This window comes from Rhinolophus ferrumequinum, chromosome 2 (genome assembly GCF_004115265.2).
Source record: "Rhinolophus ferrumequinum isolate MPI-CBG mRhiFer1 chromosome 2, mRhiFer1_v1.p, whole genome shotgun sequence".
In the NCBI taxonomy this organism is placed as follows: Eukaryota; Metazoa; Chordata; class Mammalia; order Chiroptera; family Rhinolophidae; genus Rhinolophus; species Rhinolophus ferrumequinum.
In genome coordinates, this window is record NC_046285.1 from 4,802,369 (window position 1) to 4,874,457 (window position 72,089).

Here is a 72,089-nt window from a genome sequence, read left to right on the forward strand (position 1 = left end):
GTTACCAGTTATCTTTCTTACCTGGCCAATTTCTAAAGCACAGGTTTTAAAAATAGCAAATAATTCTATGAAAATGTATTTACTCTTTGAAGCTCCAGCTAAGATGGTAACTTTGATATTGTAATTGAGAGAGCTTTTGAAAAATAAAGAAGAAAAAAACATTCAGAGAAATAATTCATCCTTTAATATAGCTTAGTCTTACCAAAATAAATAAATTGGTCTCTGTCCTCTTCGAAAAAGAGAAGGTCCTTATTGCATCAAAAGTTAATTTTCTGATAGACTGTTATATATTTGTAGCTGTGCACTGTTCTTGAGTTATTTTTTGCTGACGTCTCTTACTTATAAAAAAATTAAAATTATTTGAAAATTAAAAATAATGGTTTGTGTTCAAATATCCATGATTTCTGTTTACATCCTGATGTAAGAAAATGTTTAACAACTCTTTTTGATATTGTCTTTTCCAAATCCCACTCTTAAATCCTAAATAATAACATCTTAAAGTTATTACTTGTATATAACATAGCTTTGGGGTTTACCAACCAGTCAAAGGGTCACACAAAAGATATTCACTTACTATACTAAAGGAGGATTATTCTATGTATTAATTAGTGCTCCACAACTGGTTTTTTATTTTTTGGTGTTTTTGTTTTTGTTTTTGTTTTTTGCCATCTTATCAATTTTTTAAAAATTCCTGGAAAACCAAAAAGACATTAATTCTCCGTAGGTTAATTATTTAGAGATAAATGTTATCACCATAAATATTTTAACAACTGAGTTATTATCAGGTTGGATAGACACAATTAAGTTTTTGTTCTAAGTGTAAATAAATTGGGCCTTCTTCCTAGATATAAATGCTCTTGGCATTCTTGGTGATTAATAACATTCCTTTCTGGTACAAATCAAACTACCCTGGAGGTTAGTCAGCAGTCTCCTTATCATACAGCTCTTGCCCCTAGGATAGTCATTGACTAAATATTCATAAACAGAAAATTTTACTCTCTTCCATTATGATAATGTGGGTTGATGTAATTAACTAACCAGCTCTATTCTTATTTGTCACCAACATATTGGTTTTTGCTTTTATCCTACCCATGAATAAAGACCTTTTCTAAAGAATGAGCCTCAGAATTTAGTTTTGTGAAAAAAACAAAACAGCTGTAATAAAAATCTGTACCTCCTTTCTGCAAACAGCCATCATGCAGCTCTGTCAAGGGGCTGGCTTAGCATTTCCAGCATGCTCTCAGGCCAGAAGCCAATGTCTTTGTAGAAAAAGACTGCGTAGCTCAAGACCCAAAAACAAGAATCAATTCCCTAAGACTAAGTGAACTGACTTAGTTATGGCTTCTTAATACATCATCAGCCCAGACTTTAACATAGTTGTGATTGGTATCTAGTTTCAACAGACTACTTAGAATGTAGAAAGAAATAACAACGTGTGAAAGTTTTATGGATATACAGTGGAAAAAAATATATAAAACATAAGGTTAAAGAGTGTATATATATGTGTGTATATATACCGTGTTTCCCTGAAAATAAGACCTAACCAGAAAAGGAGCCCTAGCATGATTTTTCAGGATGACATCCTCTGAGCATAAGCACTAATGCATCTTTTGGAGCAAAAATTAATATAAGAGCCGGTCTTATTTTTGGGGAAACACGGTATATATATGTTGTTTATAAAATTATCCAAAACATGGTTAAATATCATACTAAATAAGAAAATCCGTGCAAAGAGTAAGCAGGTCACCTTAATCATGTGGGCAGAGTCATAGAACATGTCAATGCTGATAAGTAAGATGTAACTAGTCAGACATGTTCGGCATCAATTAAATTAGTAACCTGTGAGACATGTTAAGCAAAGATAAATTAAGTAGATAATATCTTTGCTGAACAAAGATGAAAAAAGGATTGGAAGGACCAGAATCCCCAAATATTCATGATAAAGTTACTACAGATGAGGCGCTCAATATTCATGAAGTGATAAATTGGCTATCCCATGGTGACAGGCATTATGGTCCCATGAGAAGGGCAAGTAGAATCTACAGCTGCTCCTAAGGCTACAGATGAGCTATTGGCCAGGTGTACTTGCTGTTGTGTTGCCCCAGTATAACAAGTATATATATAGTCAGGCACCAGTAACAGGCAGGGATATGTTCTGAGAAAAGCATCCTTAGGCAATTTCATCATTGTGCAAACATTATAGAGTGTACTTACACAGACTTAGATGTAAAGCCTGCTACTATAATTTTATGGGCTATATTTTTATGTGACTGGCGCAAGTTTACAGCGGCATCACCACAAATGTTTAAGTAATACGCTATGCTATGACTTTACAAGGGCTACGGCATCACTAGGCGATAGGAATTTTTCATCTCCATTATAACCTTATGGGACTCCCACCAAATACATGGACCCTCATTGACCGAAATGCCATCATGTGGCGCATGAGTATACGTTGGTTCCCAGCACCTTCTGTTTCCTGAACACCCTTGATCAAACATCAACTCGTCCTCAAAACCACACGTTCAGCAGGGAAGGCCGATAAAGCAGACCGTGAAATGAGACGTAAGAACAGTGGGGACTCAGTATTCCAGGTATCAGGGACTTTCTGGCATTCTAAGTATGGTAATGTACTTCATATATTTCCCCTTGCTTATCCCTGTGTGTTTTAAATTGATTTAATAAACTGTATGATTTGAATATCATAATTTGGTCTGTGAGCTTTACTGTTCTGTCAACTCTGAAATAGCTGGCCTGGTAATTTCCTTAGAGACGACCATATTAAGACTATGATCACATTAATGCAATTTCCCACATCACATATACCAAAATTTTGAACCTCATTAACATCAGAGGAATTAATAATCAATTCCATTAAAATCAAAACAGTAACCAGAGGGAACTCGATCAGTGTGTCTGATCACGTCTTCTCTTCAAAAAGCATTCCATTTGTTTCCCTGAGAATACAAGCCAAAATTCTTATACTGGTTTAGAGTCCCTATACAAGCCAGCCTCCTTCATTTCTTCTCTGACCTTTTCTCTTACTACTTATTCTGTTACTCACTCTATTTTCTCACACTGTCATCCTCACTACTCCTGGAAATGTCTCCCTGTCTCGTGGCTCTATCTGAAATGTTCTTAAAGTATTCCCTCAGTTTATTCCTTTAAATCTTTGCTCAGATGTCACCCTTTAAATGTCTACATACCATTGTCATTCTAAGTAATATTAAATCCTGTGTACTTCTACCACCAACTTTAACACTTTTTGATTTTTCCCATACAATACTTGACTCTATAATAATCTCATATAATTTACTTTATGTATCACAGTCTTTCCCCAATAGAATGTTAATTCTACAAGGTCACATGTATCTATTTGATTATTTTTTCATGATCCCTGATCTTAGACCAGTGCCCGGCCTCTTGTTGGTGTCCATTTAATTAATGAATAAAATGCAATTATTTTTTCCAGTTTTAACATGTCAAAAAAATTTTTAAATGTAATTCTCAAGACTGGTAATAGTCTTATGAGAAATTTATACAACTATTTTGCTGGTGGGAGTAAAATATTGTATAGTTCATTAGAGAATATAATTTGATAGTAACTACAAGTTTTAAAAGTATCTATATCATTTTGAATAATTTATTCAATTTCTGGTGCTCAATTTAAGAGAAAGTATTTGAACTTAAAGAACAATGTTGAAGTGCTCACCTATGAAACGTAGAAATATTAGCAATTTTTTGAATAATTTTCAACAGAAAATATCTTAACATTTAAAAATTATGTCATGTGGTCTTCTCTTTTCATAGAACATAGAATTTCAAACATATTAATAACTTTGTTTCTTGAACATATTTTTTTGGTCAGACACTTCATAGCATAATATTCTGAACTAATGTTTTACAAGAACAATAGTAGGATGGTTTCTAAATTTTTACAGCAAATTCAATGAATTCTTACCTGAAATAGAGAGGGACATTGCAATTTCTCAGATCATGAAGATGATGGTTACTACAGCTAATAATCATGTTTCATTCCTATTGTTAAAGTAAGAGGGAAATTTAAAAAAAAAAAAATTAACAACTGACAGCATGTGTCTTCAACTTGCTTTTCTTAAAAAGATTGATTTTATATAATTATTATAAAGTTGATGGCTTTAAAAATTGGAAATCTGCATTGTGGGGTATGGTTCTATTATCACCTATTACAACTTTAAACATTTAATTTCTTTATTTGGACTATGTGTCTGAGGATATTTAAATCACTTTTCAAGAGAAGAAAATATTTCTGTCTTGTTAATAATAGTTCCTGATCTTTCAACAATATTGTTCTACAGATCTATCACTATATAAGAAATTACCTGTAACATAAGTGCACAAAACAACCATTTTATTATGCTCACATATTCTGTGAGTCAGGAATTCAGGCCCAGTGGGTATGGCTCCTCCCTGCTTCATATCTGGGGCCTCAACTCAGATGACTCAATTGGGTTCCTTGGACAACTGGGGACCACAACAGCAGTAAACTGGAGGACCCATTTCCAAAATTGTTTATTTAAGGGCCTGGCACTTGGTTTGGGATAACTAAAGGATCGGTTCAGTTGGGACTCTTAACAGAAGCTCTTATACTTGACCTCTCTAACATGGCGACATGAGAAAGTTCAGGCTTCATAAATGATGGTTCAGCACATCAAAAGTGAAAGTCCCACTGAACAACACAGACGCTGCATGGTCTTTTGTGATTTAGACTCCATGTCACGTAGTATGACATTATTGGTCAAAGCCAGCAAAAGCCAACCCAGATTCAAAAAAGGTGACAGAGACTTCATCTTCCAATGGAAAGAATATCAAATCATTTGATGACATATTTTTAAATTACCAAAAGTATGAACTAAGGAGTCCATAAGAGAGAAAAAAATACATATGGTTAATAATAATTTTGATGGAAGTGTTAATGTTTATTTTTGTCTGTATCCAGGACATGAATAATACAGATATATTCAACTAATAGAACAAATGTTTTTATTAGGTTCGGAGAAAGAATCAAAGGGGATGAAAAGCTAGGTAAGTAAAAAGATAGATAAATGGAGGTAGAGACCAAAAATAATGTGGGAGGTAATATATTGTACTATAAGTAACCGGAAATTAAAGCTAACATAGCTTAGAAAAGCCTAGGAAAAGTTATGATTATCAATGCACAATAAGCTTTTAAATCTCTCAGATTGGACAATATCAATGTTAAAAATGTTCTTACAAGTAATATAGTACATTTCTCATTTTGTGAGATGAAAGGAGACTTCCGAGAGTATATGAGGTCCTCAAGACAATACTGATATTTGAAGTGGAGAGTCAAAAATACTATATTTTAGTAAACTACTCCTAATTCTAGATATAAGAAGCTGATATTAGCACTGGATTTAGTAAATAAATGTCTGAATGTATTTATAAATTCTATTTAGCCATTCTATTTAAATAAACTAAAAAGCAAGATTATATTAATTTACTTATGATGTGTAGAATGAAGTTTATTGATTTTAACCAGTTTAAGATAATTTGCATAGCAGAAAATAGGTAAATTACATGACTACATCATATAATTAATATGTCTTCTTTTAGAAAAGAGTGAATTCAGCAAGTATATATTTTATAGTATAACAGCATTGAATTTGTGACGTAGCCAGAAGATTGTAGGCAGGTTATTCAGGTTGACCTGTTCAACTTCTAGGGGATATACCATAGAAACCCAACCTATGCAGTGAGTGACCTCAAACATCACATCTCAGAAAACTGCAAATATACGCGCCTATATTCCAACTTTGAGTAGGAAATCTGACAATAAAGAAACACATACTGTGAACTGCTACTCTCTGTCAAACACTCTATTTTACAATTGGGATACTAAGGATACTAAAGGGAATGAAACAGATATCATTCCTGCATGAATGGATATAGTCTCTTTCCGTCTCTGTGTGTATACAGGTGTTTGTTTGTTTGTTTGTTTGTTTGTTTGTTTGTTTGTTTGTGTTGGTGTGTGTGTGTGCACATGCCAGAGCCTATGGTGGGAGAGATGATGACGAAAGAAGCCCGTTGTAAATGAAGTCTGGAGAGCAAGGGTGCAAATGTATGAATGTTCCGAAGGGAGGTCATGATTGGCGTATTAGTCCGCTTTGGCAACCATAACAAAATACCATTGATTGGCTGTATTAAACAACAGAAATTTATTTTTCTGACAGTTCTGGAGACTAAAAGTCCAAGATCAAGGTTCCAGCTGATTGTTTCTGGTAAGAGCTCTCTTCCTGGCTTGCAGATGGCTGCTTTCTCTCTATGTCCTCACCTGGCCTTTTCTGAGTGTGTGTTTAGAAAGAAAAAAAAGAACATGTTCTCTTATGTCCCTTCTCATAAGGGCACCCATACTACTGGATCAGGATCTTACCTTTATGACTTCATTTAAACTTAATTATTTCATAGAGGAAAATATATTTTAAATATAGCCACACTGCGGTTTTAAGGCTTCAATCTATGAATTCTGGGGGGACATAACATTTAGTCCAAAACAACTGGAGAAACATTTGTGAGGTCTTGGCTCTTGGTAAATACTTATCCATACGTTGGCTGGAATTACCTTCCAAGAATCAATAACTCTCTTTCAAGAAAAGCAGGTCAGGACAGCACTATGAGCTACTGTAATATGTATTGGCTAACTAGAGGTGGGTAATTCTAAAAAGAGTAACAGAAAAACAGGAGTAAACAGAGAGGTAGTTGAAAAAGAAAAATCAAGAGAGATTGATCTGATAAAAATCAAGAATCAAAAGGTATCAAAGAGAATTAAGCACATACCAACACAAAATTCTACTGAGATGTCAAGGAGGATATTAAATCATCAGTATTCAGATAGTAGATCATCTAATGTGCTCTGAGCAGAAACTGTTAAGAAGATATAAATATTTTGAAAGTACAATTTGTTCTCTTCAGGATGGTATCATGACATAGTGCTTAGCATTTGAGTAAGAATTCAACTATATTTTTATCCTCGGAGTGAATCATCTAACCATTAACTCATCACTTGGAATAGGAGCCTGAAATATTTTTCTTTAGATGTTTATAAACTAGCATACAATAGTATATATAATCATATCTTCACACCACACATCCTCTTTTCAGTATTTATTAATATGTACATGCTGGAAATAAGTTAAATGGCAATCTTCTATTTAATAGCATATGACTAATAATGCTGTTTTATGCATGACACAAATGTCTGCTTCTGATTCATATCACACAAGATTAGCAGCCAGAATATTTTATAAGTAAATATAAAAATCTTTTTCAGAAAACCTTAACAAAAATAAATCACTTGGCAAAGCTGTTATGTGACTCATATAATGCCAGAATTATCAGTCACTTGCTAGAACAAGTGATTCATACACACTACCTCGTCTCTAACTTACATTATAACCATATTAAACTTATAAGACCAGTTGTTTGATGTTGATTTCCTATTTACCACTCTGTTAAACCCAAAAGTTAGTGAAGTTCATATAATTCATGAAATTCAACATCTACCAAATAGTTGTCAATATTAACTTGATTTCCATTTACTCTATGTTAAATTAAGTCAGGCGGGACAAATCTTAACTGTCTAAATATATGACTAACATATTTACCTTAAAAATATTCTGTGGCATTCATACTTTGTATTTTTCATCCATTTCCATAATCTTCATTTCCTTTAAAAGTTTTGTCAGTAGTCTTGAAATTTCATTTCTTTATAACACTAAATTCTATAAAAGTTTTAAATTGTTTCAAGTAAATTTGTCATAATATTTTTTTTACGCATAATGACTTTTGCTTATTTCTTCTCTCTCCTCACATTCAAAATGTTATTCTAGGCAGTATCAATGGATTGAAAATAATCTGATCATCCCACAATCATTCTTATCTTTTCTAATTAACTTCTAACTGCAAGTACGTTTCCACTTCCTAAATCCTAAGTATCTTATCTATTATTCAGTGTCCACAGGCAATATTATGCATGACTGACTGACCCAGGAGTTACACCTAAAAGAATACTGTGCTTAAAATACATTCACTGGCATAATAAACTAATATTTATGAACTTACAGGCCAGCAGGGCCTAACTACCTCTCTGTGTCTATCATTTTATAATTAATTCTCATCTAGATCAAGGCTAGCAAATTGGGTCATGTACAAGTATATTCGAAAGAAAATTTAATTAATTTTATTATTTTGAACATTTTAAATAAATACTCCAACATTGGTTCAAGGAACTAGAACTGCATGAAGGCTTAGTGACAAAGGGAAAGAAGAGTTGAATCAGCGCACACAAACACATTAACATACAAGTTATGAACAATATCCCAACTGCAGACCCTGAGTTCACAGTTGTGTTTTATATCACTAATGTTTAAGCTGAGGGCAGCTTTCAGTTTAATGGCATCTAACAATTAAATCTCTCTAAAAAAAATAATGTAGATCAATATAGAGAGCAAAGAAAATCATCCAAAGCCCACACCAATAGCACATCTAGAGAGAGCACATAGTATACATTTTAATTTACATGGAAGTGAGGAAATAAATAATTATAACCCAGAGAACACACCACAGCAAAAAATGATACCAGAACCGTACATAGAGGGGAGTATTTTGTGGTCCTGTTATTGGAGGACTGCATAAAAGATTCCATTTCCAGAAGGAAATAGTTTATTTTCCTAAATCAACAATAAAGAGTCAAAATAAAGGAAACTTTTATTTATATATATTATATTATATTTATTATATGCCATATCATATCATATCATACCATATCATGTTATATTATCTTTTACCTATCAGCTAAACTTCTGAGACTCAACTCAGAAGAGTCTCCTTCAAAAGGAAGAAATAATATATGTACAATTCGGCATATTCATTATGGAAAATTGGAAACAATCCAAATGAACATTTTATGCTAACTATAAATGAGTATTTTAAAAGAACTAAAGATAAGTTTAAACTTCATTCATTATTTTTAACATTACAAATAAGAGCAGTATTATAATTTCAACTATTTTAGACATTTTGTAGGATAAAATCTAAGAGTTCTTAAAAGAGAATAAGAGGATGCCCAGCAATAACTTAATTATCTAATTAGAAAAATTTTCACGTCTCAACTTTCAATGAAAGAATATATGTGGACAAGCTTTATCAATGGATGATAAAATCCTTAATTGAAATGTTGTATAATTTCACAGAATCACAGATATCTGAATCAATCTTATTTCAAAGTCCATGCATTTTATCTCTACACAATCCTTCCTCCTAAAGTGAATATTGGGATTTTAAGTAGGTAATTTTCATGCCAGCTTCCCCACTTAAACTTATGTTTTTAAAAAATTATATGTGATAATCTGAGAGTTTATCTTGTTTGTTTCTTCTCCACTTGGCAGCTGCTCACTACACATAAAAACAAAAACAAACAAACAAAAAAAAACCAACCTACACTGAGGCTTCCTATAATGATGTATGTTGAAGTGTTAAAAGTAACTGGGGCAAAATACAATTGATGTAATTAGTACCCTAAATAGAGTAGAATTTTGTCATGAAGACTTTAGTATGAAGCCAGCATGTAATGCAAAATTGAGTAAGGTCATCCTTTCCCTTGAATGTCACCTTCAAGAGGTGAGCAAGTTGTGTACTTTCTCTCAGCAAAGCCAAACGTTTCAGTTCTCCTTCAGTATTAAAACAGATATCTAATACTTTGTGAAAGCACAAGATCAAATATACTTTTTTGGGGGCTGAGAAATATGAAAAAATAAGTAACCATTAAACACTAGAAACAGAGTGTGCTACCATGTTCACAGTATGAGAGTCAAAAGCATACTGAAAAATGGAATTATGGACTCATCTCTATGAGACAGACTTTTTCACTATTTCCCTTCACTACTCCCATGCACTGTTAAATGAGGATCATTTAAATTCACTCTAACAATGCATATCCTCATATTGCAATAGAAATAATATCAATAAAACCATGCTTTTAAACAGGTTCATCTCCTAGGCACATCCAAGTTCCTGGCATTTCTCCCCTATCTGGAGCCCTAGGATTTAGACCAGGATGATGCTTTATTCACATTTCCAGAAATATCACCTCCATTGATTTAGGAAACCTTTTTCCTTGGACAGAGTTTGGCCTTGCCTTAGTGGCCATTTCCTTCTTCACTAGGTAATCTCTCCACGAAAAGGACACAAGCTTGTGGGGTGAGATGAGGGTGATGAGTTCAGTGCTAAACTGTAATATAAGGTTCCTGTTTAGATAAACTGGCAAAATGCCTGCCTTTCCTTGACTAGACAAAGCTGAGCTGGAGTGCACGGCTTGGAGAGCGGAGCTTGGGCTGAGTTGCCTCCCACTTACTCTCCCGATTAGGGCTTTTCGGATGTGCCCAAACTAAATAACATTAAAAGGCAGCCATGGGTGAATTCAGCTGAATATTCCTGGGTGACATGAGGCATATGAATAATCATTCACTGTCTTTGTGGTAATGTAATATTCAATATGCCTTTCCTAAATTCTTGGTCATCCTGCCGACAATTTTGGGATATTATACTTTATTCTAGAGCCAAATTGAGAAAGAAATAGTTCCAAAATCATACTTGCCCATGATGGGGATGATGTTTTTCATTTTATGATGAAACGTGTCCATCCTGTCTTGGTTTAGTCTTTTGCTTTCAATCAGACTGAGTGGGTCAATGGGCATGACCACTCACTGGGGATTCGCGTGAAATTTGTTACCCCTTAGTGTAGTATTCTCCAAATTATGGCCGTTACTATCAGCATCATCAGCTGGGGACTGTGAGAAATGTAAACTTTCTGTCCCTACCCAGACCTACAGAACCGAAAACCTGGAAGTCACGCCTAGCAACCTGGGACTGACTATGCTCCTCCCATCCCCCAGGTTATTCTGGTGCGCACCAAAGTTTGAGAACTACTTCCCTGCTGCACGGAATCACATTGTGTGCCCAACACCTTCCTTTGGGCCATTGTGAATCTGAACCAAGAGAGAATCTCATAGGTTAAGCTATGGAAGACAACTCTTGGCTAGTGTGGAACATATAATCAATTTAAAGCATTGATATGAATTAAAGAATGATAGGTGGTTTATTCAATGTTTTATTGATTATTTTTTATTCCCCTTGGACATAAAGAAAATGGTGACATGGATGACATTTAGTTCATGGTTTCTTATAAAATTTTCTCACCTTTCTACATTTCAAAAAATATTGCTAGATTTTTTATTCATTATAATTAGAAAGCTATAGTCTATTATTTTGTGTTAAGCTTCATTAAGTCTATGGCATCCAAATTATTTAAAAAGTGCCTATTTGTCTTCTGGGTTTGTGAAAGGAACCTGGAGTAATGAGCCTAAACTTTCATGCTCTGCCACTGAAATGGCTTAAGCTTGGTTAAGTTATATAACCAACCCTCTATCCTTCAATTTCCTCTTCTACACTATTGGGTAATAAGACCTGAAACCTACAGAAAACCATGTCATTATATCTAATGAAGTAAAATGGGTAAAGAGCAGAAATGTAAGTCTAACAGCTGAGACTTACCAGAAAAATGTACTACCTAATTAAAGTAATATTTTAGATTTAGCATCTCTCTTCTAAAAGAATCTTCTATTTCATTTATCTTACTTAGTAAACCTTCCTATCCACTTTCTGTGATTCTTTATAGGTGAAGGTTATATTTGCTGCTGAAATTCTACTTTCACCATTATAATACGTGTCTAACTAAATCTATTACTCTTTTCTAAAATCCAATATCTCTAACCTTAGTTTATTACAATCATTTTTTTTTAAAGGAACTAATATGTGTACACTCCAGCTAGGTAAATTATAGATGATGATAAAGAATGAAAATAATATGCGGATAGATAGGTAGATACTCATATAGAAAAAATTTTACTCCAAGTACTTCTGAAGACAATTTGAGAGAACTAAACAACATAAGTATGGTTAGAGAAAAATGTAAAAATCAGAAAAAAATAATGAAAAATTGCTATCATTTTGTTGATAGGAATGAACATATTATATCCCTAAAATCTTTTTCAGTAATACAAACAATATAGCACATGTTTCAAGTAAACCATTCCATCATTTCATGTCTATTTGAATAAGCTGATGAATTTTGTGGCACTGTGTTCAAGAAAATAACATAAGATATAATAATTAATTCCTTCAAACTTCCATGTATCTATTTAAAATATTAATTGCATTCATGATACATGATTATTTACTAAAATAAACTAGTACAAACAAAAATAATTTTGTTAATGATTACAAAACTTAATTGCATGCCTTCTCATAAGTCTCCATGCTCCTCTAATTTTACATATATGTGTGTGTGTGTGTGTGTGTGTGTGTATACATATAAAGATATAAAGATATATCAGAGGAGCATGGATTCTCTCTCTCTCTCTCTCTCTCATATATATATATATATATATATATATATATATATATATATATATATATATATAAAGAAAGCAGGGAGGTCTCTTTTCGCCTTTTAGCATCCAGAAGCCTGGAGGCAGGATGGTTGTTTCTAACTTCATAGAAGAACTAACAGAAATAAAATACACAGCTGAGAGCTTGAAACTCTCAGCTTAAGTCAACATCAACATCAGAGAACCAGACAGCATATTTGATGGCCCTAAAATAATCCTGTCTTGTAAACACAGCAGATACTTTGCTGAAAATCAGACACACATTTTAATTGTGCTGCTTACAGAATTACGTATGTTGAATTCACTGCCTTATCTCAAGTCCATGTGAGACTTAGGCTGCAGAAGCAGAACTAGAATAAAGACATCCAGATGGACTCAGATAAGACTGACAATCTGAAATCCCTTACCCATGGAAGCCGATACAGAATACCTGCTCCTCTTTCAGTGATTCAGACAATAGTTTTCTAAGCCAAAACCTAAACATCTTTTTCTTTACCTTTTCTTTCTCTCTTCCCCACATCCAATCAAACTCCAAACTCTTGAATTCTACCCCTTAAACATATTTTAACTTATTTTTATTACCATTGTCATTACTCTAACCTGTGCATGAACTATTATTCCATATCCCCTAGAGGTGACGGCTGATTCTGGCATTTACTATCCCTATTACCTCTGTTAAATAAGAAACTGTCATGGCCGAAAGCTTTTCTGAAAGAAAGAGTTTATTGGGCTAAATGTAAGCAAATAAAGGACCGGGTCCTGGGGCATGAAGCCTAAACCACCACTAGCAGAGGTAGATGGAGAAGGCAACATGTCTGCCATCTTGGAGTTGACAGGTTTTTTCATACATCAAGTAGGCGTAAATTATCTTGAAAGAATTTACACTGACTACAGATAAAAGGGGTGGGAGAAGGTGAAGCAGGGCTAGTTCTGGGATAAATGCAGAGTCTGTAAAGATGAAGTCTTTGCTCCTTTGGATTGGCTGAGGGCAACAGTACAGAAAGCTCATGTGAAAGCGAGAAGCAGAGGCTCCTGGGGGGGGGGTGTGTGGCTTCTGGCTCTTTTGGATAATTTTGGAAATAACCACCTGGAAGTTAATTCAAAAGTTCCAACATATATTCAGGAATGCAAGCAATCTTTCATTGGTTTTGCCCTGCAGTTGTTCACTGATTAACCTCTCTCCTCTCTTCCTTCCACCCTCCAGCCTGCCGTAATTAATTTAGGATATCTCTGAATTTTCTCCTTGTAACCTCAGCATTCTATTTTTGCCTTTCCCATCTTGTAATATTAAAATGCATTACATTAAATATTCTCTGTGAATATAACTGGTGTGACTTCTGCATTCAGTATCTGATGTAGTACTTAATCTGAGAAATTTCAAATGCTTGGGAAATCTTTACAGAACAATGAATAATTTCCTGCATGGTCAAGTCTTCAATTCACAAGAGAGACTTACATTTTGATATAACTAATTATATAGAACTTAAGCAAATCACCTAAGGAGAGTGTGCTGACGGGGAAGAGCTAGATCCAAAGAGTCCAGGCAAACTCCAGTATTTAAGGGATGAGTTTTAGAGGAGAAGCTCCAAAGGAGCTGTGAGAACATGACTAACTAAACTAATTTGCTTTCCTTTAAAATTAACTATCACACTCTTAAATTTACACATTTATTGAAAGATATATTTTACATGGATATGGTTAGGATAACAAAGCTTATTTTATTACCCAAAGTATTTATAACGCATATGTCATGCAGGGCGTCCGGCGGGGTCTCTGGTCCTGCTCCCCACATAAGAACGCAGGACATGGTGAGGCCAAAAAGGAACACCCACGGAGCCATAGGTAGGGGAGTCATACCACTATAATCTCACTGGTGGCTGGATTGGAGACACAGGAACCAGGAGCAACACGATTCTCAACCCTCACTGTGCTGCTTGCAGGCTCAGCCCCCACCTTCTTGCTAGCTCCCCCATTTTCTGCTAGCCTAGCCACGGGAGTTATATTAGTGCCCAATGGCTCACTGGTTACAGCTGACGGCCAACTAGCCACAGCTGATGGCCATTTGATCACAGTCGATGGCCATTTACTACCTGAGCCAGCACCTTTCTATGTGAGGCCGAGAGCCTGGAAAGTGCTTTTTGGGGCTCTGTCCCCACAGCATGTTTAAGTTACAAGATTTATAGATAAACAAACTTTTGTGACAAACTAGCTCTTTCCCATTTCAAAAAGGAGAAACCTGAACCATAGAGAAATTACATAAAATAATGTCAAAGACACACACCTCCTAGGTTGACCAGGACGAAGAGTGTTGATACTAGTACTTAGCTAACTATTTTTAGTTAAGTCATCTTTCTTGTATGCCATTTTCTGTGAGTTTAAAATACTCTGAATCTGGAGGGAGAAAAGATAAGTAAAGAGTTCCAAAGGATATTCATTTCCTGACTTTTTTTTTTTTTTGACAAACTGCATAATTTTGATGTAACTTGCTTTACGTACTTGAAGTGATCAGCCTTCACTTTCTAAAAATATATGTGCTGCTGCTGAAACCCATGAGATCCACAAGTCCCCTATCTTACTCCTCTCCCAATGGAGCACAGACCTTAAGGATGAGGGCTTTGCAGTAAGTTTGTTTATGTTGCCACGTGCCCATTATTACTTACTTGTGCATGACCTTGGTGAAATTCCTCTGCAACCTTTCTCCTCTGTTTCCTCATCAGTAATAATAATAAGAAGACTCGAATCTCACTTTTAGAATTAAATTAATTATTACATGGAAAACATTTTAAAAGTAACAGCACATAGTGAACACTTAGTGAATTATTATTTTTAATGTCATTACTATTTATGTTTCTTTGATTACTCACAGAAAGCTGTAAAAGTGCACTAACAAGTAAAGTGCACTAACAAGTAAAGTGCAATACAGTGTGGAATGAGTTTTAAACAAATATCTAAGAATTAATTTGTAGTGTTAAAATTTTAGTTTCTCACAGTTTCCATGAACAACTGAATGCACAAAATACATGCTTGTACACACATATAAACTCTACCAGAAGTAGAAGTTGGCTATTTCATACAGTAATTAATATTAGGTTGGTGCAAAAGTAATTGCAGTTTAAAAGGTCAAAAATAATTTCAAAAACCGCAATTACTTTTGCACCACCATAATAATAATTATTAAAATAGCAATTACCAAATTTGGTGTGTGCTACCTTATCAATTCAGTAGGTATTATTGTTTCCATTTTACAGATGAGAAACCTAAGATTACCTTGGTCAGATACAAGGCCCTTGGTCCCTCAGTTAAGTGGTGAAATTCAGAATATGTAAATTATTTAAATTTCAGTTTTATATAAATATCAAGAAATTCTCTAAATATGTCTATTTTCCTGACTACCTGTAAACTTTCCTATCATATACATAGGAATTCAAAATAACATGTGTCAATATACAATGCAGTTTGTTCATAATTAGTATCAAGCAAATCATACTTATAATTATGGACCTCCTCATTTAATAGTTCCAAATTATGTACTCTCTTTCCCAATATTTTTTAAAGATGTGAAATATAGTGCATAAATCATTGAAAAAACAAGCCATACTAGTTGGACATCTGCTATTTAAATTGAAGGCCAATAAAATAGTTGAATACATTTTTCTACTGTAAAACAGACAGATGGTCAGTTAGAGTGCTTCATAAATTGAATATGAGATAGTATGAGTAATTATCAAATATGTACATTGATATATTAATAGGAACCTAACCTGAGCATAAAAATAAAATAAATATTTGTTGTACAGAATATTTTCTCAGTGTTCAAATGAAGGGCTATTTTATATTCTCCATTGCATGGTCTTTTACTACATGGTCTATATTCTCTGCATTTGGTCACACATCTTGTGATATATAGATAGGATTTTGTTCTAAAATATGCCTTTATATTTATTACTTTATAAGCCCTATTTTAAGGTATTATTAATTAAATACATACTTGAACAATGATGTGAAGAACTTGAGTAATCTTTCTTTCCTATCCCTTCCCCTCATTATCCATTTTAAACATTAATACATGTCTTTTTCAGTGTAACTTAGAATCTTTTAAATTTAAGCTTATATAAGATATCAGTGAGTTTATTCTACTTTCCACTTTCTCTCCCCTTCCTTCCATTTACATTCTCTTTTGTCCTTTTTATCCTTACATTGGTATTCAAAAACAAATGTTCTAAAAATATGAAGTTAAATATATTTACTGCAGTTGTACGTGCTGATGTGAAATCTTTGTCTCAGACTTTCTTTCCTTGAGTGTCTATAAATTTGGCTCCATTATCTTCTTAAATGTTGCCAGGGAGAAGTCTAATAGCATCTTGGCTATCCTTTTATTAAGAGGGATTTCATTTTTAAAAAAAAGAAAGGAAATCAAAAAGCTTTGTTCCTCAAAAGATTTTTTCTTGTTTTTAATGTTTAAATTTTAATAAATTTATTCATATTAATTTTGTCTTATTCTTAGCTAGTCTACTTGAATTTTTCCTACCACTTAAATACATAGTTTCAAATGTTCTTTTTTCTTTTCCCCAGAAAATTTTTGTTTGAATTGTATCTTAAAATATATGTTTCGGTCCATTGCCTTAGTTTTCTTCTTTGAGGACTACCAATAATCATTTGGTGAATTTTCTTTGTAATTTATGCCTATCACTTTCTCCTTAATACCTTTTTTCTTTTTTTCTTTTAGTGATAATTAGTTATCATATGTCTCTTCTTTGCATTCTATGTTGTGCTTTTCACACTGTTTATTCTCTATTGAATTAGTATTACAACTAATTTAGCCTTTATTTTCCTGAAAGGCTTTTTCTTATTTCCTTCCCATATTCTGTAGTTTTTTTTGTTTTGTCTTGTCATCTCTACCTTATTTCCACTTTAATTTTTTATTCTTTTTTCTTCTTCTTCTTTTTATTTGGTGTCCATTTATGTGTATTTATGATTCTTGCCAAAAACTTTTTTGAAAGGAACCGACTAAAATTTCTAGTTTTGTGCTTTGGAGTATGATGAAAAACAAACTGAAGCATTGTGCAATCTTCAGAAGGCTTATCACCTCTACAAACCTTTCACCAATTTTGTTATTTCCTTTGATTAGCAAGCACTGCTATTTTAAGTTTTTGTCATTCAAAAACTTGGGTTCACCTAGCTCTATTCTTTGCACATTGCTGCAATATTTCCTAGGTGTGAGGAAGTAAAATCTAGATAACAGAAAGTATTCTTCAGAACCACCTCTTCCACCATTTTAATTTTTATAATTGGTTTTCTAGGAAGGAATACTTCCGATTTCTTCTTTTCTGATTCTTACTATAGATAGTAATTACTATAGTCAAACGACTATTCCATAAATGTTTTAGGAACATGACTCAGTTACAAATTCAAGTGTCCTCACTTTACACACATTTCTCATGAAATGACATTTTGAAATATCAAAAATATTTGTGAGGTGGGTCTTCTGAGTATAACCTATTAACGAGCAGAGAGTAGTTACATTATCTGATTAGTTAGTAATTGATAAAATTGGAATGTGACATCAGATAGGCTGGTTGTGACATCTTTGCTTGTCTACACTAGTCTACTCTTGGCCTTCCTTATCAGTCAAACCTTACAGATTTTATATTTTAAGTAAAAGCAAATTTGTAAAATAAGCGTAGAATAATAAAAATTACTCAGAACTAACTACACACTTAGCTAGGTTTTAGCAGAAGACAGAAGTTGAAGTAATAGATCCCCTGGAATAGTCACCGGACAGAGAAATATACAGAGAGAAAGCCCCAAGGGGAATGCTGCTCCCAGATGCTGACTAATAGCAATGGAGACTTTAATTACACATTGCTTAATTGTTATTTCTCTGCAAGCTGGGATTAAAATGGACAAGACTAAGAGGACCAAAGTGAATTATAGTGATCCCTTGAGTATTTGGGGCTCATTACTATCAAAGGATATCTTCCAGAATTGGTCAAACATTCCAAAGTCCTAACGTATCCCCAAACACTCTAAAAATATTTTATAAGAGAACATTAGAAAAAGAATTCTATATGATAGCTGAAACTAACCAAAATGCAACCTAAATAGCTTTTCAAACATCTCCACAACCAACCACACCTCCTTCAAGGACAGAGAAAAACAAATAGAACGTAAAATGTGTTGTCCGAAAATAAAAGAAGTGCAATAAAAACAAGTTTCTTCTCCATTAAAAGATAGTTTTGTCCACATTGTATAGAAAATTATGGGACATTCAGTTACTCATGTTAGATGCAAATAAATTAAAGAAATATAAGACACCTATACAAAGTTAGTATATGTACAAGTCAAGAGAAGGACATAACTGAATATAAAAGAAAAATTAATTAATTCTATACAAGTTCAAGACCCATTTTGAAATGAGACATAGGAAAAAGTCCACAAATGTTTCAAGTTATAGAAAAATTCAGACTTTTACATCAATTCAATATAATAGAGCCAAAATTGATGTAACAAAACAAAACAATGGGATAAAATGGGAGACAGTGGAATGAAACAGTTTGAAGACAAATCTATCATAGGTATGAACAACAAAGAACAGAACAGATAAAGCTGTTGTCATTTTTTTAAAACACGAATTAAAGCTATAAATGACTAAAATGGCTGCCGAAGAAACAAAAGAAGTGAATGAAAAAAGTACTGAGATAATATGGCTACTGAAAATGCAACTTATGGCAGGAAGACTGATGCATAAAGCAGACTATACAACAAATATTAAAGAAAATGCATACATTCAAATTACCCTTGAAGAAAGTTTCTTAAAATAAAATAAATACTAAGAAACATTTAAAATGTATTTCAGGTAAAATTAATCTTTAATCATTTGTTTATCAATGTATCCATTCAATAAATAATTATGGCATTTTTTTTCATGGCTCTGGAATAAAATGTGGGGAACAGGTATGGATTCTGGTCTAATGGAGCTTTCATTACAATATACTACACTGCTGAAAACCTCGCAGTCAAAGAAAAAACTAAAATAACTATAAATTTTGGTAGGTGTAAGTAAAATATAAGCTGCTGGGATAATAAAGGGAGTGATTACAGAGGGCTTTAAAAAGTGTTGAAAGTAAAATTACTAAAAATATAAGATGATTCTTAGATGGGAAGAGAATTATTTCTAGGGAAGAAACAAAAGGTATAATGGCCCTTCGGCAGTCAGGAAAGGAGTTGGCTTTTCTTTTTTTTAGAATGACAACCTGTAACAAACCACCAATATTTAGTTTATTACTATATAAATATACAGCAAGGTTGAGTCTATCCTTTACATGGAGTTCTATTTAAGTCTCCCTAACCTATAAGAATAGAAGTAGAGTGCTATCAAGTTGTTCTCCAAAGTCATGTGCCAATTTATTTGTGTTCCCCTCAACAACATCCTGGAGTTCTCTTTTCCTCATAAGCAGATGAAGTCTTATTAATGTTGTAGCTGGTATTTTCCACCTTTGGGTGTTAAATCCATTAAGATGATTCACTCTGAGTTCAAACAATAATGATAAAACCATATTTTTAAGCTAACCAGGACAGTAAGCTGCAGGTGCCTACCCAAGACATTGAGGAAAAAGGCAGATTTCTTTAATATCAACCCTATATGCCAAATATATGAAATAAGAGCCCCCATGTTCAGGAGTTAAGTTTCAATTCTTTAACAAATACTAACATTTTTAAAGAATAAATTGTTTTAATCAATAACATAAAAATGAATTGTTAAAATACCAAAATAAAAGTAATGTACGAGTTAAGATAGTAGAGAAACAAACAAAACAAAACAGTAGAATTCATTGATACATTCAAGAGCTGTTTTGATATACAACAACAAAAATGACTGTTAAATATCCAGCGGAAAGAATGGAAACCAGAAGAAAATACAATGACATCATTTACCTGTGAAGTAAATTAATAACCAAAACAAAATTACATATATATGACGTACAGGTGTTCTGGGGGAGATTGATAGGGCTCCACCAGGGCCATGAGGATCAAAGGGGACACGTCCACCCTAGAACCAAATGGCCCTCGCTAAGGGCAAGATCTTATATATCTCCATCAAGCAGGGATGGAGGAAAGTCACCATGATCACCTTCCCCAAAGACAGGGATGTCAAGCCTGATGACTTCCCCACAAATAACGTTTCCCTTATCAAACAAGAGCCCCATGCCTTTTTGGTCTAAGGCATCGGCACGCTGTGCGGTGCTCTGAGCAGCCTCAAGCAGGTGGAGTTTGGAGCAGACTGAGGAAGCTGGGCGCAAGGCAGGGTCACAGTGCAAAGATGATGGGGCATAAACACATATGTAAGTAATGTAATCGAATTTTGACTATACAAAAAATTAAATTTGAGTCTCATGAGTTTGAAAATATATGTTTAATTAAATACTGGAAATCATAATGCAAATGTTCTAGAAAAATGACTGAAATGGCTGAAGGAAATATTCATATTTGAAGATATAAAGTTAAAAATGAATATTATAACCTCATCTAATCACAAAAATAATAACTATTATTATTAACTAATCACTTAGAAGAAAAACTGGAATAATAACTATATATCTAGTTAATTCAAAAGAAAAAGAGAAAATACAAAAAAAGGATTAAAAGTGTTTGATACAAAGGGGGAAAAATTAGATGGCATATATAATCCCAAATATGTCAATCATTATATGAAATGTAAATGAATTAAATACATTAATTAAAAGATAAAAATTTCAATATGGATTTAAAAAAATCTGTTCTGCTTCTAAGATGTAAACCTTAAATAAGAAAATATCACATGTTTGAAAGTAAAATGATGAAAATAATACACAATGCAAACATTAACCATAAAAGCTAATGAATTTATGCTTATATTAACATATATAAAAAACAAGTTACTGGAGGTATATTTCATTATAATAAAAGGTAAGTCCAACAGAAAGATATCACAATGCCAACTTATGAATATGCTATATAGTTTCAGATACATATTAAAGCAAAAATTGGTAAGACTAAATGAAAAAGTAAATAAACTCATAACCCAGGGGAGCTTTTAGAACTACTTTATTGAGAGCTGATAAACATAAGCCATAAAGAGAAAAGCATATAAAATAACCGAAAAATACAAATAAAATTTTCATGCAACTGATATAAATATAGAAAGAAGAAAATGTACTGATAATAACAGTGGCAAAATGAACCATATGTGACATGAAAAATTTATTACAATTGAGTTTCACATAAGAGCCAATTAATTTCAAAAAATTAATTATTAAGCAATAGAGTTCTAAATAATTCATAAGTCAAAAAGACATCATAACAAAATGTAAGAAATATTTTTGTTTGAATTGTAAAATGATACAGCATATCATATTATATGGGATGCACTAAAACCAGTGCTTAGAGAGAAATGTATAGCCTTAAATAACTATTTCAAGATAAGAAGAAATGCAAAGAAGGAGTAATTTAATATTTGATCTCAAAAATCTAGAAAAGAATAGTAAATCTCACTCAAGATATTAGTGAAACTATGTAATAATAACAATTACTGAAACAGAAAACAAAATAGAGTAAAACAACAAAGTCAAAAATTGTTTTCAAAAGCAATAAAAAATGTTTAACCCCCAACAAGACTGTTGAAGACAATTTAAAAAACTAAGCTACCAATATCAAGAACTAGAAAGAAGACATAACTACAGATCCACAATACATTTCAGAGTACAAAAATTGTAAAATATCATGCAGTAAAAAATTTGACAATTATTATGTACAGAACAATTTGTTTAATCATAAAACTTACCATTTTGTCACAAAAATGATGTAGAATACATAAATAACCCTTTATCTATTAAAATAACTGAATCTGTAAATTAAAAATCTACCAATGAAAACTGGAAGCCCAAATGAACTCTTGGATGCTTTTTTCCATGCGCTTAAGAAAGGTATAAAAACACTCTAACACAAATTTGTCTGAAAAATAGGATAACACAAAATTCTATTCTCATTTTATGAGGCGAGTATAAACTTAATACACAAACTTGATGAAGTTATTAAAAGAAAGAAATGTGACACCAATCTCTCTCATAAACAATGCTGCCAGTTTGTACTTTTTTAATCCTTTCACCTTTTTCAGCTGATCCACCCTACCCCTCTTCCATCTGGCAACCATCAGTTTGTTTCCTGTGTCTAAGTGTCTGTTTCTTTTTTTTTGTTTTTTGCTTTTTTGGGTTTTTTTGTCCTTGAGACACCACATACACATGAGATCATATGGAATTTATCTATCTCTGTTTGACTTATTTTACTAAGCATAATACTTTTCAGGTCCATCCCTGTAGTCATAAATAGAAAAATTTCTTTCTTTTCATGGCAAGTAATATTCCACTGTATATAAGTACCACTTCCTTTTTATCCAATTTTCTATTAATGACACATTAGTATTGTAAATAATGTTGAAATGAACATAAGAGTACATATATATTTTCAAATTAGTGTTTTGAATTTCTTTGGATAAATACCCATAAGTGCAATTACTGGGTTATAAAGAAGGGGGTGGAGGGATGGGTGAAAAAGGTGAAGGGATTCAGAGGTAAAAATCAGTAGTTATGCACAGCACACGGAATATAGTTAATAATATTGCAATAACTGTATAGTGACCACTGGCTACTAGACTAATGGGGAGGATTCACTTTGTAAATCATATAAATGTCGAGCTACCACACTCTACACGTGACACTAATATAAAATAATATTGAATGTCAACTGTAATGGAAAATTTAAAACAGAAAAAGAAAGCTAAATTTCAAAAAGTAAAAAAAAAAAAATGCTGCAAAAATCCTAAATAAACTAATAGCAAATTAAGTTCAGCAATATATATAAAAAGAAACAAATGTTGTTTATTCTAGGAATGCAAGAGTGGTTTAATTAACTGCATTAACAAAAAAAGTTAGAAAATCATATCATCCTCTTGATAGATGCAGAAAATATTTTGTAACTCCCATATTATTTCATGATAAAACTGTTAGCAAATTAGGGATGGAAGACAACTTCTTTGCTCTAAAAGAAATATCTACAAAAGTCCTTCATCAAACATCATGCATAATGGAGAATTGCTGAAACTTTCCACCTTGAGGACATGAATGAATCAATGGTACCCACTATCACATAATAATATACATCACTGTAATAAAAGTGCTAATAAGTACAATAAGACAAGGAAAGAAAAGATTTAAGAAATGAAAAGATTAAAACAAGAGTAAATGGAATAATACTGTCAGTATCCACACATGATATGACCATGTACATGCATATATGTTTCCCAAAAAGATATGTATAAGACTGTTTGTAACTGCTTTATCCATAACAGTCCAACAAACCAAGTGTCCATATCCAAATAATGCAACACTGTACAACAATAAGAACTTTTAGAAACTATATTCACAAAACTAGTTTAAAAAATTACAAACATAATGTTTGGCAAAAGAAGTTATACACAATAAGCAACATGTTGTCTCACTGACCTGCAAATGGAAGGAGACAATCTGTTCTTTGAAAGATTGAAGTTGGGATAGTGATGACCTTGCCATGAACAGTGTCTTGTTTTGTGTACCGAGTCTGAGGAGGTTCACTTCATAAAAATTCATTATGCAGCTTTTGCTTCCTGTGTTTTTCGGTTTGTGGGATGCAATTTAATAAAAATTTACTTAATGTGTTTTAATGAAACATTCCCATTGACTTTGAAGCCATAAAAAATTAAGTTCTCTCATCCATATTATATTATAATTTTCGGAAGTAGTAACCATGCAATTAGAGAAAAGAATCAGTAACAAAATATTAGAAGGAAGAAGGAAACAAGGACCATTATTTGCAATTGATGTGATTTTATGCTTAGAGAAGAGAACATTAATTGGAAAACTATTGGGAATAGGAAAGATTATACAGTAATCAGGCTAAAGATGAAATTAGTATATAATAATTTAAAGCTTTTCTTCATATAAGTTAATATTTTTTTAAGTATAATAAAGGGAGAGACCCAATTTAAAATAGCATCGTAAGTTCTACAATATTAGGAATCAAATTCACAATAATGTTGCAAAATATTTTTGTGAATAAAATATGACTGCAATGATTACATATCCTATTATTGGTCATGATGAAAATTTGTGTTGCCCAGAGATTACCTTCAGACAGTTTTTCTTTATGTGGATTATTCACAGCAAAACTTGAAGTTTAAGCTATTGACTTCTTGTCCTTCAGGATGTTTTTTAGCATCCTTGTCCTGACACCACGAACTGAGTTTTCACAGATTACAAATTAATTCTTAAGTCATGCTTACTGAAACATAATTAGAAATGCTCATAGGTTGCTACAAGAAATGTCATTCTAAAGCCAGATATGAATGATTTCTGATATGCCTATTGCCACCTTGCTCCCATTTATTAGCAGAGGTGATTAAGAGTTGGCTGCAAATACAAAACATCCTTTAACAGCCTTTTATTATCCTTGCTCTCTCTCCTTCTGGAGTCTAATGTTCAAGTTCTGGCATCTTTTGACATTATTTTGTCTTTGTTAATTAAACTTTCTTATAGTCACTTGTATTCCTCTGGGATGAAAGGAAAGTGCAGCAGATATAACCCAAGAGGGAAGTAGCTAGGCACCAGGGCTCTAGAATATCCACTTGCTTCAAGAAAATGTCAGTGGCGTGCAGTTAGCTCTCTATTCTGGGGAGGCATAATCTGCAAGAAAACATTTAGTGTACTTATTATTAGTTTTGTAGCAAATATGTATTCAAACTTACCTTTTATTCACCCTAAGGTATCCAAATAAAATGGTATTTAAATCATTATATTACATAATATGAGAGTAATATGAAAGTAATTGTGGTCACTAATATTAATAGAGGACAAAGGATCCAAACGGTGTGACTTTTGAAAATTTTCACTTGTGATACAAAAACAGACTCTTAATTATTATGAAGAAGCTGAAGAGTTTGAAAATACCATTACAGTAAGGGTTAAACATTTTAGTCATCTGTTAAGAGGGTTATAAAGTTGATTTTAAATGATGGCACCAATTTTCAAGCTTAATTTTTTTTTTTAATTAAAGTTTATTGGGGTGACAGTTGTTAGTAAAGTTACGTAGATTTCAGGTGTACAATTCTGTAATACATTATGTATATATCACATAGTGTGTTCACCAACCAGAGACAGTTTTCTTTCCATCACCATATATTTGATCCCCTTTACCCTCATCTACCACCTTCCCCCCTTACCCTCTGGTAACCACTAAACTATTGTCTGTGTTTATGAGTTTCTGTTTCACATTTGTTTGCTTTGTTCTTTTGTTGTTTTTGGTTTATATACCACACATCAGTGAAATCATATGGTTCTCTGCTTTTTCTGTCTGACTTATTTCACTTAGCATTATAATCTCAAGATCCATCCATGTTGTCACAAATGGTCTTATTTCACCTTTTCTTATCGCCGAATAGTATTCCATTGTGTATATATACCACTACTTCTTTATCAGTTCATCTAAGGACATTTTGGTTGTTTCCATATCAGGGCCACAGTAAATAAAGCTGCAATGAACATTGGAGCACACGTGTCCTTATGTAAGAATGTTTTCAGATTTTTGGGGTAGATACCCAGGAGAGGGATTGCTGGGACATATGGTAATTCAATTCGTAATTTTTTGAGGAACCTCCACATTGCCTTCCATAGTGGCTGCACCAGTCTGCATTCCCACCAACAGTGTACGAGGGTTCCTTTTTCTCCACAGCCTCTCCAACACTTGTTAGTATTTGTCTTGTTGATGATAGCCATTCTAACTGGGGTGAAGTGATATCTTATTGTGTTTTTATTTGCATTTCTCTGATGATCAGTGATGTTGAGCATTTTTTCATATGTCTATTTGCCATTTGTGTGTTCTCTTTAGAGAAATGTCTCTTCAGGTCCTCTGCCCATTTTTCAATTGGGTTGTTTGTTTTTTTCTTGTTGAGTTGCATGAGTTCCTTGTATATTTTGGATATTAGCCCCTTATCAGAGGCACTGTTTGCAAAAATCTTCTCCCATTCAGTTGGTTGCATCTTTATTATATTGATGGTTTCTTTTGCTGTGCAGAAGATTTTAAGTTTGATATAGTCCCATTCATTTATTTTAGCTTTTACTTCCCTTGCATTTGGCGTCAAATTCATAAAACGCTCTTTGAACACACGGTCCATAAGTTTAGTACCTATGTTTTCTTCTATGAAGTTTATTGTTTCAGGTCTTATGCTTAAGTCTTTGATCCATTTTGGATTAATTTTGGTACATGATGACAGATAGCAGTCCAGTTTCATTCTTTTGCACGTGGCTTTCCAATTCTCCCAGCAATATTTATTGAAGAGGCTGTCTTTTCTACATAGTATGTTTTTTGCTTCTTTGTCAAAAAATGTCTGTCCATATTTATGTGGTTTTATTTCTGGGTTCTCAATTCTATTCCATTGGTCTACATGTCTGTTTTTCTACAAATACCATGCTGCTTTTATTATTGTTGCCCTATAGTACAAGCTAAAGTCAGGGAGTGTGATATGTCCAGCATTGTTCTTTTTTCTTAAGATTGCTTTGGGTATTTTGGGTCTTTTGTGGTTCCAAACAAATCTGATGATTTTTTGTTCTATTTCTTTAAAAAATGCCATTGGGATTTTGGTGGGGATTGCATTAAATCTGTATATCGCTTTGGGTAATATGGCCATTTTAGCTATGTTGATTCTACCAATCCATGAGCATGGAATGTCTTTCCATTTCTTTGTGTCTTCTTCAATTTCTTTTAAAAATCTCTTGTAGTTTTCAGAATATAGGTCTTTCACATCCTTGGTTAAGTTTATTCCTACATATATTATTCATTTTGCTACAATTGCAAAAGGAATTTTTTTTTTTTATTTCTTTTTCTGAGATTTCATTGTTGGTATATAGGAATGAAATGGTTTTTTGTACGTTGATTTTGTAGCCGGCAACTTAACTGTATTTGTTCATTGTTTCTAATAGCTTCTTGGTGGAGTCTTTCTATATATAGCATCATATCATCTGCAAAGAGTGACAATTTAACTTCTTCATTCCCAATTTGGATGGCTTTTATTTCTTTCTCTTGCCTGATTGCTCTGGCACGGACTTCCAACACTATGTTGAAAAGCAGAGGTGATAGGGGCAGCCCTGTTGTGTTCCTGAACATAGAGCGAAGGGCTTCAGTTTTTCACCATTAATTATGAGATTAGCTGAGGGTTTGTCATATATGGCCTTTATTAATTAAAAGTATTTTCCTTCTATACCTATTTTATTAAGTGTTTTAATCATAAATGGATGTTGTATCTTGTCAAATGCTTTTTCTGCATCAATAGATATAATCATATGATTTTTGTCCTTTATTTTTTTTTATGTGATGTATTACATTGATGGATTTGCATATGTTGAACCATTCTTGTGCCCCTGGGATGAACCCCACTTTGTCATGATGAATAATCTTTTCAATGCATTGTTGCATTCGATTTGCTAGAATTTTGTTTAGGATTTTTGCATCTGTATTCATCAGAGATATTGGTCTGTAGACCTCTTTTTTTGTGTTGTCCTTACCAGGTTTTGCTATCAGGGAAATGTTGGCCTCATAAAATGAGTTAGGGAGTACTGTCTCTTCTTCAATTTTTTGGAAGAGTTTGAGCAGGATTGGTATTAGATCCTCTTTGAAGGTTTGATAGAATTCACTAGTGAAGCCATCTGGTCCCCGACTTTTGCTTTTGGGAAGGTTTAGGATGACTGATTCAATTTCGTTACTGGTGATCGGTCTGCTTAGATTTTCCAGTTCTTCATGGTTCAGACTACGAAGGCTATATGTTTCTAAGAAATTGTCCATATCTTCTAGGTTATTGAATTTAGTAGCATATAGTCCTTCATAGTATTCTTGGATGATCTTTGTATTTCTGTGGCATCCATGATAAATACCCTATTTCATTTCTGATTTTGTTTATTAGTGTCTCCTGTCTTTTTTACCTTAGTGATCCTAGCCAAAGGTTTGTCAATTTTGTTAATCTTTTCAAAGAACCAGCTCTTTGTCACAATAATTTTTCCTATTGTCTTTTTTGTTCTCTGTTTCATTTTGTTCTGCTCTGATTTTTATTATTTCCTTTCTTCTGCTGACCTTGGGTTTCATTTGTTCTTCTTTTTCTAGTTCTTTAAGGTGTAACGTGAGGTTATTTATTTGGGATTTTTCTAGTTTCTATATAGGCCTGTAATGATATAAATTTCCCTCTTAAAACTGCTTTCGCTACATCCCAAAAATTTTGGTAGGATGTATTTTCATTCTCATCTGTTTCTATGTATCTTTTAATCTCTCCTCTAATTTCTTCTTTGACCCGGTCATTCTTTAAAAGTATGTTATTTAATCTCTATGTATTTGTGGTTTTTCTTGCTTTCTTTTTGCAGTTGATATCCAATTTCAAAGCCTTGTGATCGGAGAATATGCTTGGAATGATTTCCATCTTCTTAAATTTGCTGAGGCTAGTTTTATGTCCCAATATATGGTTTACCCTTGAGAAAGTTCCATGTATGCTACAAAAAAATTTATAGTCTGATGTTTTAGGATGAAGTGCTCTATAGTTGTCAATTATGTCCATTTCATCTAATGTGTCTTTTACTGCTGCTATTTCATTATTTATTTTCTGTTTGGATGATCTATCCATAGCTGCCAACGATGTGTTTAAGTCTCCTAGTATAATTGTGTTTTTGTCAATTTTTCCCTTTAGTTCTGTTAGTAGTTGCTTGGTATATTTCAGTGCTCCCTGATTGGGGGCATAAGTATTGATGACTGTTATGTCTTCTTGTTGTACAGTCCCCTTTACCTTTATAAAACGTCCGTCTTTGTCTCTTGTTATCTTTTTCACCCTGAAGTCTGTTTCATCTGATATCAGTATAGCTACACCTGATTTTCTCTGGATACCATTTGCTTAGAGTGTCAATTTCCACCCTTTCACTTTGAGTCTATGCTTGTCCTTGTAGCTGAGATGTGTCTCTTGGAGATAGCATACGGTTGGGTTTAGTTTTTTGGGTTTAGATCCAATCTGCTACTCTGTGCCTTTTTTTTTTTTTTTTTGGTGAGTTCAGTCCAATTACATTTAGGGTGATTATTGATATGTGAGGATTTCCTGTCATTCTATCTTTAGTTTTCTGGTAAGACTGTTTCTCCATTGTTTCTTTGCCTTTTTGTTGTTGTCTATTATTTCTGTGTGGTGGTATTCTATGATGTTTCCCTTTGTTTCTTCTTTTATTGCAGTATATATTTCAGTTCTCGATTTTTTTTTGAGTGGTTACCCTTAAGTTTATGTAAAAAAAAGTTTGATATTTAGAGTATTCCATTTTCTTCAGCATGCCTACTTTCTCCATTCCCATATTCTGGTTCAGGCTTTCACTTTCCCTCTTTTTACGTTTTGCTTGCCACAAATTATCCCTGTTGATGGTGGTCTAATTAGCCTCCTTTAGTATTTCTTGTAGTGCAGGTCGTGTATTAGAAAATTCCCTCAGCTTCTGTATGTCTGGAAAGGTCTTTATTCCTCCTTCATATCTAAAGGATATCTTTGCTGGGTATATTATTCTTGGCTCATAATTTCTCTCTTTCAGTAGTTTGAATAATTGGTTCCACTCCCTTCTGGCTTGTAGAGTTTCTGCTGAGAAATCTGATGATAATCTAATGGGCTTTCCTTTGTAGGTTACCATCTTCTTTTCCCGGGCTGCCTTGAGGATTCTTTCTTTGTCATTGAATTTAGACAGCTTCAATACAATATGCCTTGGAAAAGGCCTGTTGGGGTTGAGGTAATTAGGTGTTCTATTTGTTTCTTGGATTCGAGGATCCAGTTCTTTCCAAAAGTTTGGGAAGTTCTCATTGACTATTTGTTTGAATATACTCTCTGTTCCCTTCTCTCTTTCTTCTCCTTCTGGTATGCCCATTATTCTTATATTGCTCTTTCTGATGGAGTCAGAAAGTTCTTGTAGAGTTCTTTCATTTCTTTTCACTCTCAAGTCTCTTTCTTCTTCCATCCGTGCCATTTCCAGGTTTCTATCTTCGATGTCACTGATTCTTTCCTCCATCTGGTCAACCCTACTACCTAAGATGGCTATTTCATTCTTAATTTCTTCTATTGAGTACTTAATCTCCATAAATTCTATTTGGTTCTTTTCTAAAATTTCAATCTCTTTGGTAAAATTCTCATGTTGTTCTTTGATTATTTTTCTGAGCTCATGAAACTGCCTTTCTGTGTTTTCTTGCATCTCATTGAGTTTTTTCAGAATTGCAATTTTTAATTATCTGTCGTTTAAGTCACATATTTCCGTATGTTTAACCTCATTTTCTGGAGACTTTTTCTTTCTGAGCTTTTATGTTGCTTGCGTTTGTTATTCATGGCAATTAATTATTTATTATTTCTCTTCCTAGACATCAACTGGAGGGGGTTCTGCAACAGGTTGATAGGAAGAGGTCTTTCTTTTGTTTTGCATTACGTGTTGGTAGAATGTTTTATTTTCTCTGTGACCGCAACCCTTTTTTCTCTCTCACACTGTAGTGTTATGTTTTCTCTGCACTATTCCAGCTTCTCACACAACGGGGGGATTCCCTGGAAGGCGGACTTCTCCTCTGTTAACAATTCGCCTGGGTCATAGGGTCTGCATCCCTATGGTGATGCGGAGAGCTTTTGAAGATCCAAAGCTCTTCCTGCACCAGATTCAGAGTCTATTTGTTTCAGCAGTTCTGTTTACTCCTGAAGGGATCCACCCAGATAGGTGGGGACACAGGCGGGGTGAGTTGTGAGAGCTGGCCCAGAGCAATGGCAGTGACCATCACCACAGCCAGTCCTGCTTCCACAGCTCCCTCCCCTTTGCTGGAAGTAGTTGGGCTGTGAATCAGTGTCTGCAGACCACAGTTCTCAGAAATGCAAATACTCTGTTCTTTTGATCTGACACTGCTACTGTTCCGCTTCTAGCACTGGGCAGGTGGGGGTGGGGCAAGCTCTGGGAGGGTAGGGAGGAGGCGGCTAGTCTCAGTGCCTACGACTTCTGTTCTCTGCTTGGCAGTGAGGGCTTAAACCACTGTTTTCAGCTTTCTTCCCTCAGTCTTTGCTCCGAGGTCTCTGCCGTGAGCGTTGGGTTCAGCCATGTTATATGCTGTCCCCTCAGCCCTGTGGGCCATAAGCGGAGCCCTAGCAGTCTGAGTTCTTCCCTCTCCTGCAGCTAGTGTAGTTCCGGGATGCAGCGAGCTTGGAGCACTGAGCTAGGTCTGCGTCCTGCTCCCACACGGCTCCATCTCCACACTTCTTCCTTCCCTCCTCCCCTGCACGTGCAATTTGCCCACCTTTAGTTGAATTCAGTAGTGAGATCTTCGTCTTGCCTGTCTGCTGCGCAGGGAGTCCTTTGTGAAGTTATAATTTTTCAATTTGTTGTAAATACCAGGGAGATTTCCAGAGGCTCACCTCATGCTGCCATTTTGATGACCTCCATCAAGCTTAACTTTTAGAAATTAAAATATCTGTTTTATTCTGTTAATACAGTAGATGAAATAATGTAGGTAAATTGGTTAACACATTGCCTCATACTTGTCCATTATGGTTTAGTTTGGATGTTGTTTTTAGTATTAGTATTTTTTTCAGATATATTCATATATTTTATAATTTAACTTACATATTATATAGAGTTTAAATACTCCAACATAAGCCAAACACAGCCAAAAGATATGAGAATTAGGTGTATTTTGTGTAAAAGGACATATGTTTATAGGAAAACAAATTCAATGTTTTTAAAAATAGATTTTAAACACATTTTACTGGAAATCTGATTTGGAAATGAAATGTTATCTGTGGAGTATAAAGATAGTCATCATAGTGAGTTCATTTCTATTTCATGTGTTTTCTAAAATTTCACATATAATCAGATTAACTATTTACGTGACCACATGTGCTTGTTTTAAGAATTGTTGAAGAACACAGTCTCTAAAGGAAAATGTGTAAAAAGACTTTACTGTTGACTTTCTGTGACTTTTAAGAATGTTTGCTATTCCAACTTTCTTCAAATTCTTCATCAGCCATGTGTTTTAAATTCTTTATTTTCTTATAGGGAAGACGATGATTCTCATGAGAATGTAAGAGTGAAATATATTATGTATAATTTAAATTTTCTGCTATGCTGTTTAAATTTTCACAGTTCACTCTATATATTGCTAAGAAAATAATATAATTATCTCTAAGAGAGAAATGTTGGCATTGGGAAAAGATTAAGTCAGCTTAAAAATGGCCTTTTGCCTTCAAAGGAAAGTCTAAAGGCCTCAGAATAATATTTATGACTTTCAGAATTCCTATTTAAATCTAATTTTGCAGGGTTTTGCACTACAACATCAAATCTACCATTTGCTCAGTTAAATTATACTACTAACACTTTTCTCAAAAATAGTGGAGCAGAGAAATTATTTTAAAAAGAAAAAAATATCTGAGAGCAAAGAGGTACAAAGAAAGAAAAAAAGAGAAAGAGAGAGAGAGAGAGAGAGAGAGAGAGAGAGAGAGAGAAACAAAGAGAAAGAGAAAAAGAAAATCGCTATAGTAACTATATGTTAAAATGTAGTTCTTATTTGGTAAAAGAGCTTAGTCATTTTCAATTCATAGTTCTGTGGCCTACTCGGAGTTCTCAGGTATTGCTCAGTATAGGCAAATGTGTAGACTGGATGGACATTCTTTAAAGTCATGGTGGAAACCAACCAAGTCTGGAAACCAATGAAGTGGTTTCAAGAATTGTCAGGTCATGCAGGACTATTCTATAGGAAATTAATGTTAAATTAGGTTATTTCTTTCTATATAGAACTTATTACATACAGAATTTTTTTTTTTTTAACATCGATTTATATTAAAGTTGAATTTGGCAAACTGACATGTGATTTCTAGTGGGAATTCTAATGAAACCTAATGGAAAACTTTTGCAACAAGTGTGGTTTAGTAGGAAGAGTACTATTAGATTGGTGCAAAAGTAATTGCGATTTAAAAGGTTAAAAATAATTGCAAAAAACGCAATTACTTTTGCACCAACCTAATAGAATACAGCCAAGAGGCAAAAGACTCAATTTTTCAAATCTCATCTCTACCACTGACTGACTATTGAGCTTTGAAGAAATCACATAACATGTGTTGGCTACAGTGTCCCCAATATTTTAAAATTAGGAGTTACATTTAAACCTGAGACTCCTAAATACTGGGCGTGCTGTAAGTTTTTTCCTAACTGCATGTCCTGATCATTGAACCCAAGGTATCATACCCCTCTCAGACAAAAAGAAGGGAAAAAAAAATCAATTCCATTATTCAAGTAATTAGTGCAAATCACGAATTCCATTTCATTGTTTGGATTCCTGATGCAGAATGTTTTTAAAAGAACATTAATTTATTGTGGATATGTTAGTTTGAAGGTTAATCATATGAAGGGTCTTTATCTATGTTGTGACCAATAAGCTAAATGACAAAGAAGGAGAATGAATATAAATAAGAATTGAAGAACACATTTTACATAATACAGTTTTCTGAAAATAGAAAAGTATGCTAACATTGTTTTCTTGAAGAAAACACAAATAAGGCCAAGTATTTATCATTTGTTCTCAGCATACATCAGTGACAGTATTTACATTTTACTAAACACAGGGAACATTGCTTTCACAGATTTATTAGATGTGGGGAAGTAGAAATGACAATTGAGTATTCAGGAGAAAAATGTGTACCTCATAGAGAAAAGCCTACAAAGAGAAAACCCTACAAATACTAAATTAAAAATCCTATAGAGTTACGCTTGATTAAATTTACTATAAAATTAAATTATTTTAGGCTATTAAAATTTATTTTCTAGAACTATACATAAAGAAAATATAGATAAATATCTCCAGTTAATTATTGGAACATCATACTGAGGTAGTAAAAATACATTTTTAATTTGAATTTTTTCCAGTTTCATTGAGATATAATTGACATACAACATTTAAGGTATACAACAAAATTATTTATGTATATGCTGTAAAACTAGTACCATGGTTAGTTTAGTTAACATCCGTCACCTCACATGTCTTTCCAATTGTGAAAAAGTTTCGAACTTTTAAGATCAAAACAAAACGTAGTATTTTACCTCTGACTCTACCTGCCCTACTCAGACTCCTTTTCATAAATGTAAACAGAGAGATAGTATTAGAGGTAAACTGAGACACATTTAAAACTTAAAGAGTTTATTTGGGCATTTATGGACTCAACTGGCGCAGTACCAAACCAGAAGTGGCTAGACCCACTCATCTGATAGAATCCAGAGGAAAGACTTACACAGTTGTGTGCCTCTTAGTAATGAGGATACATTTTGAGAAATGCATGTTAGGCAATTGCATCATTGTGAGAACATCTTAGAGAGTACTCACAAAAATGTGGAAGGTATGACTTACTATAAACCTAGGCTATGTGCTGTAACATCATTGTATATGCAGTCTGTCATTGAAATGTCCTATGCCACACATGACTGTATAGAGAGAGTGTAGAAGCAAAGAAAGGAAATTATTTGATTCACTATAGCTTAAAGCATCATTGACTGTGTTTGCTTGTACTTACCATTTTGATTTTGTAAATTTCAGGCACTTACAGGCTTAGATTTTGGTTTGTTTTCATAGCATTAGAACCACCTCGGTGTAATGGCCTCCTTTGTTGAATAATTTCAAATCCTTACTCTTAAATACTGCAATTAAAATACTAGTAATATATAAATTATAGGCATATCATATTTTATTTAATTCCAATTTTGAGGATTATCAGTTTTTCTGTCAATTTTGCTCAAATATTTAAAATGATTTGCCAGATAAGAGGACTGATGTGTTTTTCCACAACATAATTATTAGTTGTTATGCTGATATTATTGTTTCAAATCTTCTTACAGCCATGTAGAATATATTTAAATGAGAAATCTACTGCAATTTTGAACATAAGACATCAATATTTATGATTAGTGTTTTCTAAAAATAATTTTTCATAGCAGCGGTCTGACGAAGAGTGAAGAAACAAAATGGAGTTACTGTAGCCTGGGTGACAAAATTACTTAAATCAGAATGGGTTGAAACATAAGGAATAGATTTTATTGTATTAACTATCCTGAGGGCTTAAATTTTTAAACTTTTGAGTTGTACATCAACGCCTGGATATCTATATCTATCTATATGCGTATCTATGTATATCTGTATCTATATTTATATCACCTAGATCATAGATGAGAGGGATAGATGAGAGAGAGAGAGAGAGAGAGAGAGAGAGAGACAGAGAGAGAGAGAGAGAGAGAGATAACCCCCTCTGCAGAATTTTGGAAAAAGTGTTTACATGTCCAGACTCCATGACATCCATTATACAAATCACCTGACATCTAAAATATCACCATCTTGGACCATCTACAAGGTAATAATGCAGGACTGTTTTTTTTCTCAAGAATGTACTTTTTACTACAAGCACTCTCAACTTTTCTCTTTTCTTTGGAGCACACTCTGGGTGTTACCTGGGAGGGTTTCCAATTTGAAAATCCTAAGACCATTGAATAAAACATTGTCATTTAATTCTAGTAAAGCCTCCTGATTCATTTATGCTTAGTCAATAGGTCCTATTCTTATTCTCATCATACTAAGGACACAATAGTCTGGTTACTTGTGTTTGGTTTTTGATAGAATTCTCCCCTCGCCCATTTTACAGACCAAGCATAAAGGGTATATATTATGTAATGTCATGTTTTAGAATAAAAACAGAGCCTACTAGTAATTCCTAATTATAAGCAGCCTGATTAAAAAATAAATGTTATGTGTTTTTAAAATTCTTAGATTGCTTATATAATTGGACCCTTTAAAGGGGTGAATTGTAGGGTATGATAACTGTACCTCAATGAAATTACTAAAAACATTCAGTGTTGGAAAACAATAAATTACACAGGGATTAGAGAAAAAAAATTCTTAGCTTGCTCTAATACAGTACTCGAGTTTTTCATTTTGTATAATTTTGTAAAGTTTGGTCCTTTAGCAATTTATTGATTAACTCTTCTCTGATTTAGAATGATACTGATGTGCTTTAAGTATCTTATGCCACGTAGAGCATTGATTAGTAAGAAGTGTCGGTTTGAAATGATGGCAGGGCTGTAACAGTGTCAGAAAAGGGCAGTCAGTCACATCAGTCAGGCTCTTTGTCAAGGGAAAACTCAATAATATGGCGAGATGATCAAAGTACAATCAGAAATATAGGCATTAGGATTGAGGGTGATACAAATATAGTCAATGGAGATATTAATTATTTTTTCCAGCCTTAAATATTTATAACTGAGATCTCTATATATCTCACTACATAAAATACTTCAGTTTTCATGTTTTTGGAGTGATCTCTTTCTTTCTTTCTTTTTATTTTTTAAGATTTTGTTGGTGAAGGGGAACAGGACTTTATTGGGGAACAGTGTGCACTTCAGATCTTTTTCCAAGTCAAGTTGTTGACCTTTCAATCTTAGTTGTGGAGGGCACAGCTCAGCTCTAGGTCCAGTTGCCGAACCGGCAAGCTTGTGGTTAAAGGATGCACTCCAACCAAATGAGCCATCCGGGAGCTCAGCGGCAGCTCAGCTCAAGGTGCTGTGTTCAATCTTAGTTTCAGGGGGCGGAGCCCACCATTCCTTGTGGGACACCAGGAGTTGAACCGGCAACCATGTGGTTGAGAACCCATTGGCCCATATGGGAATCAAACCGGCAGCCTTCGGGGGTTAGGAGCAGAGAACTCCAACCGCCTGAGCCACCGGGCCGGCCCCCTGAAGTGATTTCTTTATAAAATGAAGAGAAGCAGAATATGCCACCCCAAAATATGTCTCTTTGGCATACGGATTATTTGGGGTTGATTATTTTTAAGAGGCTACAGACACAGGACAATCTCGGAAAACAAAGTAGTAGTTGCCATTTTGTGAATAAAATTCACATTTATAAAGGAAATCTCCATTTGTGTCTCCCTCTCTATACCAGGAAGAGAAGGATGACTAAATCTCTAGAAACTCTTGATTTTTCTTCCCTATTAAAGCAATAGAGAAGGATTAAATGGTTCACCTGTTTAATTTTCATAACATCTGTGACAATGTATGCATACTTCTGGGAGATATCTTTAATATCAGTAGCTTCCTCTGCTATATACAATCACATACAGAGTTTACTTGGCTCATCAAGAGTTATCTGCCAAGTTGAAGACAGATCAAGATGACTTACACAAGTAATACTAGTGGGAAAAAAAATAAAAAAGAAAAGAAAAGAAAAGAAGAGAAAAGAAAAATAAAGAAAAGAAGAGAAAAGAAAAGGAGAGAAAAGAATTACATCCCTGACAAGAAATGTAATGAGGAAGTTATATGACCAGATGTGCATTTCCCTTGCCATGAACACCAGGAATATCAGATGTTGTCCCTGAGGAAACAAAAATTACTTAATCAGTAGCTCTGACTCTAATGTTATTTTAGAACTGAAAAATATAAAAACAGATCGGTCTTAACCTTTAGCATTTTGTTTTATCAGGTACAGGTTCCCCCTGCTATGCCAAAGTAGAGCATTGCTACGAGACTTTCCTTAAGCTGAAATGGCATGAAGGGAAGAAGCAGTTACCTTAGGACACCTCTTACTAAGGGGCACACAAAATAAACTGAAACAAAGCACAGATGCTCACAGAGGCAGCTCAAGGCTATGACAGCTTGATGCTGAGACGCTGTGTGTGGTTCCCGGGAGGGAGTTTGGCAGGGGAGGGCGCTGCTCCCTGTGCACTGTCTCTGTAACAGCTGCTGCAAAGCAAACAGTGAGTGTTATTTTCGGTTCCCATCTTTTATCATAAAAGTGAAAATGCTCTTTAGATTTCTTAGCAAAAACAGGTACTAATGTAGGTCTTTCATAAAAGCAAAGTGATATAAAGCAAACTTTCAAGAAGTGGGTGATACCTGTACCATTAGAGCTTCTCCCTCTGAAAAGAGGAATGGGCTATTGAAGGAATTCTAAACGAGCCTTCCCAAATGTGCCAACTTGGCTTGTAGACTATTTTGAGCTGAAGGCAATCAAGACCCAGCAGATTTAAGAAAAACTTTAACCTTTCCTTTAACTACCTAACACAATCTAGATGGCGGGCCTAGCCCAGAAAGAGAGCTATTACCAGAGGAAGTTTTTATCTGTATGACCTATCTGTATGGCAGGAAAAACATTTAATTACCAAACATCTGCTCTTCTTATTTTCTTCTCAGTTACCTTCTTCCCTTGGAAGCCTCGGGCCCCTATCCCATCCCTTAGCTCAGGATGGCAAATAAGCTTCAACTGCCTTGCTTGCCCTTGGGTCTAATATTCTTAGGGGGGCCCTGCACATATGTAATTAAATTTGTTTTTCTCCTATTATCTTTCGTATGCTACTTTGATTATTAGACCAGCAGAAGAACCTAGAGGGGTAGAAGGAAACTTTTCTTCCCCTACACTACACTAATGGATAGTGGCTATAGCTAAAGCGACCCAAAGAGTTCTTTAATTTAGGGGTAACTAAATAAACCAGAACTTGGAATGAGACAGCAAATGCTCCATTTCAGTAGCATGATAAATAATGAATAGGTTGTTAAAACATCATTGATCACCTCTCTTCATCTGGCTCCATAGCACAAGAGCAAAGGGACACATAATCCTAACAACTCACAGGGGATTTAAAACTCCTAAGAAACAGAGGGTATAAATGAGCAGAGTATTATAACTCTGTAGAGCTTATGGCCATGTGGGAAATGGTTGAGACAAGTTGCTTAGAGAGATTTAAAGAAGGTGTGCAAGTATCCTGTGAAGAGTTAGAGTAAATCAGCAATTCAAGCAAAGGTATCACAAAAAATCACTCAAGTAACTCTGACCCACAAGCTTCAGGATATTACCTGGTAAGAGCAAGAGGGCAAGAGAGCATGATATCCCCTACTCAATTGCAAAGGAAAGGAACTAAAAGTGAGAATTTAATGAATTCTTAAAAACTTCATATTTAATTCAAAACTGAATTTACTGATTTTTTTTCCAGTAAGTTCTTTAAAATTGCTAATCTGCTCTTTATGAGGCCCATGAGAGATATTATATTGCTGTAAAGATATATTTTCATGGAAACTGCTTTAATCCTTTATTTAAATTCAAAATACAATGTAAAATCCAGCAGCTGAAAATATCTAAAATAGCATCCAAACAAATACTTTAAGTACCAAAGGAGTGATAAAAGACATTGAGTCTCATGAAGTTTTAGTTTTGCCTTAAAGTTTCAGCAACAGAAAGCAAGGGTTGAAAGACAATGAATTATCAGGAGGGTTTTACAAATGAGTCTCAATTATAAATGCCTGGGAAAAGAATGATGTGTGAAGAAAATTAAATTCATTTTGAACAAAAAGGTAAAATAATGTGATTGTCTTTGAAAAGTTTGAGAAAATAGTGTTCAACAAAAATTTTAATTTCCGCAGCTGAAAGTCTTTTTAAAAGACAGGCGTTATTAGGTCATTACTAGTAAGAAAAGAAAGACCAGTCCTGGGTCATGGAGTCTAAACCACTAGTAGCAGTGCCTGGGGAGAAAAACCCAGCATGTCTACTGTCCTGGAGCTGGCCAGTGTTTTTTTTTACATCAAATAGCTGGAGAAAGGTGTAAGTTGTTTGAAAGAATCTACATTGGCTACAGGTAGGAGGTGTGAGGCGGGGAGCAGTTGAGCAGGGCTTGTTCTAGGATAGGTGCAGAGTCTGTAAGGAAAAAGCATCTGCTTCAGTGGATTGACTGTGAGCAACAGATTGGAAAGTTCATGTGTAAACAAGAAGCAGAGGCTCCTGGGATTTGATGGCACCTGGCTATTCTCTTTTACAGATGATTGCAGAAATAGGTACCTAGAAGTTAATTCAAAGTTCCAACATACACTCAGGAATATAAGCAGTCTTTTGTGTTGCTGTTGTTTTTTTGCTCGGCAGTTGTTAACTGATTAACCCCTACTTGTCTCTTCCTTCCACCCTCTAGTCTGCTGTAATTTAATTTAGGACATCTCAGATTTTCTCCTTCTTAATAGTGATAAAATATGAGTAAGAGACACTTAAATTTTACAAATAAGAAATAAGTACTCATTTAATATTACATTATTTTATTCCTTTTTTATTTTAATTATATAAGAAATGATTAGGATATTTCTTTAAAGAGTGTAAATCTATGCAAATACAATTGGATATTTATGAAATATAAACTATTTTTTATTCAAAAAGTTTCACAGTGATTCATATTTTTGCCACTACTTGTAAATTATTTTTCTTTGTTTGGGGCAGTCTTTTCTGATGAGGAAAAAAAAAAGAATTAATGACAGTGGGGCCCAGGGACACTGCCCAGGCCTGAATCCCCTCCCCAGGAACCACCCAGGCTCATTCCCTGGAGGTAAATTAAGCTGTCAAACATCCCTAAAATGGGGACATAAAACTGGATTTAGCTGGATCCTGACTACTGTGCAGATTGCTGAAGCTTGACCCCGGTCTGAACTCTAGCCTCGTTATAATTCAATTAGAACAGAAGGAATATTAAAGCTTGTCCCCCTCCCCCTGTGGGTTTTTCTGCATGCATTATGGGTAAGAGCATGCTCAGAAAGAAACTAGTTTTATAATCTGCACATGTCAATCAAATGACCTCAGAGGGACATTACATCTTCTGCTGCAAGAAAATTGACCTACCTATTTCTATATAAAAAGAAGCTAGCCTAAAGTACTGGGCAACTGTCTTCCCTAGACACTGCCGCTAACTTCTTTTCTCCTAACTTTAATAAAACTTCCGCTTGCTTTCTCACTTTTCTGAGTCTTGTGAATGTTTTCACTCTGCAGATGATCAGGGGTATACAAAAGCAGTACATTTTCCACACAAACCCTTACTAAAAGGAAGATTCAAACTGGGACAGCTGTGCTCCTAAGCAATCATTTTAAAATAAAAAATATGTCTATATTTGTTTTGTAAATCTCACATAGAACATGTGTATCTTTGAATCTAAATAGAATTGTCAGTCAAGATAATGAGTTTAGGTAATAGATTAATAACTAATTACCTGTAGTCTTTGGTTTTACTTTTGAATTCAGAAACATATTCAATTCAGAATAAAAGGTGAGCAATGAGTTATGATAAATTATATATTTGCCATTATGTTTGTTTTTGATAATTATTTATATACATTTAGCATTTATAACTTCTAATCTTATCCTCCTACATTATGAAATTGTATTTTGACATGTGTATGAAATTATTATACCTATCTTCCAAAAATGTATATTCTTCCTGTAAAAAGTGTGTGTGTGTGTGTGTGTGTGTGTGTTTAATTAAAGAGGTTTATACTTTTATACTCCTGTTTCAACCAAGTGCCCATTTTTGCTGTATTTTTCTGATCACAGTTTGATCTGTGTTATATCTGATATATGAAGAAATTCAAGAAATGTTAGTAATAAATGCATATTTACTTAAAAACAATGTAAAATACGCAACATGAAAGAAATGTCAAAAGTTGTTAACCATGTTTAGCAGGACTGTACTACCTCTGATGAAATAAACAATAATCTTTCACTTTCTCCTCCCTGTTCTATTTAGTATTCGGTATCCTAAAATTTTAGAATCAAACTGTTGCATGTTTCCAACCAATGCCATCTCCTCTTGGGAGTGAGGCAAAACAGGTCAGAGAGTTCACCTGTGGCGCTAAGGGCACCTAAGGGCAAAGGGCACCTAAGGGCAAAACCAAACAAAAAAGCTTACTATGCATGGCTCTGTTTTAAGACTTAAAATAAAGAAAATAAACTTGAAATAATGTAATTATTTTCATAAAGCAACTCCGGATCTTTCCACCTATTCCAATAGTTAAGTACAAAATTTAAATTTTTAATATTTAAAATTATATTTAAAAAAAATCAGTTGTTTGTCCTCTATTATGCACAAGGATATCTTATTATTTTTCTCATCTTTAATAAGTTTTAAAAACTAATATGTGAAAGTCGCTCAATTTGAAAAAAAGGTATTTCTAAAGTTAGTAAGTGGTAAATTTTATTTTAGGGACTTTTAAAATTGACTATATGTTTAACATATAATATTCTATTTTTCACTTCACCTAGTGATAGACTTTACAGTTTTATAATTAAAAGTTATGCAAAATCATCACTCTAGATGTCTCTTTGTACACATATAAAGATTGTGTCTAGAATAAACTCCTTAAACTGTCATATCTGAGTCAAAGTGTCAGAACATTTTTAGTTTTATAAGTGATAGATAAATTGTTCTTCATAGCTATTATACCTATTTACATTTTAACTCACTGATTTCCCAATCGATCTAAGTTTGTGAGCTATTATTGAGCTACAACATGTCATGCAAGGTGTACAATGTACATGAGGAAGATGCCAATAAGCATCTTTTGGCAGCAATTTGTGATTATCAATCATGTTTATGGGTCCATTCAGAATTTTTTTTAATAACAAGAACCCACAAGTATTATTGTTATGCACCCTGTTGGAAATAATATTTTCTTTTGGGATAATTTTATAATTATGGATAAATTGTAAAGATAATACAGAGAAGTCCCATGTACACTGTATCCAGTTTCGCCGCCTGTCAAGGACCAAGGTACATTTATCAAAACTAAGAAGCCAAGCATCGATACCTTACTATGAACAAAATCCTAGATTTGATTTGAATTTTCCCATTTATGTCCTCTTTCTGTTCCAAGAAAAATGTTTTAATCCATCCCATCAGTTAATTCTAGTTAATCATAAAGGAACTGGAGATTAGGGCACATATGCAATTTACTCAAATTAAATATATATTCAGTGAAAGAGCCAAAATATAGTACATGAATTAGGACAGATATGTAAATGTCTTAATAATAGTGTTTTCACATTTTCTCTACCTTGGGGAAAAACTTCCCATATTAGCTTTATTTCAAAAGCAGATGTATATGGTGACAATGAAGAAATAAAATTGGGGAAAGAGAAGTGGAAAGACGAGAAGGATATAAAAGATATTTATGTTACTTAAAACAATAAATATGGATATGAGTTGCATTAAATATTTATATGTTAATCTCTCTTCAACTGAAAAAGTTAATATATTAAGTTTAAATATTTCTAAGCAGCATCAATGCCTTAGGAAAGATTTATGGTAATAAAGCATTGACAGTTATTTGAAATTGCTTATGTATATGTTAGCTGACATTAGCATAAGTAAATTGCTTGTGTTCTGGAATTCACCTTGAAGCCATTTTTGAATTTGATAATTCCCTATGCTCTAATATTCAAGTCATATTTAAATGAAAAATTAGAAGAAAACTGTGTCTGTTACCCCTGGGTGTTCAGTTAGTTCACGGATTTCTAAGCATAGCACATGGTAGTAATTGCCGTTATGTAAACACTATGTGACAAATTCTACACAGTTCAAAATAGAGGCCTCAACAATCCACCAAGATGATCAAATGTAATAATTGATCTACTAATATATTTGATTAATTTACTCATATATGAACTATTATTTTGGAAACCAACAATGTAACAGCTGAAGGCCTCCCCTGATAATATGCAAGCTGGCAGTCACTAACACTTTTTTAACAAGGATCATTTGTGGGCCTGGAGAGAAAATAAACTTGACAGTGTAGTATCAAATCTTCACTCAAGAAAATGCCTCTTAATCATATCTGAATACTTGCCATATCAGTGACATTGAATCTCCAAAGATAGTATAGGTGTTTTAAAACATAATAAGCAATATAAGCTCAAGAAAAAGGGACATAAACTCTATCTATTCTTTTCCTCTATGATTCTTAGTTGGTTGAAGAAGCAAATAGACATCAACTATAAGTAATTCTTGAAAGAGTATTTAGTATTGTAATCCAGTTGTTTAAAAGTAAAGGATTTCAGGAATAGTGACTTTGGGTTTTCTAGCCAAAGTTAAGTGATAAAATGTTACTTTACATGCTGAATATCCTGAAATTCTGTGTAGTAGATTCCTTTTAATTCTCCTTTTATTCCCTTAAGTTTTTACTTTTTATATTTTTAAATTGTGCAGCTGCCTCATATACTCTAACTAGCTAGAGTTTTGTTTCTTTTTAGTTTCTTAGGTATCTGATTTTTTTTTTTTTTTTAATTTCACAACCTATCCAGGCACAGAAGGTAAGTATTTAAATTATTTTCTTTATCTCAAAAAACATTTGGAGTTGGGTAACTCTTCCAAATTCTAGCATCAGATTCTTCCAAATATTGATACATTTTCTACATCATTAAAACAGCCACATTTATTATTATCACTTATCATAAAAGCTTTTAAATATTGAGAAACCGTGAAGCTCATTGTGTCAGATACAAGTTTTAAAACAAGTCTACCTATATTGTCAATAGATTCACTTATTGATAAGGCATAGTAGTAATACTGCAGATAAGATACAGTATCAATCCATGCTTACAGCTAAATCTTTATTTTGACAAGCTATTGTATTGTTGAAAAATAGCTGTGCTATGATCTCTGTTACTGACATCTCATCCAACAGGCACTCAGCAATGTCACCTTCAGAAAGCTTTATTCCTCATTTAGCTACTGTGTGCATTTCTCAAACAAATGCAATATGATGTTAACTTATTCAGGTGTTTCACAGGCTGTTTTATTTTCAGTTTGAAAAATTATGAAATAAAAATGTAGAGCTCCTAAAGAGCTCGTCAAGTCTACATTTACACTACTTAATTCAGTTTTCCTTAAAACCTACATAATTGGTCTCAAAATGATGCTACAACTTAACTGGCAGCATAAGATTATTAGAAAATCTTTTTCTGCTTAAGATATACTTAGATAAATTATTGACATGCATGATACCTACAGAGTGATAGCGTTTGTCATGTCTGTGTTCACTACTCGCACAATCTGTCCCTATCCTTTGGGGTTGATTCCTCTTTCATGGGTCAAAAATCTATACATTCCCCCTTTTTCAACATCATTAGACATAGATGATGTGAGCTGATAAAGCAAGTTTTCTAGTTTCCCCCTTTTAAATACATAATACACTTTGAAATATTAGGAAAAAACAGAACAAATAAAGTTTATTTTATAAAAATTTAATGTTATATCCTAATGTTTATTGGACAAAAGGTGAGATTACAGAGATTATAGCAGATATGACAACTAAAGACAGAAGGTAAGAACACTGAAGTACCCAGAAGCATATGATTTAATGTTTGAACATGTACGTATTCATATCCTAAATGTACTAACTTAGAAATGTCTAGAAAACCAATAAACAATTATGCTGTCAATTATTCAAAAGAGCACTGTCATCATTACACAGCATACTGCTTCTGAAAAATAAAAACTTCTGTGTATGCTCATGAGAGAATGAGAGTGAAAAAGTGAAATAATGATTTAGTATTATTATGAATGCGAGACTGAAATTAAAATACCAAAATTTATTATATATACAAGGATATATAGCATCTTGTAATATACATTTTCAGCTATACATACATATGTGTGCACCTAGCTCTGATATAAAATAGATTTCTTATTTGCTGATTGCAATAAAACCAGCCTTCTAATACAGGAGCTGAAAACTCTGCCAAGAAAGCAGGAAATAATAAAGAAAGTGAAGTTGGATTGTGGCCAATAGGTCGAGCAGACAAGTGGTGGGCACAGATCTTCTGATTTTTCAGAAACTTAACTTACTGTAGGAAATTTTTCCTATAAAACAAAGTTGCCAACTAATAATTTTCATAAATAGTATTTGTCCCTCTTCCCCAAATACATCATTATACTGGGTTCATCATTATACTTGTATCATGGTAGTTTTCCAAAAAGTTTTTCTTTAAAATAATTTTAAAGTCTCCTCTGATTCATGCTCCTCCCATTTCAAACCATTTTCTCGATTATCCTTCAGGGGACCCTGAATAAGTACTCTCTTCTGATCTTCTCCCAAATCTTTTCAAACCATTCCAATTTGGTCTCCTGCCTCATCACTATATTTAAATTGTTTTTGCAAAGTTTACCAATAAATTCCATGTTCAAAAATCAAATAGGCACTTCTAATCTTACTAAATTTTCTGAAACATTATAAATTTTGACCATTTTCTCTTCAAAATAATTCTTCTTGCATGCTTTCCATTACCCCAAATTATTTAGCTCTTCTTTTATTCAGGGAAGCCACCCTTTCTTAGTTTCCTTTGCTTGTTCCTGCTTTTAAATGTCAGAGTGTCCCAGCTGTGGGTTCTGCAAAATTAGCAATGCTTCTCTTTGGTGCTGTTCTTACTGTAATCATTTTAATCTCAATGAGACGAAAATTAAGGACAATTGAAAAACAGATAGGTTAATCAAAGTGGTTCATTATCACTGTATTTCTTGTCATCTAAAATTCCAAGCATCACCCTCTCTGGTGTGGGAACTAAATGAGATGGGATTCTTAACGTAAAAGACAAAACCGGCCTCACTGAAAATGACAAGTATTTATTTTTTATCATTATAATTATAAATGTAGAATACAGAAATTTCTCCCACAGGCTACCTCCAAACAATGGCTAGGCTACTGTTTCTTTTCTTGGGCATAATTTGTGGACTCAGTTCAAAAACTACACAATTTTATTTTACCTTATTTCCAAAGCAAAAAATATGTTTCCTCCTAGTTTACCCATAGGAACATACATGGCAAGAGAATAAGCAGGCAGGATTTCCAAACTTTGAAGCAGAGGAGTTTCAAGTGTAACATACAGTTTAACCTCTTTGCCAGATTCATGGTGGCTGTAGAATCTTTGACCCTCATCCTGTTGAAAGGCAGGTCTGTTTTCCTGTCCCACTGAATGTGACTGGGCCTGTGACTGCTTGAATCAGTTGAGCATGGAGCACGTGACACTACGCGAGTACTGAGTACAGCCTCTTCAGGCTCTTAGCATTCTTGCAGAGCCCTGAGCTGCCATGTATTAAATCTACTACACACTGAGGAGACCATGTGCGGTGACCCTGAGACTACATGGAGACACAAAGGGGCAGATGGTCCCTTTTTTCCAGCTATCTCTGCCAAGTCACCAGATCAAAAAGCTGTTAACTGAATTCCTCCAGTGACTTCAGTCCATGCCACACGGAGCAAAACAATCCAATAGCCAAATAATCATGCCTGAATCACTGACCCCAAATTATGAAATACAATTAAATGGTTGTTGTTTAAAACCACTAAGTTTTGAAGTAACTTGTTAGGCAGCAACAGTTCCTTGAACAAAGTTGGGTAACTGTAGTCATGTGCCACCAACATAAAAGTCCAAAACATGTGGCATTGGCTTTGAAACTGGATTGGAATCTGAAAAGATCTTATGGAGGCTTATAGTGGAAGCTGGAAGGCCTTTGAGAAGGCTGCATGATAGATAGAGAGAAACCATTATTAAAGGCTGGGGGAAATTGGACCCTTGGTATGTAATGGCTGAGAGTTTGGCAACACCATCACATGCTATAGTGAGGAAGCTAGCATAGTGAGGAACGTGTGTATCTGGTTGAGAAGTCTTCCACACAAAACATAAAAATGGTTTCTTTAATGCTCCCGATAATAAAATAAGAGATAGATGCACAAAAAAAGACAATGAGTTTTTACCAGAATTTATAGGAAATATAAAGCATCCTGCCTGGATCGTCTGTTAAAACACACACATACACACATACCAAAACAAAATAAAACAATGTGTTTCTCACCCTAATCTCTTCTAGTAAAGGATTATCTAGATAAGAAATAGTCTCCATAGCTGATATTGGATTGGGGAAATGGGTGGAGGTGGTCAAAAAATTCAAACTTCCAGGTATAAGATAAATAAATCCTGGCAATATACTGTACAGCATGGAGATTATAGGTAATACTGTATTGTATATTTGAAAGTTGCTAAGAGAGTAGATCTTAAATGTTCTCATCATAAGGAAAAATATAACAATGTGAAGTAATAGGTGTTAACTAAACTTACAGTGGTGATCATTTTGCAATATACAAGGTCTGACAATTGAGTTCACAAACTCATCCTAGAAAAAGTACTACATACCTCATTGCTGAATCACTACGGTCACCTTCAAAGTACTCTCCTTGGGAAGCTGTGCACCTATGCCAGTGCCTAGTCCACCCTTCAAAGCAATTTTTGAATTATTTTTATAGAATGGCCATCAGAGCCGTCGTTGTATTACCCTTGATGTCCTGAATGTCATCAAAATATTTTCCTTTCAATATTTACTTTATCTTTGGATAAAGAAAGAAGTCACTGGGGGCAAGATCAGATGAGTAGGGAGGGTGTTCCAATACAGTTATTTGTTGACTGGCTAAAAAGTCCCTCACAGACAATGTCATGTGAGCTGGTGCATTGTTGTGATGCAAGAAAGAGCCATGAATTGATGGCAAAAAGTTCAGGTTATCTAACTGTTTCATGTAGCCTTTTCAGCACTTGATTAACCTTGGTTAACTGTTTGTCCAGTTGGTAGAAAATCATAATGATTAATCCCTCTGATATCAAAAAAGTTTAGCAACATCATTGCAACAAAGTTCGCAAACTTAATTGTCATACTTGTATTACTGAGTTCAGTAGTTTTTTCCTTCAAAAGCTTTAAAAATAATACAATTTAATAACTATTTTGTGATTATCCCAGGAATATAAGGTTGTGTGCTGCCATATTTACCAGTCTAACCCATTGTGTTAACAAGAGAAAGCAGCTAACAAAAGTGTTGTAACAACAGAACCTGAAAAGGTATTCAAAAAGAGCCAGTTACTATTTTAATAGAAATTTTAAATAACAAAATGATTAAATAAACACTCTAAGTATGATAAAAACTACTGAACAGAAACATTACAAATATCCTGATGAAATATTAAAACCATTTTAATTAAAAGCAGGACTAAAGTGAATTCGTGTACCAAGATTACTGTTTCACATTGTATTAGGACTTCTAGCAAATTTGATAACACAGACATACAAAAGAAAAACAAGAGAATAACTCTCATGTGTATGTTTTATCTCCTTGAATGGTTTTAGGAAAGCGAAATTTGGCTCCTTCATCACTACTTGCATATACCTTTCTCTGATTGTACTAAAATTAGGTAGTTTTATAAGTTTTTAATTCTAAAAATACAAAATCGGGAGCCAAGTTAGCATAGTCAAGATGCCCTCTCAGCTACCCAATATCTCAAGCTTCTGGATATTATAAAATGTTTAAAGCAAAAGTTATTACTCCTCTTTCATGGTATTTTACTTCATATTATTTTTAGAAAGACAACATTCCTTTACAATTTTGGAGAAATTAACTATGATTGACGAGATCAATAATTATTAAATTATCAAACTGAAACATGAAATGCACATATGAGACAATACTGACTCTTCTTCCCATTTCTCTTTAGTCCTACTTTGCATCCTGTAGAATGGAAACGTCTTAAGTGTATTTCAAACACATTTATACTCTGGAAACTTGATATCTGTAATGTACAGGTAATAAAATATATATTTTATGCTGTGAATTAATATTTTAAAAAGTACATTGCAGCTGCTACAGCCTTGTTTTCTCAAGTGTAGCAAATTTTTTATTATGTCTCTGTGATTTTCCAGTTCGTTTTACTTGGTTTCTCAATGGTTTTGCACCAAATTTCTGATACCATGAGATTTACTTTAAAATTCAGGAATATTTCTATTTATTTTATAAATCTCACTTAAAACAATGCATTTGTAATTTGGGGCTTAAACCTTTGGTTTTTTGTATTGTGTGTTGGGTTTATCTTAGTGTTGCAAACTTGAAAATTCCTACTAGGCCAGACTGTGTATGTTATAAACATTTGAAAATTTGTTGTCTCTCTTTCAATAATAAATATATATGTATGCAAACATACAGGTTTTAACCATTGCATGGAACTTGATATAAAAACTCAAACAATTCAGAAAGATACACAGTGAAACGTTAGTCTGTGTTCAATTCTGGTCTCCCTAACAATATTTCACTGCATATATTTAAAAAACTATTTAGTGTCAGAAGTAGTAGATATACTATTTCATTTTATTATCTATCAAAAGTGCTAGAAAGGAATTTTTATTATTCTTAGTTTAAAGACTGAGTGAATTTAAATATCATCACATGGTAAGTGATAGAATAGAGAGTCAAAAGCAAGTGTGCCTGATTACAAATCCTCTTCTTTATGCTCTCTACCTTCTAGTTTCTAGACGTGGTGGTCATTGTTGTTCCTTTACTTCCTCAGGGAGAAGGCAGAAAATAGCCTGAGGTACTACTTCCCTTTGTGCAAACTGATGTTTTTTGAGGTAAAGTCAAGTGTCCCTTCCTTCCTTCCTTCCTTCCTTCCTTCCTTCCTTCTTTCTTTCCTTCCTTCCTTCCTTCCTTCCTATCTCCCTTCCTCTCATTTTCTGTCCTTCTTTAGCTTAAATCATCCTGTTTGATGCTGCTTGACCAATGTTTATAATTACGTACTTAGCTCGTAGACACACAAAATGCATTTCCTATTTCCACCTTGGGCATAGGGCATACCTATACCTTGACATTTTAGCTAGCAAATGTATAATGACTAAAAGTATGTAAGCACAATTAGCAGAAAATATTCTGGTAATATTGTTCCAGATTATATATGCTTAAACAACTTCCACACCAATTTATACTTAAAACTCATGTCCTCTGATTTAGAAAAAAAAATCATTTTTTTTGTTTTTAAATTTCTCAGATTATTTAGGAAGAAATATAAACTATTTACAGTTTGTATACAGGATGGAGACAATCTCTCTGGAGGCTCTGCAGAATCTGTGTAGAGTTATAGAGTAAGAAGCAACCTAGTAGGAAGGTGTGTGTGTGTGTGTGTGTGTGTGTGTGTGTGTGTGTGTGTGTGTGTGTTTCCTCTCTTACCAAGACCTTTTCTTCTCATTCTCTCTTTTGAGTGTTAAACAAAGTACAACAGCCTGACGAATGACACTTTACCTATATCTCTCTGCACTGTGTGGTACATAATCAATGTGAGATAAATAATTCCAAACAAATATTCCAAAAATGTGATATTACTTTTTGCAAATTTAGTTGCTTTGGTAGTAACAATTTTAAAATGTCACCTAAATGGTTGTTGTTGTTTTTTTCCTTTATGTTTCATCTTAGCAACAAGAAGTTAGTATCCTGTATGTGTAGTTTATTATTCTGCACATAAAGCTCAATGAAAGTGTGTCTTCATGTTGGTGAGAGCCAAGCCAATGATAACATGATAGCCTTTCCTATGTCCTACTATATAACATATTCAACAGGTCCTTCTTAGTTTATTGTAGTAATATTGCAAATATAATTGAAATCCCATTGTCGTTTTTCAAAAAAAATAAAACTCTTGCCACTTAACTGTTGAACTTAAAAAAATAACTCAATTTAAAAATCAGTACCTCTATTAAATTATCACATTAACCGTTTTAAGTAATCATTTTTATTTTGTTTTCTTATAGATCATTCAATAATTAACATGATTCATTGAAGTAAAAACTTCCAAAAATTCATATTAGAGTCAAACTGGTGGATTTCATCCTTTTTTATTCCTTAGGAACATGAATGTTTCATCATATATATTAGAAATAGCTCTGCTTGAGAAGGAAGCATTATTTAGGGAAGAATTAGTCACTTGGGGAGTTGGAAGACAGACACAAGATATAGAAAACAAAGGCTTATAATATTCATAATATGTAATACATAAGTATTCCCAACATACAGTAGTTTAAACAAACAATGAAATGGCCAAAGCAAAGAAAGCAATCCTGATGCTAAGCCTAGGATTTGTGCTCGCAATAACAAATAAAACACACAGTAGGTGAAAGAATGCTTTGTTTATGAGAGCAAAATGAGTAGCATCATAGGAAGTAATTATTTATTGTAATAAACATCAAAAAGGCAAGAATTACAATTTGATACCTCTCCCAAGTAGTGTGAAGCTCAAATAAAGGATGTGAGTCTACAATTGGAGAAGTACATAGTTAATATTAATAGAAGTCTCCACCTTGTACCCAGACCTTGAAGTGCTATTTATCTTCCATACTATGCCTTAGGATGGCTATTTCATTTATTAGAAACTACCACTGCCTATCTTTACAGAGCTTGAAGCTTGATTTTTTTATAGGAGTACAAAATGCTTTATGATTCTGTGAAACAAAAGAGTAGGAGTGAAAGCAACTTTTAGAAATATTCCATGAAAAGAAATAGAAAGTAACAGTTACATTCAGTTTTATATTTCAAAAAACAAAGCCTGAAGTATTAGAATTCATTCAAATGTGATACGGTGAATCTTCAATCTTTAACAATTAACCTTCCACAAAAATTACTTTTGGTAGAGGTTAGGTGTTTACAATGTGTCAGTTACCTTTCTAATCACTTTATGTGTGCTATTTAATTTAAATTTCACATACCTCAATTACGTAATTACTATTATTATTCCATTTTGCAGATTATAGAAATGAGCCTATGAAAACAAGCAACTTGTACAAGGTCACAAAGTCAGTAAACGGCGATCAGCTGGCAAGTAAAATTAAAAAAACACAAAAGGTTAGTTTATAGTTTGCCTTCATTATCTATTGCTACAATAATCATTACCTTAAAATACAGTTAAAATGAAGAGGAATATTTTGTTATTGTTGTTTTCTTTTTATTTCTCACAGTTTGGGCAGAACAGAAATTTGGGAGCTGCTTAGCTGAGCAGTTCTTCCTTGGGACCTCTCATGAGGCTTCAGTCAAAATGTCAGCCCGGAATGTAGTCAGCTAAGACGTGACTAGGACTGGCACATCACTGCCAATGAGGCTCACTCACAGGGCCTGCTGGCTATAGGCAGGAGACCTCAGTGCTCTACCTAATTCCCTATAGTTCTTTCCAAAGGACTTCTTGATTGTTCTCATGACGTAGGAACTGACTTCCTCAAATATGAGAGATCCAAGAGACAAAAGCAGGAATCATAATGCCTTTAATTAGTTAGCCTCAGAAATTACATATTGTCACCTCCATACTGTCCTACTGACACTATGAGTCTACTCCATTCAATGTGACAGGAAATCACACAAGTTCATGAGAACTAGGATGTGAGGATCATCGAGGGGCATCTTTGAGTTTGGCTTCCACAAAGTTACATATCAAACAAGAATACATTTTGAAGTTCAGAAAACATACTTTTGTTCTCCAATAAAGCTTAATTCTACTGCATTCGTACCATACTATTTTATAAATGATAATATTTCATTACCAGGAAGATATTTGATATAGAGAGGCTTTTTTGTTTGTTTGTTTGTTTGTTTGTTTGTTTGTTTGTTTGTTTGATAGGAATAGAGAATGACAGGTTGGAAGCCTTCTCCCTTAGTGAAGGGTTTATAGAGTATCTTCCTATAAAGTATATTGTAACATGTTTTGAACAATTATTGGAAACACACACATGCTAAAATTGATCAATTTTGCAAAATTATGCAAAAAGTATAGGCTATGTTGGAATGTAGTTTCACATCCAAGGTATTTCAGGTGACAGCTCCACTGATCTTTGGCCACAGCATAGCACACATCATTAGCTTTCTAGCCTGTTCTACGTTTATTCTTGATGTCTGCTATGAATGTAGGTAATATCTATGACACTATCCTATTTCTTGGTGTCACTTTTCTCTAATAGTTGACATATGTAGGCTAAGATGATTTCATCGGTAAAGTTTTGTTGTGGAACAAACCACCCTGAAGTCAGCAGATTAAAAAAACAGGCACTCTGTTTAGTTCACTGTTTAGTAGATCTGCTGAGCAGTTCTTCCAGTCTGGGCTGGTTCTGCTCATCTCAATTTAGGTCCTCTCATCTGGCTCTATTAGTTTTGGAATTTGATGGCAGCTAGATGATCTAGGTTAGTCTTACTCACATGTAGATAGGAATATACTGGCCATAGTTTTTCCATTTTTTTTCATGTGGCCAATTATCCTCCAACAAACTTGCAAGAAGCGTAGGCTTTTTCACATGGTGGCTCCTGGTTTCAATTGTACCAAGAGAGGTCAAGTCTCAATTGATAAACACTTTTAAAGTCTTTGCTTGAAGCATGCTTCATATTGTCCTATTGGCCAAAGCAAAACACTTGGCCAAACCAAGAATTCAGGGATAGAGGCATAAAACCCATTTCCTGATGAGAAAAGAGGCAAAATCACATCACATAGAGGAGCTTATATAAGGATTAAATAATATGTAGCCATTTTGTAATCTCCTACGGTCTACTGTTTGACTACAAAAATTTTACATTCTTCTCACCTGAAAATTATGTTAAACCCAGTTCTAGGTTTCCCCAAAATCTTAATTGAATTATGAAAACAAGCTTAAGGTTCAGGATCTCATGATTTAAATCAAATCAAATCTAAGAGCAGTGGAAGCACGTAGTGTGTGGCTTCTCTTGATCCATGGACCTATGATCTAAAAAGATAAATTCTGTGCCCTCCCCACACCAGCATACACTGAGGAGAGAACACAGAGGCTCAACTGACACTTCTGTTCAGAAAGGGTAAGGAAAAGTCAGTAGCAGTCACGAGGCCATAAAAATTCTGAAATCTCACCAGGTAAATATTTTGAGGTCCTCTGACCTGGCCTCAGAGAATATTCCTTCATTAGGCCCTGGTTCTGCTCACAAGCCATGTCCCTCCAGTCCACTGTTATCCTTTAATACTGTCTTTACTTTCAGTTCTTGGCATCACCTTCTGAGGTATCCTTCCTTTTCCAAAAGAAACAGCCTAGGTTTACCTGTGAGTAGCCTTTTATGTCCTCTTCCTTCTCATTATATGTTGGGTAGTCCAAAGCCTCGTTTTGTTGTCTGCCTTTAATAGCAAAAACTATGTGGGTTTCCTATGAATGCTGTGAAGTTTATCCCATTAGACAAATGCCAACTCCTATTCTACCCTTTTGAGACATACTTCCCACTATCTTAAGTGTTATATGATACTGCTATAAAACAAAGTCCTTAGAATTCTTAGAGATTATATAATTTAAAGGAATCAGGCTACAAGACATACTTTCAAGCTCTTTGAAAGGTCTTTTGTGTAGCTGAAAAGAGCTTTGATCTGATGTCTTAACATACTACGTTCCTACTGCTCATCCTGATTTAATATTTAATGTGAGGCTATTTCTCTCCACCAGCTTTATTGAGATATTATGACATATAATATTATGTAAGTTTGAGGTATACAACATAATGATTTGATATACAAGTTTGGACAATTAGGTTCACGAACTCATCCTAGAAAAAGTACTACATACCTCATTGCTGAATATCACTATGGTCACCTTTAAAGTACTCCCGTTGGGAAGCTATGCACCAATGCCAGTGCCTGGTCCACCCTTCAAAACAATTTGGAACTCTTTTTCTGGAATGGCCATCAGAGCTGTCATCATATTATCCTTGATGTTCTGAATGTCATCAAAATGTCTTCCTTTCAATGTTTCCTTTATCTTCAGGTAAAGGAAGAAGTCATTGGGGGCTAGATCTGGTGAGTAGGGAGGGTGTTCCAATACAGTAATTTGTTTACTGGCTAAAAACTCTCACATGGCACAGACAGTGCCATGTGAGCTGGTGCATTGTCGTGATGCAAGAGCCATGAATTGTTGGCAAAAAGTTCAGGTTGTCTAACTTTTTCACGCAGCCTTTTCAGCACTTCTAAATAGTACACTTGGTTAACTGTCTGTCCAGTTGATAAAAATTCATAATGAATAATCCCTCTGATATCAAAAAAGGTTGGCAACATTGTTGTAACACAGTTGACAAACTTAATTGCTTAGAAAAAACAAAACAAAAAAGCCCTAAAATCAATCATTTAAGATTTCACCTCAGGAAACTAGAAAAAGAAGAGCAAGTTAAATCCAAAGTAAGGAGATGAAAACAAATCATAAAAATTAGAGCTGAAAGCAATATAATTAAAAACAGGAAATCAAAAGCTGCTTCTTTGAAAAGATGGATAAAATTGATAAACCTCTAGTCAGGGTAATTAAGAAAAAAAGAGAGGACACCAGTAACTATCCGAAGTGAAAAACGAAACATTACTAAAAATCTCAAAGAAATTACAATGATATTACGAACAACTTTATGACCACAAATTTGATAATCTAGATGAAATGGACCAATTTGTTGAAAAACACAAGTTGCCTTTCTTTCTGAATAAGCCTATACGTATTAAAGGAAATGAATCAGTAACGTGCTTCCTAAACAGAAAGCACCAGGCCCAGATGTGTTCACTGGTGAATTGTACCAAATATTAAGGAAGAACTTAAACCATATCTTTCAGATGATAGAAGCAGAGGAAATATTCTGCTTATTCTAAGAGGCCAATATTATTCTAATACCAAAACCAAACAAAAAATATTACAAGAAAAAAACAAAACACTACAGACCAATGTCTCTCATCAACATAGATGAATCAATCCTCAACAAAAAAATAGCAAATCAAATCCAAAAATATATAAAAATATTTATACCCCACCACCAAACTCAGCATACTCATACTATACGAACTAGCAATTGGGGTCCTTCGTATTTACCCCAAGGAGCAATTGGGGTCCTTGGTATTTACTTACAGATGTTGAAAACATGTCCACACAAAAACCTGCACATGGATGTTTATAGCAGCTTTATTCATAATTGCCAAAAGTTAAAAGCAACCAAAATGTCCTTCAGTAGGTTGCGGATAAATACACTGTGGTACACTCAGACAATGGAATATTATTCAGCACTAAGAAGAAATGAGATATCAAGCCATGAAAAAACATGGAGGAAACTTAAATGCTAAATTTATATTACTTATATTACTAAGTGAAAGAAGACAATCTTAGAAGACTACTATTGTATGCTTCTAACTTTATAACATTCTAGAAAAAGCAAAACTATTTCGATGGGAAAAAGATCAGTGGTTGCAAAGGTGGTGGTAGAGGGAAAACGAGAAATGAACAGGCAGAGCAGAGGATTTTTAGAGCAGTGAAAATACTCTGTATGATAATATAATGATGGATACATTTTATTATACATTTATCTATAGACTCAATGTATCCATAGATTGTACAGCACAAAGAGTGAACTCTTAGGTAAACTATGGACTTTGGGTAATAATGATATATATGTTCATCATCGGTGAAAAAATGTACCATTCTGATTAGTGATTTTGATAATGGAGGAGGCTATTGGTGAGGGCAGGGGTTATATAGAAAATCACTGTACCTTCTTCTCAATTTTGATGGGAAGCTAAAACTGCTCTCAAAAACTAAAAGTCTTTTAAAGATTAGTACTTCACTTATTTCAGTATGCACCCAATTTTCATAATAAAAATATTAATTACATGAATATTTTTCTTTTGATAAATATTTCACAGTGTGCCAGAAATTGTTTTTACAGTTTAAAAGTTGTAGAAGATTTGTGGAATAACTTCTAATTTCTTCTTTTACTTAATTTTCCAGTCCACTAAACTATGCTTTACGATATATTATTACAGTGAATTTATTTAATCTCACATATTTTTGTTTAAAGTCGTGAATTCTTAGCTCTATAGCATGTTTTGTTGTTTGTGTTTTGGAGGTTTGTCATTTTCAAGAAAGTAATAAAAGTCTAGAATCCACAGTATTAGAAATGCCAGCAGAAATAACAGAAATATATCTACATCTCGATGCAATAGAAGGCATCCAGATTGAAAAGATAGTATTATAAAAGACTAGTGAACTAGATAAAAATATTTCAAAAGCAAGAAAAAAAGGTAGAAGACAGTAGAATGCTACAATAAATAAAAGACTGTTATTTAGCAAAATTATTATTTATACAGGATGGTTGACAAACTCAAACAAATGGTGAGATTTAAAATAAAAAGATCTCCAGTAAATGAAGGTTTAAGGTTTAAGTTCATGAAGAAATGTAATTAACCAAGCAGAAAATGTCATAAATGCAGTGAGATTAGCTGGGGGGGGGGGGGGTTGGGTGGAGAGAAGAAATAACTAATGATTAGGTACTTGTCTGAGATTTTTATAACAATTTTCAAGTAATTTAATCCCTTATGTGGAAGGAAGTGATTATTTCAAGGAATATTAAGTATTTTAAAACATACATGATTCTCCAAGTCAGATAAAATAGATACAAAACAAAAAGGAAAAAGAAGAAAGAAAGAAAGGAAGGAAAGAAGGAAGAAAGGAAAGAAGGAAGGAAGGAAAGAAAGAAAGAAAAGAAAGAAAGAAAGAAAGAGAGAGAGAGAGAGAGAGAGAGAGAGAGAGGAGAGAGAGAGGAGAGAGAGAGAGAGAGAGAGAGAGAATAAAGAAGAAAGAAAGAGAAAGAAAGAAAGAAAGAAAGAAAGAAAGAAAGAAAGAAAGAAAGAAAGAAAGAAAGAAAGAAAGAAAGAAAGGAGTTTTTTGATACTTACTTTTTGGGATTTGAACCTGTGGAAGAAAATGGATTTCAGGATCAGGGAAGCAAATATAGACTGATCAGTTGTTTTACTCTTATAAGTCTAAAATTTTGCCTCCTGTATTCATCCCTAAAATCACAAAAGCACCTCCTAACCTATCCTATCTGGATTCATCCCATTTCTATAATTTTCTATTACAGATAACTTATTTTACGCACAAACAATAAAACCTTTGTGGCATTGGTGCAACATTGTAGCCTGGACATTAAAGGCTTTGAGGTTTAGAGATCAGGCTTACAAAAATACATATATATGTACACACATACTTAAACGCATATATAAAATCTTGGGCTTCTAATTCAAATCGACAAATGAAAAGCTGCCTTCAACAGTCAATATTATGGCCTTTCTCAAGTTATTTCAAATTGAAAATAGTGACATATATTTTCCTTTTCTTGGAGGGATTATAAGATGAATTTGGGAAAGAATGGTGATAAAATACAAAGCAAGGAGTTTGTTTTTGCTTTTTTTATTTGTAGAAAAATATGTATTTTTTATTAAAAATAAATATCATTGATATGCTTTATTTACTAAAGTGATTGTTTCTTTCAATATGTAGTCATTATAGTACTTTTTTCATACTTTATTAAACATAATTGCACATCTTATTATGCGCAGGGAAGGAAACCATCCAATACAATTAAATATTTTATTCATCATGTTCAATTTATCCTAACTCACTGGTGATGGTTGTTGTGATTTTTTTATTTAAGTGTAGTGAGTCTACAATACTGTATTACTTATGTTAGTTTCAGGTGTATGATATAATGTTTCAATATTTTTATACCTTACAATATTATCACCCCACTAATCCTAGTAATCATCTGTCACCATGCAAACTTGCCACTTTATTGACTACATTCCCCTTCATCTTTTTCACACGCCTCCCCCCGCCCCCGTAACCATCCCTTTGGCCTCTGTTTTTGTGAATCTGGTTTTATTTTGTTTTGCTTGTTTATTTGTTTTTTTTGTTGTTGTTTGCTTCTTGTTTTGATTCTACATATTAGTGAAACCATATCATGTTTGTCTTTCTCAGTCTGACTTAGTTTACTTAGCACAATACGCTCTAGGTCCATCCATGTTGTTGCAAATGGCAAGATTTCATTCTTTTTTACTGCTGTGTAATATTCCATTTTATGTACAGATAATAGATATAGATGTAGATATAGATATATATATATAGAGAGAGAGATACACCACATCTTCTTTATCCATTCATCTATCAATGGACACGTAGGTTGCTTCTATATCTTCGCTATTGTAAATAATGCTGCAGTGAACATAGAAATGCATATATCTTTTTGAATTAGTGTTTTCATTTCTTCCGATAAATACCTAGAAATGGAATTGCTTGGTCGTGCGGTAGATCTACTTTTAGTATTTCTGTACTGTTTTATATAGTGGCCACACCAATTTTCCGTTCCACCAGCAGTGCACAAGGGTTCCCTTTTCTCCACATCCTTGCCAACATATGTTATTGGTTCATTTTTTGATAATAGCCATTCGGACTGTGTGAAGTAGCATTTCATTGTGGTTTGTATTTGTATTTACCTGAAGATTAGTGACATTGAGCAACTTTCTATATGTCTGTTGGCCACCTTATGTTTTCTTTGGAGTAATGTCTATTCATGTACTCTGCCCATTTATTGATCGACTTGTTTATTTTTTTGCAATTGACTTGCATGAGTTCCTTATATATTTTGGATATCAACCCCTTATTGTATATTTCATTTGTAAATACATTCTCCCATTCAGTAGGTTGTCTTTGTTTTGTTGATGGTTTCCTTCCCTGCGCAGAAGTTTTTTAGTTTCATGAAGTCCAATTTGTTTGTTTCTTCTTTTGTTTCCCTCATTCAAGGGGACATATCCAAAAAGATACTACTCAGATTGATGTCAAATAGTTTGCTTCCTATGTAGTTGTTATTGTTTTTTGTTTGTTTGTCTGTTTTTAATGAGTTTTCAGGTTGTAGGCCTTACTCTTAAGTCTTTAACATATTTTGAGTTAATTTTTATATATGGAGTAAGAGAGTGGTCCAATTTCATTTTTTTGCATTTATCTGTCCAGTTTTCTCAATACCATTTCTGAAGAACTTTTCTCTTGTTGTTTGGTTGGTTCATTTGTTTCATTTTCAATAACATATAAATTTTTGAATTTTTACAAGAGTTTATTTGAGCCAAACTGATGAATATGCGGGAGAGCAAGATCTCAAATGTTCCAGAGAATGGGTTTTGCAGTTTCTTTTATGCATTTGAAATTAAGGAGGGGATGTAAGAAAGATTACATGAAGGTGAGAAAAAGCAAGGCATAGGGTAGTTAACAAGATTAGGTGCTTTCTGGAAGGATCTGAAAGGGTGGTCACATATTATTGGAAGAGTCTGAAAAGAGGCATTTCAAAGGTGTGTTAAGCTAGCTGCACAGAAACAATGGACAGGACTGCTTGAAGTAAAAATAAGCCTTTCCTAAAGAATGTATGTACTTGGGACATGACTACCCACCATGATCTGCCCACTTAGGAATTTATGGTCAGATCACCCTCTGAGGTTACTTCTACTGTACTCCTTTTTTGTTCACAGTTCCTCCTTTTGGTCATGAATCAGTCTGAAGGATACATTGATGACCAACCCTTTAGTCTGATAGTGTGGTCTCACAATGCCAGGAAGGCTCATTCCTGCGAAAGCTCAATATCGATGTCGTCCTGTTGGCTATTGAGGATGGAAAATGAGTTAAGGCCGAATTTTTCCAAAAAAAGGTAAGGACAGGTAAATGGAAGGCAGTCAGGTCTTATGGCTTTTATTGGGGGAGGAGGGGACACATATGTTGAGATTTTAACCCTTAAATCCTCCATTTCCAATGAGAACTAAGAAGTAAATGATTAGCATTCTTTAGCTCAGTGTGTTTATGAAGACATTTTATAACTTCTAGAAACATATTTCATAGACATCAAACCCATTTATTAACCTGGACTTATTTTTGTAAAACCCAGGTAAAATACAGACATGCTTGTTTTATTTTAATCAATAAAATTAAGCTGGTGTTTATTTACTAAAGATTCATTTTAGATCATGTGAACTTGAAAATAATTTATGTTAGTTTCTACTCATATATTTCTGAAATTTTAGAATACCTAAATCTTACAAATGCTTGCCTTTAAATTAATTTATCAATACCATCTGGAGGTAGTATATCTAGCACTGGGTGTGGGTCCACAGCGTGGTCCTGGGTGGGCTCCTTGAGAATTCTGCTGCGTTATATCAAGTAAATGTTGATGTAAGAAATGTCTAAACTCATAGAGAACTTTTATGAGTTTATCTGAGCCAAAACTAATGACATATGCCTGAGACCAAGATCTCAAAATAGAAACCTCTAGAATTAATGAACAAACAACAACAAAAAACAAAAACAATTTTGCCCCTAAATATAAAGAATAATTTTTCATTTATTCAGTCATTCTTTTATTCACTCACTTATTTTTTATTTATTTATTAACTCAATCCACATTTACTCACCATTTTCTATTTTTTAAGAGATTCATGTTTATGATTGGTATATTGGTACAAAAATAAAGGATCTTCCCTGATATTAAAAAAAAAAAAAAGGCCAGTATTTTAATTTTCAGGTAGATTGTCTCTGGTAAGTAAGTGGTCATTAAAAACAAGTTTTTACTTGGAAAGAATAGGCTATGACTACAGAATTTCAGAGTTCAGATTTCTCAGCACCAATGGATACTGTTGTTAACCAACCACAAGGGAAAGTGAAATATTTCTCTCAAAGAATAGAGTTACATGTGTGAAATTCCACTGAGTAGGCAAGTTGCGAGTGAAGAGTAAACAACCCAAAAAACTGGTTGGGAAGCAAAGTGACTAGAATTAAGGATGGACACTCAAAAACTGGTCATTTTTTTTTTTGTTGTTATGTCCATGGTTACAAGGACACAGTTGAAACCTTGTCTTAAGCTGTTTACAAAATATTCTGTGCATATTTATATCTTTTCTCTCTGACATTTGAAACTATAATACTTAACACATAATAATGCTCAGCAAATATTTGTTGAATGAGTAAAATAAAGTAAAATGCTTTGTAAAATGAGAAAAGACATGAAAAATAATAAGAAATTCACTTGTTTTAATAAAGCCCACTATCTTCCATAATATTTAGTAATAATTCTATACTAGATAGTAAATCTTTTAAAATATTCTCTAAGACCTATGACTTTTTTAAAAGTCAAAAACTTGATTATTTTAATGTAGCACCAATTTTAGAACACAAGTACCTGTAACAAATCAATTTATTTTAAAGCTTTGTTTTGCATTGTGTCTCCTTAAATAAAACGTTTCCAATACTTTTGAAATTTTTCAAAATGCTCTGAATAAAATTCCTTCATTGCAAGTGACCATGTACCAAACTTTTTGATTCAAATCAATATACTTAATATCTCCCTTTCATCTTCTGTCTCCTTATTAAAATGAAAAAATGACTTATGTTTGCAATAGATAGCAAATCACTTCAATATCAAAATAATAATCAAGTAATATATTTAAAACAAATTAGTTAAACGAAAACATGTCCACATTAAGCCTTGTATGAAATATTCATTAGAGTTGTATTCAGAATAATAAATATTGATAAACAACCAAGATGTCTATAAATAAGCAATAAAATGGATCCAACTATCAGGCAATTATAAGCAACAAACTACCAATATATACAACATGCATGAATCCCAAAGCCATCATGCTAAGTGAAAGAAACCAGTCACAAGCCACTTCATACCCCTATAATTGCTTGTGTTTTTTTTTTAACTTCTAAAAAAAGGCAAAAAATAAAAATAAAATAGTGATGGCAGATCTTTGGTTCACAGGGGCCAGGGATGCAAAAAGAAGGTTCACTACAAAGGAACACAGAAAGCAGATGTGATGACACTGTTGGAACACATGAAGTGAAAAGTCAAACACAAGCAGAGAAGGTTGCTTCAGAAGTAACCGTTGCGTTCCCAACAGAGTCTAAACAAATACAAGGTGCAGAAATAGCACCTTGTTTTATTACATGGATAAAACAAAGGAGGAGAGACAGAGATGGCCTATGTGTCCAGCTACCACTCAGTGGTAACATGTAAAACTCCAAACTAAATTCTAGCAAAGGCAGTGAGGAAATAAAATATTCAAGCAACAGCTTGTATTGTTTCTGGCATTGTATCCCCTAGCTAAACCACTGAATAAAAGAGTTCAGTAGTTTTCAAACTGCAGTCCAGGATTATTTTTGAAATAACATAAACTCAGTATTATTATTGTCTTTTTCATGCTCATTCTGTCACGATGTGTGGTGGGAAACTTCTCAGCGACTTCATGATGCAATGACACCATTGCTCTGAAGGTTAATGGAATGTGTGTTTATGTTCTATATTCTGGGGTTTTAAACATTTATTTGGTTTTAACTATTAATATGGTAATATTAGAAGAGATAACTCACGTAAATAAAAGTGTAGAAATGTCTCCTCAGACCAAAAAGTTTGAGAATTGCTAGCATAGTTAAATAAATAATGGATGAACGACCAAGATTGGAGCTGAACCACGCCTTCCTTCCAGAACAAAAACAGCATTTGCTTCCAGGTTCAAGCTGTGAGAATTACTTTGTGACCACAGAAAAATATCTGCATGGGGAGTTCATATGGTAGGAAAGCAGAACATAGCCAAGTATCAATACATCACTCTATAGGGGTCACAGATGAAAAAGAAAAATATAAGCATTTTTTCATTCAGCAAAGTAACATTAACCTAAGACGTTCCAACATAGGACCATCCTTATTTTAGTTTGCTCATGACATAACACTGCAGACTCGGAAGGAGCTCAGGGGCAGCAAATTCAGAAGAATAACAACTTGAATTGAATGCATCGATAAAAGAATACACATATGAGAGATCTGCACTTTAAAATTTAAGAACTCTCTCAGAAATTTCAACAATATGTAATATTGTTGAAATATTATTTAAAATGTAATAGAAAAGTTTGGAGATATAGAGTCAAAAGTTTGAACATTCACATAATAGAATTGTCAACAGGAGAAAGCAGAGAGAATTTAGGGCAGGAAGCAAGAGTTGAAAATATACCTGACTTGAATTACTCTTCACATTTATGAGGTCTGACAATTAACTGCGCAAACTCATCCTAGAAAAAGTGCTACATAACTCATTGCTGAATATCACTATGGTCACATTCAAAGTACTTCCCTTGGGAAGCTATGCATCAATGCCAGCACCTAGTCCACCTTTCAAAGCAATTTTGGAACTCTTTATCAGGAATGGTCATCAAAACTGTCATCCTATTACCTTTGATATCCTGAATGTCATCAAAATGTCTTCTTTGCAATATTTCCTTTATCTTTGGGTAAAGAAAGAAGTCATTGGGGGCCACATCAGGTGAGTAGGGTGGATGTTCCAATACAGTTATTTGTTTACTGGTGAAAAACTCCCTCACAGACAGTGCCATGTGAGCTGGTGCTTTGTTGTGATGCAAGATCCATGAATTATTGGCAAAAAGTTCAAGTTGTTTTTCTCTAAATTTTTCATGCAGCCTTTTCAACACTTCCAAATAGTAAACTTGGTTAACTGTCCAGTTGGTACAAATTCATAATGAACAATCTCTCTGATCAAGAAAGATTGGCAACACCATTTTGGACTCTTGATTTGGACCGACAGAACTTTTTGGTCATGGAGAATTGGCTGACTTCCATTGTGCACTTTGATGCTTTGTTGCAGGGTCGTATTGGTACACCCATGTTTCACCCGTGATAACATGTGATAACATGGCCCGAAACATTGTCTTCTCTCTCCAAAAGGTCTCGGCAAACTTCGACTCTCCTTTGCTTTTGTTCATCAGTGAGCTTCTCCGGGACCATTTTTGCACACACTTTTCTCATGCCTAGATTTTCAGTTAAGATTTTCCTAACTGTTTCTCTATCGATGTTTACTTACTTGGTCTGCTATGTTTCTTACAATCAGCCGACGATTTTGACGCACAATTCGAAGAATTTTTGCAATGTTTTCATCAGTTCTGCTTGTCACTGACCACCCTGACCTCTCTTCATCATTGAAGCATTGTCTTTCCTCAGAAAAATGTTTAATCCATTTGTACACTGCTGTTTTCTGCATGGCATTATCTCCATAAACTTGGACTAACATGTCCCTGATTTTACTTCCACTCTCACCAAGTTTAACAAGAAATTTAATGTTTGTTCATTGTTCTAATTCAAGCTCAGACATTCTCAAGACAGCACACAAAAACACGCAACAACAATAATGAACGTCACTCAGCAAGACAACGACACATGTCGACGTGAACACAGCTGTGAGACACTGATATACCAAGGTTATAAAACCTTACTGAGCTGTTTGCACAGTGCTGTCAATGCAAGTGCATGGTGGCAAGTTCTCAAACGTAATTGTCAGACCTTGTAGATGGTCCACCAATATCAAACAGAAAATTATTTTACATATACATATATGTAGACATATACTCATGATGTTTCATTAAAATTTAAGGAAAAAAAGCTAAACTTTATAATAGTAATTTTATCTCCAAATTATCAAGAATCTGACTGGCATAAGCTGTCTCATTAATAATAGTTGATGTCAATTGACTGACAAAGTATCAAGTCCTTTTTCTCTTTTAAACTTTTGACTATTATGGATCCTAGAATCACATATGAAGAAAATAGTCAAATAAGTAAGGGCAAAATAAACATTTTTACATATGTAACAATCTGAAAAGCTTTTCTTCCTGATAGTGTTTCTAAAAAACTTCAATTTTCTCATCAATAAAATAAAATTTTAAGATCTTCATTTTCTAATCAACAAAATCCTAGATGGTTTAAAATGGACCATTTGTGTCTGCCATGTGCTAACAAAACCAACAAAAGTACCCATTACACAAATGAAAAGGACTTGATGTATTTCACTAAAAAATATAAAAGAGGAAGATATGATCAAAATCTAACCCAGGAGTGAAATGGATAAATGTGCCATTAGACAAGAGCAGCAAGCCCAATAGTCTATAGGTTCAAGTTATGTTAGAACACATGAGAACTTCAAGTGAAGTCACTAGAAGTAAATCATGACCCTATAGAATTTCAGTGTGTAATTGATGAGACCTATGCCTAAAATCTTATATTCAACCTTTCATCTTCCAGATATATGAAGCAAGCAAATCTTTGTGTATCTGTCAGGAGAGGCTGTGACATGCTAAAACAACTCACTTCCGCATTGGCTGACTAAGCCAGCCTTAACACTTCACATGATAAACAGCACTGTGGGTCAACTGGGACATCTCCTCTACTTTGTCTTCACCTGGGAGCCCAGGCTACTGTAATTTGCCATGTATAATGTGTACGTTTTTTGCCCAACTATGTAAGGGAAAAATAAGCATGTGCATTATACATGTGTAGTATTAATTCCGTATCTAAGTAAACGTTTATAATTCTTTTATTTATGCTTTTGAGTTGAAAGTGTAACTCTAGAAATCAATAACAATATCTGCATGCAAAATATTATCCTGGAATACTATCATCGGTTTTGTTGAACTTACAACAAACTTGCAACCACGAAGAGTTCTTGGTTTTCTATGATGTGTAAATACCACAAATTTGATACTGGTATATAAAATTTCTTGTAACTTGTATTTGTTCTTGTGCTTGGTAGTTATTTGTTACATACAATTTCTTGAACCATACTATGTTAAAAATGAATGCTAAAATTCTTTTATAACACAAAAAATAAGTACCTAAGTGTAAACAAATAAAAATTTGAATTAAAAAATTAAAACGAAATATTTTTTATTTTCCTGAAAGTTTGGGGCAGAAACGTAGGTATGTATTATACATGAGAGCACATTAAACACAGCAAAATATGGTAAATAGGCTCCATCATTGGGCCTTTGTGTTTGCTGCGGCAGGAAGGAGTGCACACGGTGAATTGTGCCTCAGCTCAACATTTTCAGGCAAAAGTAAATAAATTGCATGCTTTCACCCATGTTTTATTTATTCAAGCACAGTTAGCTTTAGGAGCAGTGAATTGCAATTCTGTGTCTAGAGGAGAAATGACAACAAGGTTTTGCTAGTTAGCATTTATCATATTTTATGGAATTATAATTTGTTTTATATTATCACAGCATGATCCTTGACAAATAAGAATTAAACTTATTTCTGTGAAAGAGAGGTATTGATAAATTTAGCATACACAGGTTTGGGTCTGAATTCCTCTCATTGCCAGATACTGCTTGTGTACCTATGGGCAAAGGTCCCTGTCTCTAAGATTTTCAATTTCCTTATCGAAAAACTCCTACGTGGTTTTAAAGAGACTTTCTCTTCCTGCTTGACATTTGCTTCTACTGTATAAGCAATAAAGTAAGAAATTTAATGTACAGAAATGTTAGGTGACAAAGAATTTCACAGTGCATGTTAGTGATAAATTCAATATCTATTACATCATTTACATATCTAATATTACATATATTTTATTTCAAATACACACAAAAATATCCCCCCACACAAAAGCAAACAAATAATAATAGTAATCACGAAAGTAAAATCTGTCCAAACAAGGCTGACTGATCTATTTTCTTTTTCAACTCTCCATTTGCATATTGGGCTCTTACAGGTTAATGATGGTTACAAAATGAAAGCAAAAAGAGAGAAATGCAGAATATGTCCTGAAAATATGTCATGTCATAGTCAAGACCATAGCTAAGATGTATTGCATAAAATGTTTGTCAGCAAAGTGCAATTCAATCTCTACAGGATTCTCTACACTTGAAATAACAGATGCTCATTGTGTTTGGTGAGCCTCAGAACCACTGCCTGAGATGACAACAAAACAACTAGGAACGAAGTGTCTGTAACGTGGTAAAAGCAGCCACTTGGCAGCCAATTTATGTTCAACCAATCGACCTTCCTTGAGTATTCTGTGAGGTTCCAGTAACAAAATAAATATCAAGAAAATATTTATTCATTTTGCTTGATTTTAAATTATGGATTTGCTTAATTCATTTTCCTCTCAAGATAAGAGGTTGCATATTGAAGGCATGCAAAAAAGGTTTTCATTTTCTTTTTTAAAAAATATTTTTTATTAAAATATAGCTAACATACAATATTATATCACTTTCAGATATACAAAATAATTATTCAACATTTATAAATCTAAACAAGTGATCACCATAAGTCCAGCAACTTTATGACACTGTAGCATGCACAATATTATTGACTCTAGTCCCCATGCTGTACATTATATCCCCATGAATTATTTGTTTTATACCTGAAAATTTGGGCCTCTTATTCCCCTTCACCTCCTCTCCCCCCATTTTTTCAATTACAGTTGATATTCAATATTATTTTATATTAATTTCAGATGTACAGTATTTTGTTTAGATATACATCTAATTTAAGAAGTGATTCCCCTGACTAGTCTAGTAACCACCTGGCACTATACATAGTTGTCACCATATTATTAACTATATTCCCTGTGCTTTACTTTACATCCCCATGATTATTTTGTAACTACTAATCTGTACTTCTTAATGCTTTCACCTTTTTATCCTGTCCCATAATCCCTCTCCCAGCTGGCAACCATCAGAATGTTCTCTGTATCTGAGTTTGTTTCTGTTTTGTTTGATTGTTTATTTTGTTCTTTAGATTTTATATATAAGCGAAATCACATTGCACCTCTCTTTCTATGTCTGACATACTGCACTCAGCACAATACCCTCCAGGTCCATCCATGCTGCCACAGATGGCAAGAACCCATTCCCTTCACTGGCCAAGCAATTCCATTGTATATATGTACCACCTCCTCTTTATCCATTTATCCATAGACGGACACCCAGGCTGCCTCCACATTGTGGCCATTGCAAACAATGCTGCAATGAATGTATGGATGCACATGTCCCCTTGAAGTAGCATTTTGGGTTTTTTTGGATAAATACCAAGAAGTGGGATTACTGGGTCCTTCTTTGTTATAGCCTTTGTTTTAAAGTTTATTTTGTCTGGTATAAGTATTGCTACCTCAGCTTATTTTGTTTGTTTGTTTCAATTTTCATAAACTGACATTCCATCCCTTTACTTTGAGTCTGTGTGCGTCTTTCAATCTGAAGTGAGTCTCTTGTAGGCAGCATATGCAAGGGTTTTGTTTTCTTATCCATCCAGCCACCTTATGTTTTTATGGGAGCATTCAATCCACTTATATTGTAAGCAATTATTGGTAGATATGTAGATATTACCATTTTATTATTCATATTTTTAATTTTATTTTTATTATCCTTTTATTTGTTTTCCATTAAGAAAGTCCCTCTAACATTCCTTGTAATACTGGTCTGGGGTTGATGAACTCCTTTAGCTTTTTCTTGTCTGGGAAGATCTTTATCTGTCGTTTGATTTTAAATGATAGCCATGCTGCTTAGAGTACACCTGGTTGTAGGTCCTTGTTTTTCATCACTTTGAATATTTCGTGCCAATCCTTTTTGGCCTGTGAAGTTTCTGTTGAGAAATTGGCTGACAGCCTTATGGGAGCTCCCTTGTAGGTAAAGTAACTGCTTTTCTTTTGCTGCTTTTCTCTGTCTTTAATCTTTGGCATTTTAATTATGATGTGTATTGGTGTGGGCCTCTTTGGGTTCATTTTGTTTGGGGCTCTCTGTGCTTCCTTGGCTTATGTCTATTTCCTTTACCTGGTTAGGAAAGTATTCCATCATTGTCTCTTTAAACAGTTTTCCAATTCCTTGCTCTGTCTCTCTCTCTTCTTGTATCTGTATGATGTGAGTGTTGGTACACTTGATGTTATCCTAGAGGTCGCTTACACTATCATTCTTTATTTTGTTTTTCCTTTTTGCTGTTCTTTTTGGGTGTTTTAAGCTATCTTCTAAATCGCTGATTTGAACCTTGCTTCATCTAGTCTACTACTGTTTTCTCTAATGTATTTTTCATTTCAGTTATTGTATTCTTCATATCTGATTGGTTCTTTTGTATGTTTTTGTTTTGTCTCCATTTTTATGTTTTCTCTTTGTTGAATTTATCCCTGAGATTGTTGATCATCCTTAGAACATGTGCTTTGAATTCTGTGTCTGGTAGATTGTTTGTCTCCATTTTGGTTAGTTCTATTTCTGGAGCTTTGCTCTATTCTTTTATATGGGAGATGTTTCTCTGTCTTCCCATTTTGGCTTTCTACCTGTGTTTGTTTCTATGTATTAGGGAGGGCTGCTAGGCCTTCTGGTCATAATTGAATGGTCTTATGTAGTAGGTGTGCTATGGGGCTCAGTAACACAGTCTTTCTGGTCACTTGAGTTGGATACTCCAGGTGTGTCCCTTGTGTGGGTTGTGTGTGCCCTCCTCTTGAAGTTGAGCCTTGGTTGCTGTTTGTACATCATTGGAAGGGATTATCCCTAAGGCTGATTGGTTGTGAGGACTGGCCATGACTATAATGGAGGAGCTGTGGTTCAACAGTTGACCGCACAGATCCAGATTCACTTTAGTGGGGCTCTGATGTCTACCCAGTCTGCTCTTTGGCTGCGTCATCCTTGGAGGTGGCTGGATAATACTCTGGCTGGGTCAGAAGCTGACCACTGGGCATGCCAGTGCTGGTGCCTCCTGGGTGGTCACATAGCACACCAAGTTTAGTCATAGCCTGTGTCCTACCCAGGGTCACCTGCCATGAGTCACAATGTAATCTGCAGGTGCCTACCACCTGTACTGGGCTTGGAGGTGCCTCAAGAGGCCAAGCCACAAACCCAAAGCCAACTTTTACTAGTGCCGGGCTTGGCGCTGCTTAACCAGAGGTATGGGACATGCTGAAGTCAGATGCTGCTTTTGGGAAAATTGTGAACTTTCAAAAGATTTTAGGAAAGTCTGCAACATAAGCCAAGGCAGGCTGTTTATATGGAAAAGCCACTAGAAAGCTTGGGTGGGCCCAAAATTTGGGTGGGGCAGAGTATCAGGGAATCAGGGTGAACAAACAATATTAGCCGCTTTGATGGAGCCTCAGATATTTTGGCTGCCTGCACCTGCGCATCAGGAGTGGGAAGGACTCAACAAAGAAACAATGGCTTCT